Raw genomic sequence first — 72,089 nt, forward strand, 5'->3', positions numbered from 1 at the left:
TAGGTAGAAATCAAAGCCCCTGTATAGTGTCTCTTTAAAGAAGAACTAAAGCCTAACTAAAGAATTTGGCTAGAAATGTTGTACATTATGTTTTGGGCTTCTGTATCAGCCCGAGGCAACCACAGCCCTTTAGCAGTAAAGATCTGTGTCTCCAAAGATGCCCCAGTTGCTCCCCAGTAGCCCCAGTATCTCCCCATCTTCTTTTCTGCTGATTCACTACACATGCTCTGTGCTGCTGTCAGTTACTGAGCCTAGGGACTGACTCAAAGTATACAGTAGACATAGAATATAAATGTCACAATATTAAGCTGATTAGTAATTAATACATATATTTACTGCAGCACAGAAAACAGTGCAAGTAGCACCAGAATTTAATAATCAGCTCTGTAGCATCAGTGTATATACCTCATTTTCTGCTTGATAATTTGCGACAGCCCCTAAGCTTAGCTTTTCAATAGCTGTTCAGAGCTATCATTTTGCTCCTTTGTTTTGATACAAGGTAACATGCTCTTCTTGCAGATGGATACAAGAGGTGCCCGTGTGTCTCAAAGATGCACAGACAGAGAGCCGTGATTGCCGCAACTTGCAGAAACCATCAAAATGCTGCTACTTGCTTAACCACTTTCCATTCGCTTTAGTAGGAAGCGCCTCAGGTCTCCCAGCCTCTCTTTTCATTCAAGTGAACGGAGTTAGGCAATGGTGATTTGCTGGCCACCACAAAGTGTGGTGCTTAAAACACTGCATGTGCTACTGCCTTAGGGTTAAGTAACTGACATATACCAATCACTGTAATTTGCCCACTAGATTGCAAATGATTGCAATGAAGTCAGCGGATAAGAGTGACAGAAATAAAAAGAAATATCCATAAAACAAGTATCCAAACTCTGAATGTATGCCAATGGTTTACTGAACATTAGTGAAATAAAAGCCCTACTTACATAGTTTAAGTTTCAATATAAAACAATGTAAAATGTTTTTTCTGACTTACCTAAGTAGTTGTGATATTCACACTGATTATCAGCTGGAAACATATTTATATCTAGCATTTCATTAACTTATGAAAACGTTATGTACCTTCTGTTATTAAAAAAAGCAGCATTGGCTTAACCTTGACAATGACTTCAGTATTTTGCTTTTGATTGATTAGTACTGTACTCTGCTACCACAAACGGGTCAGGCACCAAGATGAAGCAGTACAATAACTCTCATTAATGCCTTTACAAAAACCTTTACCATATGTTCCACCCCAAGCAGTTAATTCTTCCTTACAGTGGTGTAGGGATGCATTCCATGTTGATCACAGTATTACAGTATAGTATATGGTATCTCAGTTAGGCCTTGTAGTGATGTAGATGCCTTTTAACTAATCAATTCATAGTATTTCACAATGCTTTACAAATTAGAAGCAATAATTGCAATGGCAAAAGTGACAGGACAGCACCAGAATATTAATTCCTGAACACAAGTAAAATACACAACGCATCTATCGTTTATGCACCAGCATCATTCTAAACAGTGCCAAGCTACACAACACCTGAAGGCACTTTCATGTGAATGGACCATTAGGTGTGTATATAGTAACAAAACAAATGTGCTCAAACTTTAAGATATTTAAAATAAGGAAACAGTATTAATGTGACTACCCGATAGATGTGTCCAATTGGTAAAAAGTCTGCACAGTTACCGTGATTAAATCTAAAATTGTAAATTACGGAATGGCACAGATAGAGCACACCTTAATAAAGCATTTGGCACAAACAGCCAAAGCCTTTTCCGATAATAACAAGTGAACGCTGTACTGCATGCGTTCTATAAAGTCTGTTCCATATATTGCTATGTTGTTTTCACAAAGCAATATATCACAGGAGTGTCAAATGAATGTCAGCCTAAACATTAACCTTTGAATTCTCTGCAAGCTCCTTTCAGCTCTTGCATTGTTCATACACTATGAAGTCATGCCATCACAGATGTCCTAGATAAATCAACCTGTAGTCCCACATAACCTGTGAAGTTATAAAAAAGTGGTCTAAAGTGCCCAAAACGAGACATTTAGGGGCAAATACACTAACCTGCGGAGTTGCGCAAGCGCAGGCTTCGCCACACTTCGCCAGGCGAAGTTTCGCCAGGGCACGCTAATTCACTAAAATCCAAAGTTGCGCTCAGGGAGGCGAACGGTAGCGAAGTTGCACGAGCGTTAATTTGTCAAGGAAAGCGAAGTTACGCTAGCGATGCCTAATTTGCATATGGCGCCAGGTTAAAGTACAATGGACGTATAAGTAGCAGCAAATATATTACACAAGCCTGGGAAAGCTTCATAAAATAAAAAAAGAGTTGTTATATTGCCCTACACATGTGCCCACTGAATAGTTTAGGTGCCATATGTTAGGAAATGTAGGGGGTAAGGAGGGTACCCCCAAAAAAATTTGCGATCTTTTTCAGCCTATCACCCTTAAAAAAGGAAAAGACGCCAGCGTTTTTTGGGACTTAGAAAAAATTTCAACTTTTTTTGAAGCAATCCCTATCTACTCTATTGCACTTCGCCTAGTCTGAGGTGGTGAAGGAAAGTCTGGCCCAAGAGGTAATGTTCAGTAAAATAGGCAAGTTAGTGAATTAGCGTAGTTACGTCCCATCGCCATAGCGCAAATTCGCCTGGCGTAAGGGTGCGAAGTAGCGCTAGAGTAGGTCCACTTCGCTAGCGTCAGCACCTGTTAATAAATCGGCGAAGTAACGAAATGACGTCACTCTGGTGAATTTGCGCTAGCATTAGCCGCTTTGCTCTTTAGTGAATTTGCCCCATAGTGAGATACGTTATAACACATGCAATGTATGATTTCTTCTTAATCTGCAGTAAAGACGCAATGACTTTAAATAAAAATATTAAATTAGTAACCTGGATTCAAAACCATCAAAGATATGGACAAATTTATAATACACAAGTAATGAAATGCAGACTGAACGCCCATTAAAAAAGAGTAGCAAATAGTTAAATCAGGGAAATACACTCAATTTAATTCATCAAACCACCTCACATGAATGGGTCATTATAGATTGAAAACGGGAGGTGGGGGGAACTATAGCCCTCTGTTCAGTTCACCTGTAATAGTATCAGCTTTCACCGCTCTTATCTGTTTCTTTGGAGTGAATCGTGTACATAAATGTTTGGTCAATAGTGAAGTCTGCAGGTAAGTTGCCCCGGTGAATTGCAATATGCTCTCCCATGAGGTTTAGAGTGGAGCTGTAATGTCCACAAACAGTACACCTGTACATCAGGGCCCCTGCATGTGTCTTCAGGTGGCACTTGATGGTTGAGCGACCACGGAAGAACTTGTGACAAACTTTGCACTGGTACGGCTTTTCCCCAGTGTGAATACGCCGATGGTAATTGAACTCACTGGTATGGGAGAAGGATTTCCCACACACTTTACAGGTGTACTTGCTGTGGCCTGTCTGTCCTGAAAGTGAATGCTCGTCCACTGAATAATCCTCTGTCAATTTTCTCTTAGAAGTTCCCAGTTGAGCGTGAGAGAATTCAGGAAACCCAGGGCGGTCTGCAGGAATGCTTCCACATCGATGCTGGCCTAAATGTTGCCGATATGCAGATTCCAATTTAAAGCCTTGGGAACAGAGGTGGCAACGAAACAAAGGCTCATCTAGGCTTTGGTGAACAGCCATGTGCTTCTCTAGAAGGTGCCGTTCCAGGAAGCTGCTAGCACAGAGTGAGCATGAGAAAACAGATATAGACATGTGCGATAAAACATGCCACATCAATCCACAGAGTGACAAATGCCTTTGTTCACACAAATTGCAAGATAATCCCTTTGAGTTAAGATGTTCAAGGGCATGAGATCGTACAGAGTGAAAATCCCTTAGCATTGTCCGGTGACAGGCTCCACAAGGTAGCTCAGTACCCATTGTCCCAACAAATGCATTTACTTCACCTGGAAGTGGCTGACCTGGTTGTACGATAATATTGTGCTCCGATACTACTCCTTCTTGTCCACGATGGAGAGTGAGCTGCCACTGGCTAAAGAATTTATCCTCGCACATATCACAGGAAAACAGAAAAATACCTATGTGAGACAAGACATGAGTAACCATAGCACCACGGTCATGAAAGCGAGCTTGGCACACCTTGCAGCTGCCAGTGCGGGGGTCTACATGTTCCCTCGCATGTTGACGAATGTGCTGCAAGTTTGGTTCCAGTACTTTCTTGCACACTTGGCATGGCATTGCTTTGCTACTTCGTGATTCTCCTTGCCCGAATATGAGCAATTCATCTTCACTGCCATCACTAAGTTCAATGACTTCCCCTGAAGGGCCTGAATCTTCATCTCCACCCTCATCAAACTGCAGCTCCTCTTCTTCAAGCTCGTCAAGGTGTAGCTCTCCCATTGCCTCAAAGCCTCCTGGAGATTCCTTTGGGTTCACATGTATGGAAGTATCCCCAGAAAAGTACCCACTTTTGTTGTACTCCCCATTATGTTGGGGTTTGTACTGCTGACAGCTACTCGTTGGGACAAACCCAGAATTAACTGAACATTGAGAGGACTGATATCTCGCTGATGTGCTTTGCTCTTCAGATTTAGCATGTAACCCAAAATTTAAGGATTTGTTCAAATTAGCATCCTGTTCCTCACCTTTAAAGCATGTTAAATTATCTCCTTGGCCAGTTAAACTTTTATCGGTGTTATTTATGTGATTATCCAATCCATTGCCTTTAGACTCACCGTGGCTTTGCTCTGTCGAAGCAACACTTAGGGTGCGTGTACGGCCTTCACTTGAGGACACAGAGCATTGATTTTTTTGTCCAGAGGATCCCTCTAAATCTGGAAAGGTTGCATGGCAGGCTTTCAGCAAATCTTCCATTCCAAGTTTTTCTGCTACTTCATAAATGACACCCACATTTATCAGATCAGTGAATAGCTCAGAAGTATAGATGAAGCTTAACACTTTTTCAAAGTTAGTGGGGGTTATGAAGTCCACGACATATGTACGCGCTACATCAAGTTCAGTGCTTAAGAACAGCTTGTGGAAATAACATGCTGCAGAGCCTAAAACAGCTTTGTGAGCTGAAAAGGATCGGTTCCCCACAACAATAGTAACATCGCACAATGTCTCGGACAGCCTTGCTTTGTTTAATTCCCGCAGCAAGTTGCTGGGATGGTCGCTGCTGTTTAGTTTGATCCTCATACCCATCTTTAGCTTCCAGCAGCAGGAGGGAAACCCTGCAAACCACCTTCACACGTGGGTGCTCACTTTTGTGAATGTTTCTATGAATAGAGAAGAAACTCATCCCCCTTCTGACAGAGTAAGGGAAGTACCTGTAAAACAATTAGATAATGCAATTTACTGTTAGGTACTTAAAACAATACTTTATAAGCAATATTGCATTTGATTATTTCATACTGAGAAAACACTATAAAAACTGTTACAGTGTATATGCTATTTTTTTAAGATGGCTCACTTTATTTCAAAGCCAAAACTAGAAAATAGTATAAATACTACTTTCACTGCAATTCAATTTACAAATAACTTCTAACAGTTTGTAAATATTGCATTTGATTATTTCATACTGAGAAAACACTATAAAAACTGTTACAGTGTATATGCTATTTTTTTAAGATGGCTCACTTTATTTCAAAGCCAAAACTAGAAAATAGTATAAATACTACTTTCACTGCAATTCAATTTACAAATAACTTCTAACAGTTTGTAAACTAATGTATATTGAAAAGTAGTTAAGAATTACATTTTCTTTTTGAGCTTTTGTTATTACCACCAAGAAGAAGAGGTCAGATGACATTTGTTTCATTTAGATTAAAAACTGGCAAGTGTATCCATCTACCTTTCATTTAAGTATCAGAATGATAACTCCAATTATCAAATGTTATTCACAAGTGGTTTAGGCATGTCTACCCAAAAAATAAACATTTGCCTAATAAAAGATAACATAATTCTAAGCAAATTTCCAATAAGCATGTATTATAAATGTTAAGTGCCTTTTAGGGTTAGTCCACACAAGGAGATTCAGGGAGATTTAGACGCCTGGCGACTAATCGCCACTTCTTCTGGTTGACAATCTCCCCCCAAACTGCCTTTGCATGTCTTCCCATCCGCTATAATGAAAACTGTGGGTAGCTGCATGTTTGGCCCGGCAAACAACTGGACAATGGATACATTTCACTATGAATTATGAAAATCTTCCTTCTAACCTGCCTGATCAATTATCTGACAAATGTCGGACGAAAAATTGTTAGATGCACGATTGTTTGGTGCCCACTAACCGCATGATAAGTTGATGGATTTGACTAAAATGGGTTAGATTAGACAATTAATAGTGACAAAGACCTAGTCACTTTAAAGGGATTCTATCATGATTTTTATGGTGTAGTTTTTGTTTTTATTTCTAAATTACAGTTTACACTGCAAATAATTCACTCCTGCTTTCTGGCAGGTTGTTGTTTCTCCTACTCAATGTAACAATGTGTCACAGTGGAACCTGGATTTTACTATTGAGTGCTGTTCTAAGATCTACTGGGCAGCCTGGCGACTAATCTGCGCGAATCTGCCCGTGTGGCCAGACCCTAAAGTGGGCCATAGATGCAAAGATCCGATTGTTCGAATCCTCGAACGATCGGACTTCCCCATCTCCCGACCTGCCACCAACCATTCAGATCAAATAAAGTAGAAAAGAACAGATCAGCCGATGTTCTGCCCCTGACAGCAGTCGTACGAAAGTTATGTCCGACAAAAGCTAGTGACTGTCTCCCACTGAAAATCGTAAGATCAGCAATACATGTAGATATATTATTGGCAGCCGACAGAAATTTTTTAACCTGTCCGATCAACCAAACAACTGATCTCTGCCGGATGAAAAATGTCGAGACTCTCCACACACAGTCCGAAAATCGTACGAATCCTCGATTTGTACGATCGGATGTTTGCGTCTATGGCCATCTTAAGGGAGCTGCTATCTGGTTACCTTCCCATTGTTCTGTTGTTAGGCTGCTGGGGGAAAGGGATTAAAGTTTATCAGAGCACAAGTCACATGACTGGGGGCAGCAGGGAAACTAGCCCCATGTCAGATTTCAAAATTGAACATAAAGAATTCTGTTTGCTCTTTTGAGAAACTGATTTCAATGCAGAATTCTCCTGGAGCAGCACTATTAACTGATGCATTTAAAAAAAAAAAAAGAAAAAAAGATTTTTGTCCCCATGACAGTATCCATTTAACAACCACAGGGGTAAAGAGGAATAAACTTTACAGCAATTGTGAGATTTTACAAGTAATTTAAATCCAGGTACAAGCCTTTATGTAAGTATAAATAAAGGTTTTGGTTTTTTTTTTACTATATTTTGTATACGAAAGCATTCTTAGGGATTATGCATCTAAATTTAAAAGTATAAAGGACAAATAATAATGAGTGTATTTCTTTTAGATGAAAAAAATGTTCTGCTTTTATATTCTTGCATTCTCCTCTATTTATATTTTTAAAAATATATAGGCTGCAGGACCGAAATCTACAGAACTTCAGGATTTTAGCAGCTAATTGTATCTGGAAGAAAGTAGATAGGCCTCTGTTTACAAGAAAATATGGAAACAAAAAAACAGACCAAAACTTTTTCCGAAAAACAAAATGTAAACCCACAAACCAAATTAATTTAAAGTTGCTAATTTAGATCTACTAAGCACTTTCGCAGTTTACATTCTTTTTTTAATTTCAAAACTGTTATGCTAATAATAGATTTATTATCAGCACCACATGCTGGTTAGTCACACTCTTAAGGAAAACAGAGAACTCTGATGTTGCTCTACTCATGGAAGGGATGACTTTCAGTGAGCAGAGGCAAATAAGTGGGAAAAAATAGGAGCCAGAAGACATATTTTGGCAACCCTGGCTAAATTGTTCCACATCCACAAAACCCTTAATGTTTGCAAGTAAATAGGCCCAAAGAAAATATTGTCATTTACTAAGTACCAACTAAGTATCTATTACATATTAAATATGACAAAATAGATAATACCCTACAAATTGACAACAATTGTAGAACTCTGGAGCAAATCCTGTAGTTTTGTAGGATGCCCAACTATAGCCTGATAAGAATATTATTGCTCACAGCCTTTTTCAGCCCCCAAAAAACAACAAATTGCTTTCTATGTAGTAATACATACTAACAGGTGCTACCTGCTCCTTGCTGTGGGTTACTAGACCTGGTACAAACGATGTGACTTTTATTTCAATAACCGATGGTATATATCTTAACCATGTTACATTTCACATATGTAATTAGCCAAGCATCAGTGGAATGCGATGAGGCAAATGAAGATGAACCCACCTTCCAAACTGTAACACAGCAAACCAAAAACTGTATTTGTTTGATAATGATCGGAGTGATGTATAAACTTTGTAAAACATGTGGAATACGTTAGCGGAATAAAATAAATGATAATATATTTAGTACTTACTATATGGTATTGCTGGTTAATGTTAATTTAAATTTAAAAAAAAAAAAAGTATTCAATGACCAAAAAACATATTTAAAACCCCAATTTATACAAATTAAGTGTTGATTTGCATTACCTTAGCGTTATTTGTGGTCACAGAACCAAGGCAAAGTAAAAGTTGATGTTACCTCTCTTCTCCACTCTGTGTGTTGTGCTGCTAGGCTTGCTCCACATGCTGTGCCACTGCCCATGTAACCTGAGAAACAGCAGTGCACATGAACTGGCACATTTAACTTCAGCAGCTCTGTCATATGAAGAAACCTATGGGCAGTCTAGTCTCATACCTCCCAACTGTCCTGTTTTCTGTGGGACAGTCCCGATTTTGACAGCTCAGCCGGCAGTCCCGGATTTCTTATTTAAATGTCCTCTTTGATTCTCTTTGATCTCCTGCACTGACACCACAAAGTTTCCTGAAACTTAATTGAAATAAGAGGCTTTTTTGTCAGAGAGCCCAGAACACTGAGAAGCTTCACTCTGACATATTTGTAACAATGTAAAATAAGCAAAGATACAATTGCTACGCAATATGTTGGCACTATATAAATACATGTTAATAATACAATTGTAACTATTTAAGATAAGCAAGTCTCTTGGGGAATCCTAGACTCAGCTTAAGGGTAAGGTCACACTGGGCAATTCGGGGAGATTTAGTGAAACTTCGAGCGACTTTGGAATACAAAGCGACGCATGTGCCATGCCGCAGGCGACTTTTCAGCGTCTGCATCTAACACGATTGTTAGATGCAGACGCTGCACGCTGCGTCTGCATCCGACAGTCGTGTCCCGTCGGATCAATGCTGCGACACCATGCGACAATTCTATCGCTTACCTTTTGTCGCATGCAACAAGTCGTAATGCATAGGATCACGCTGAAAACATTTGTGGAGTCCTACCCCAAGAGGGGGCCATCTCTTTGCCTGTTGCAGCTATTAGTATATAATAATGCACATGCATATTCTCACATACAACAGTAAACACATTTCCTAAGATAGATACAGACACACAGATATTGTATTGAACTAGCTGAGAACAATAAACCGGACCCAGTATTCTTCTTCCTAATTACACACTATTTTAAAGGACCAGTAACACAATATTTATTTATTTAAAAAAACAAATGCATATACATGACTTACCTACAAAATGCTGATCTTTCCTGCTGTTTGGGTTAGACGTTGGAGAAACCTCAAACCGGCACTGTCCCACGGCGTCCAAGCGGTCTCTGCCATCTTCTTGCTTGTTCTCCTTCTTCTTCTCTACGTGCGCGCTGCTGTGTCTCTCTTCCGGGACCCGACTTCCTGTCTCTCCAGAAGTGACGTCACGTAGCAACCAAGTCTTCAGGAAGGCGTCGGTACTGTGGCTTCATTTTCTAGCTGCATCTCCAACGGAACGGATGCTTCTTTTGGCTGCTCTACACTGCTGACAGTAACGCTGAATCTTCATGTAGGACAGGATCTCTGCTTCACTTTCGGGTCACTCCTGATCCGAGGTCTGTTATTTTGGTTCCACAGAAAGAGGTGGGGGCGCAGGTCTGGGGTCTGTTTTTACTTATAGCTGGTGAGCCGCAGGTCTGGGGTCTGTTTTTTTTTTTTATTGGTACATAATGCGGGGGCCACATAGAATGGGGTCTGTTTTTACTTATAGCTGATGGGCCGCATGGTTTGGGGGTCTGCTTTTATTATTGGTACATAATGTGGGGGCCACATGGTCTAGGGTCTGTTTTTACTTATAGCTGGTAGGCCACCGGGTTTGGGGGTCTGTTTTAATTATTGGTACATAATGCGGGGGCCACATGGTCTGGGGTCTGTTTTTCATTATAGCTGGTGGGCCACAGGGTTTGGGGACTATTTTTTTATTGGTACCTATGTCTGGGGTCTGCTGTTACTGTTATAATGGCATGCATTGTATTGCAGACATCCTATTAGTGTATGTGGTGAGATGCCACAGAGCCCACAGAGGTGATGATACAGTAAGTGCTTAATATATTTATATAGGTAAGTGACTGGAGTAGCCTCTGCCTACACCAGGGCATATAAACAACTTCAGCACATAGTTAATGGCTGCTCCGTGCACAGTTTTAATGAGAATGCGCACAAAGCTAGAGAGACTTTTATACTAGCGACCTTCTCAAACTAACGTGCCTAAGAAGCAAACGAGAAGCTACGTAACCTTACTAGAGTCTCGTTTGTACTACTCAGGCCAGGCACACAAAGACAGTTCGGGGAGTCTGGCCTGCGCCGCTAGTAATGACAGTGGCACAATCCTATCAAAGAGCGACCGCAGGTTGGACACCCCTGCTGTAGAATGATGCGTTGTTTACTGAACTGATAAAATGATTGCATTCTGTTTTCCAACTGTCATGATAATAACAATAATTAGTAATGTATGAAATATATATACCATTTTGTCTGGGGTCTGCTGTTACTGTTATAACGGCATGCATTGTATTGCAGACATCCTATTAGTGTATGTGGTGAGATGTCACAGGTCTGGGGCCCTCTAATCCTGGCATTGTCTGGGTTCAGCTGATCCTATAGTACAGGGGTGCCCAGACTTTGTTACCCTGGGATCTACTATGGACACCTGGGTCCCATCAGGAGATCTACCTTAATAAAAATAGTTGGCTGTCTACCGTACAGCACAAGAACAAGTATCCCAAGCCCCTAAAATGGTTATAATACTTTCTATAATAGATTTATCTTTATAAAAATAGTTGTTAATAATTATACTAATACAGTAGAACCCCCATTTTACGTTTTTCAGGGGACCAGAAAATGATTGTGTAAAATCCAGGAAAATGTAAAATCAGGGAAATGTATTACATAGGTGAAACTGCTAAACAACAATGTAGAATAGGGGAAAACTTAAAATTAGGGGATGTAAAATTGAGGTTCCACTGTATTCGTTTTCCATGTTTTTATCTACCCTTCCCTCTTTGCCTCGTCTAGTGGGTTATATCAATGTGGCATATATATCAATAAGTAGATGCTACCAGGCCAAACAGTAAATTAATTTTAGGTCCCAAACATATCAGAAGTCCTGTTTTACCAATATATGTTGTATTGCTTTTTATTTGGACATCATGGGCCCCTCTATACCTCCTCGGCCCCCTCCAACTGCATAATCTGCTTCCTCTGTAGTTACACCCCTATAAATAGGAATCCTGCAAATAACTCAACAGCATGCAAAGAGGTAAACACTGTAGTAATAATTGGGCCACTATTAAAACTTGGACCTATACATCTTATTGCCAAGTTATTTTTTAGGGGGTGGGGTATTTGCTCTCCTTCCTGTATCTCTTACTATTGAGCGGAGAATAAAGTCATGAGCTCAGGGGAAGCAGCACAGTGTTGCTCACCAGCCCTCACCAAGTGCAACATTAACCCCTGCCTCCCAGTGCCCTCCTGGAACATAGTGCCTCTCCCTGCTGTGTTTTTATCATCTGTATCAGGATGTGTGATGTGTCTCACTTCTGTGTGCTGCCCTTTGTGTTCCGAAGCAACACTTTACTTGTTTAATAGATTCCCTCCCCCTTAAATCCTTTTTCTCCTCTGAAAATGTCAAGCCAGATACAAAAAGAAAGCCTTGGTGATTTGCCACTGATTCAGGGAGCAATGTGAACCACTGACCCGTGTTCAATTCCAGCCGTCTCTGATCCTCGTAGACCAGCCCCTGCTATATCTGCTCACTGCCTGCTGCCCGAACTGCTGTCTTTACAGTTAGAGAGGGCGGATCCAGGTCTAGGCTGCTGACGAAGACGAAGGCAGTCTCTGAGTAAGCTGAGTGTAAAGCACGGAGAGATCACGTGATTACTGTTGTGCTTCAGTCTCATCTCACGAGATTTATGACTTCACGGCCAAGAAACACCATTTCAACTACTGGCAGGTCACCAGGAGCATTAAGGGGATCTACTGGTAGACTGTGATCAATTTCCTGGGCACCACTGCTTTAGTATATGTCACAGGTGTCCACAGGTCCGGGGCCCTCTAATCCTGTCATTGTCTTTAGCTATTGCTAATTAGGGCAGCAGGTCTGGGGTCTGTTTTTATTATTGGAACATAATGTGGGGGTCACATGGTCTGGGGTCTGTTTTTACTTATAGCTGGTGGGCCACAGGGTTTGGGGGTCTGTTTTATTATCGGTACCTATGTCTGGGGTCTGCTGTTACTGTTATAACGGCATGCATTGTATTGCAGACATCCTATTAGTGTATGTGGTGAGATGCCACAGGTCTGGGGCCCTCTACTCCTGTCATTGTCTTTAGCTATTGCTAATTAGGGCCACATGGTCTGGGGTCTGTTTTTACTTATAGCTGGTGGGCCACAGGGTTTGGGGGTCTGTTTTTTAATTGGTACATATGTCTCAACATTAGAAGAATGGAAAGAAAAACACAAAGATCTGCCATTTGTAGTGTGGCAAAATTTTCTGACCACACTCATTTTATTGCCACACCTGCGAATTACCATGTCCAAGTGCAGGCGCTGAGTATTCTGGGCTGTCTGTCAAAAGCCTCTTATTTAATTAATTTTCAGAAACTTTGTATCTTTTTCTGGTGTCAGTGCAGGAAATCAGGACTGTCCCACTAAAAACAATACAGTTGGGAGGTATGTTTAGGAGACATAATTTTATGTTATTTTATATAATATTTATGTAATTTAGTAAATAGGTCATAATACGAACGTTATATGAAGTAGTCCATATAAATAGTTCCTTTAATTATTGCGCTACGTACGACAGTCTGTTTATTGGGGTTCAGTGGAGTTTACCCTAAATTTAAACCTTAAGCTGGCCATAGACGCAAAGATCTGAACATACCAATCGAGTCGGCTGCCGATAATATCTCTGCATGTATTGCCGATCTTACGTTTTCAGAAGGAGACTGTCACTAGCTTTGGTCGGACATAACTTTCGTACGATTGCTGTCAGGGGCAGAACATTGGCTGATCTGTTCTTTTGTGCTTTAGTGTCGGGAGATGGGGAAGTCCGATCGTATGTTGATTCGTACGATCGGATCTTTGCGTCTATGGCCAGCTTAACACAGCTACCTGCCCCTGTAACACTGCACTGCCTTGTTTTTTCTTGATATGTAATTTCTAATATAAGTTTGGGGGCCATGATGTGGGACTTATAATTAGTCATTCCCCTGCTGAAAAGTTTGTGTAGGTGATAGCTCATAATTCAGTAAATTTACATTTATTGATGAGCAGGTCGACAAAAAGATGGAAGCAGGGCATAATAACATTGAGTGTGGGGAGGGTCGAGGGCAAAGTTCAGCTGTACCTGTCTGTGACCAACCAAGGACATTTGCAGGTCCTGCTGTTAACAATATAAACCGTTAGGGGCACATTTACGATTCGAAGGATTTTTCTTCGATCAAAAAAACCTTAGAAAACTGATGGGGAAGGTCCCCATAGGCTAACATTGTACCTCGGTAGGTTTAAACTGCAGTCAAACTGTAGTCAAAGTTTTTTTTAAAGAGACAGTTCTTCGACTATCGAATGGTCGAATAGTCAAACGATTTTTAGTTCGAATCGTTCAAGTCGAAGTCGTAGTGGAAGGTCGTAGTAGCCTATTCGATGGTCGAAGTACCCAAAATAATACTTCAAAATTCGAAGTTTTTTTTTTACTTCGAATTCCTTCACTCGAGCTTAATAAAATTGCCCCTTAATGTCACTCCACAATTGATAGTTCATATAATTAGCTAAAATAATGAATTTGTGTGCTAATAATTCAGTCAGTTCTTTGGGGGTCAGTGGAATTTTGCCCTTCAGTGAAGTTTATACCATACCAACCTCCCTGCCCCTGTTACACTGCTCTGCATTGTCATTGCTTGATATATTTTATATACGTTTGTGTAAAACAAGTGACCATATTTTTTACAAATTTTACACAAGTTACATAAATTTTAATATAAGCTTATATGTTAATTATACAATCTATGTAACTTTGCGATAGGTGACTGGCCTCCCTTTTGGTTATAATTAGACCAGGACAATTGTCCCCCCCTCTCCTCCTCAGATATAAATATATATATCAGATATAAATATATCTTTCACATGGGATGCACACTTTAATTTCCCATGGGTGTGTATTACCCGACTTGCTGTGAGTCCGTCCTCCTATTATCACATAACCAAATGAGTCTTACTCCCTCCAGTGTATAAAACATAGCATTTATGTTTATACAATATATATACATATATATAAATGCAACATTTTATACAGTGGAGTGTAACTCCAATCAATGCATTATATATATATATATATATATATATATATATATATATATATATATATATATATATATATATATTTGTAGTATCATATTCTTTTAAATTATACCTAATAAACTTGGATTTTTAACTTCAACTGTGCAAAATGACCCTACCAAGGAACCAGCAACTTTGAGTGCGCCTCCAAATGTCTTGTATGGAACTCTGAGGTGACTTCTAATAGCCTCCTCATATTTGACACTTTGTTTATTATAATTTCAGTGAGTCATGTGACAGAAATGACATCACTAAGCTCTGATTATAACCGATGTCATCACTAAGCACCATTTATAAGGATATAATTTACAGGATAATAATGGCTCTTGTGTATTATTTATTTTCTTTACGTCCTACAGGCAGCACATCACAATTGGGTAATTGGTTCCATTCCCTCTGATAGGACAAAATAAAAAAAAAACAAGCTTAATTAGCCTAAAAGAGTTACTTCCTCCCTCCAGGTATCAGTGTCTTTTTCTGTCCTTCCACGATAGGACATAGAAGAATGACCGGATGCGGAGCAGTGTAAACCAGAAGCTTTATGGTTTCATTAAGGGTTGCATTTTACATCACATGGGGATTTAATCTTAAATCATTTATTGCCTCTGTCATTGTGGTCAGTTCCTGTAGCTGAAGCTTCCAGGCTGCTAGACTACAATTAGGCTGCTAAGGTACTTTGACAAGCCAGAGCAGAAATACTATGGGGTCACATTTAAAAGTGATTATGTGTACTTATACTCATTTTCATATATTTTAGATGTCCGAGGAAAGGTCTTCAGGGAAGAGAAAGAGGAAATCCAGGCATAATATTCGTTATGTGAATCATGTATTCAAAGTGGGGATCCAGTAAATAACCCTGAACAGTTCATTAGCTGGTTCAAGAAAATATTGTCCAAATCCTTTGATGAAGCCAGATCAAGTATTAAGACAAGTACGCCACCTACTGGTCATCATAGAGATTGTCTTCTAGTTCAGAATCTCTTGATTCAAGAGCTGACAGCAATTCTTCCTCGTCTGTACAACTCAAATCTAAGGAAGAATATTATTTATTTCCGGTGGAAAAGTCAAAATTGATAAAGGAAGTGAATAGAGTTTTGGGAAATAAAGAAACTCCATCACCTTCTAATAAACAGGAACTTTTGTTCTTTTCTGAGAAAAAGTCTTCCAATTTTCCAATACACCAGTCAATAAAGCGCCTCATAGAACAAGAGTGGCAACATCCGGGAAAAAAACCTGATGTCTCAAAGAGATTCAAGTTGATGTTTCCTATAGATGATAAGGAGACACCCTGGGAAGAGACAAAATGTTCTTTGGCGGCTGTTTCTGTATACAGGTCTTTGAAATACTGGATAAATTCCTTAGGAAATAGATGCTAGTACATCCAGAGATGATATATTGTATATGTTACCCACAGTTAACCTGGCAATTGACTTCTTATGCGATTGACACATTAAAATCAGGCACTTGCACCATGGCCTTATCAACTGCTGGAAGAAGAGCTCTTTGGCTAAAGGCTTGGGCAGTAGATATGGCTTCCAAATATAGCCTGATCTCTATGCCAGTCGAACCTTATTGGGGTCCTCCCTTGACAAACTAATTAAGAATCTGGCACCTGGTAAAGATAAATCTTTGCCACAGGAAAGACCAAGATCTAAGAAGAAGTTTTTTGACCTTTTTCTAAAAAATCCCCATCTCGATCGTCTTCCTATAGAAGATCTCAGCGAATCAGTGACAGAAGGAGGGACTTCAATAGAGGAAAGCCTCTCAGCCTTTGGTTCAGAAAGTTCTCCAAAGAAGGAGGACAAAAGAAAGATACTTCTAAGTCCTCATAGTTCTGATGCCAGAGGTCAGGAAGAAGTGGGCGGAAGACTGGCCCTCTTTCTTACAGATTGGCAAGAGTCAACAACGGACTCCTGGGTATTAAGTATAATACCAAAGAAAGATCCATTCTGAACCAAAGAAAGCATAAGATTGGCGAAAAAAACATTATACAAGAAGGAGATGTAATGATTACATTAGATCTAGAAGATGCACATCTCCATGTTCCTATTCATCGAAAGAGCAGGAGGTTTCTTCGGATTGCAGTATTTCTGAATTCCTCTCTGAGGCCATTCAGTTCAGAGCTCTGGTATTTTATCAGCGCCAAGAGTTTTTACAAAGGTGATCGTGGTGCTTGCTGCAGTTCTCAGAAGACAAGGAATTCATATTGTCCCATACCTAGACGATTGACTGGTAAAGGCCTCTTCCATCAATCCATATATTCTCTTCTTCTTGTTGATCCTGGAAGCCATCAGGTCGATACAGAAAGGACCCTGTTTCCTCTGGATTTTGTGGAACATGGCTTGACATAGTTGCCCCTCTCCTGATGATGGAATTGACCTGCTTAATCTGTCCATGATAGAATTCTGGTTCCCAGGTATGTATTCTGCTTTTAAATCCAGCAGGTTTCTCTCTTCCTAGGAGATAATTAGAATGATCAGATTCAACAATGTATTTGATCTCATGCCTCCCTGCTTGTTCAAGTACCTGACCGTAGTCTGATTGTCCAACTCCCACTCTGCCTTGAATCAGGTGCTGAAACACCAGGATCCCCAAATGAAATGCCTCCCACTCTCTCCAATTGGAGGACCTCATCCTGTCCTCATCATTCTGGAATCCGCTAGATGGGACCTCCAGCCCTTCTTGCTGGCATCTGTGGTAATCACTTACCAAGAAGGATTTGCCAGAGATAAAGGACAGCAGATTGAGCAGATTGTTTTGAATCAACCACCATTCCAGACACCACACCATATCTGCGGAAACAATGATTTGGTTTGGACATGCATGGTCCTGGTTCCACTTGGAAAGGAAGTTGAATTTCAGGATCCTGGCATGTATTCTTGCCCATTTCACACAGTTTGAATATCAACTGTTGGCAAATTCTTGTAGAGGTTGTAGAAAATCTGAAGAATGTTGGATTGAATATCCTGAGCTAAAATGTCACAGTATTTATGTGAACCACAGGAACACACCATTTATTTTCCTTGAACTGGTTGCCATTTCTCCCAATTTATAATCCAGATGTATTTCTAAAAATAAAGAAACCATTAGTGGCTACAGTCCCCCATAAAAGTTAAAAAAAATATGTATTAGTGGCCAGAGTCACCCCATAAAAGTAAAAAAAATAATCGGTGGCTAGGGTCCACCCATCAATGAAAAAAGAACATTGGTGGCCAGTGTTTTAACAAAACAAAAAACATTGGTGTTCAGTGGAAACTTACCTTTAAAATATGGCAGGCGGTCTTCTCGATCCTTGGCTTCTTTGTTCTTCTGTGCAGTTTCCTCTTTGTCTCTTTGTGTCGGCTTCAGCTCCCATTCGGCTGCTTTGGCTCCCATTTGGCAGCTTTCGTGTTTAGCTTCCATTTTGAGGCATAGCTTCAGCTCCCATTCGGTTCCCGTCTGCGGCTCCTGCGTTCCCTGGCTTTCTCTGTTTCCCCGGCCCACTTAACCAAAATTAAAGCGGGCCCACTGGGCATTTGCCCAACTGGCAATTTGAGAAACACATCACCTTCCAGGTATGAACGTCTGGGACTCATCCTAACCAACCTGGAATAGTAATGAACAGTTAGGATACATACCATAAGGCTCAATATGTATTAGGCATAGCAGGGAAACCACTTACTCCAGTGCCATCTGAACCGCTCACTAGCATTCAGGGCAACTGCTTATCCCCTGTAACAGCAGACTCCTTTGGAGGAGAAAATGGCAAAATGCAAACCTTGATGCCAACAGCTTCCTTGTGTGATTTTCATGTAATTTCCACATCATTTCCACGTCCATGTCACTAATTTTTTGCACATGCTCAAAAGCTGCGCCAAGTCTTCCAGCGCCATCTTGGAAGTGGCAAATCAAAGCATCGACTTATTGCACATGTGCCTCCAAGAGTCATTGCAACTAATCAACATTGAAGGCTGTGGAAGGCTATAAACCATCGGCTTTCTCCAGGGACCTAAACAAGGACGGTACCTCAGACCCGGAGCTTCAGCGGAATAGAGGCACTCCTATGGTCAGACTGGGGGGGTCATAGGAGGAAAAATATGGAGGCCCAGCGGTCAAAGTCTTCTTCTATTTGGTAATTTCCTTTCCCGATCGCATGACAGTAGGAATTAACCCATTGTTGCCCATTGCCACGTAGAAGAAATGGAAATATCCATTCTATAACATACTAAAAGTTAACCTAAAGGTGAACCACCAACAAGCTGCTGTGTGGCCATTCAAGCATAGGATACCCTGTAGATAACAGAAAAGTCCCGCAACTACAGAGCTTCTCTGTTATCTGCTGTGTATCCTGTGCCTTTTCCCCTTTTTCAGCTTGAATGGCTGTTTCCATGACTACACAGCAGCTTATATATATAAATTATAGTTGAGTTTCTGTAGCAAACACACCAGTTTTACCAGTGCAGCACAACAGTATATTATATTTTTATTACCTTAAAATACTTGGTCTTTGATGTTAGTGATAGATAACTATCACAACCATGCCATGATCATCTTTGTCACTTTGGTATGATCTGAAAATATTGATGTTTAATTGATCCTTTGGTGAACATAGAAACACATCTTCATTTGAATGAAAGTGAGCCCCATCTTAACTGAAGAAAATTGGAATGTACACTACTAACTTGAAGGAAACTCATTGTTCTCCACAATGTTCTCTGTCTGTATTCCCATATAATTGGCATGTGCAGCGCAGACATTTTCTCTGCAGTTGAAAATGACCACAATTATGGATCAATTTAGAGAACGAGTACAGATCTGAATATAAAAGCATGAGAGTATAAAAAAAGCTTTGGCTCTAACTTAAAGAATTTGTTGAATTACTTATATCTGAAGTATTGTAAAGCAGCTCAATTAAGGTAATTTTGGCAGAGAATACACCGCATTATAACAATGTGCAGAAAATGGAAGTTTAATCACTTTTATATTGATCTACAATATAGACCGTTTTCTTAACATAAGATCATTACGACACCTTCTGTGGATTGCTGAGTTGTTTTCTTGTTACTTGCAGCTTTTCTCTGCGTGATTTCATACAGTACATTTCACTTGTGCTCCGTTAATTTCAAATCAAAAATAGTTTTGCTGAATGTAAAATTAGGTTTATTGGCAGGAACAATCTGCAGATAGAAGTCAGGCATCTCCAAAGTGCAGATAGATGAACCATTGATAGCAAAAGACTTTTTCACCATTTAATTTTTATCACTGCTCGGAGGACTAAGTCAGACTATAAGGGCAAATACTATCAGTTTATTTAGACTGCGGCAATAGGGAGTATTTTTTTTGGTTAGGCAAGTCTTATTCACTAAAAGGAGTTGTTTGCCTTTGAGTTAACTTTTAGTATGATGTAACCATTGATATTCTGAGACTATTTGCAGATGGTTTTCACTTTTTATTATGTGTTTTTTGAGTTATTTAGCTTTTTATGTAATAGCTCTCCAGAAATTTGGTTGGTAGGGTCCAAATTACACTAGAAGCCATGTACTGTTTGAAACAAGAGACTGAAATATGAAAAAGGAGAGGGCCTGAAATGATGAGTAATTATAATTATATAGCAATAACAATACATTTGTAGCTTTACAGCACATTTGTTTTTTTAGATGGGGTCAGTGACCCCCATTTGAAAGCTGGAAAAAGTCAGAAGAAAAGAATCAAATGATTAAAAAAAACTATAAAAAGTCCAGTAATGTACTATAATACCTTTATTAACATATGCAATAAATAAATGTTGCACAAATGCTACTGTTAATGATAGGTTCTGTATACCTCTATACCTTTAGCACTGACATGTAACTTTTCCTTTTTTTTGTCTTTTGTGTTTTGAAAATGTTAAAATAAAAACCTTTAAAAAAAAAATATATAAAAACTGAATAAAGAAATCAATTGAAAAGTTGTATCAAATTGGCTCTTCTATAACATATTAAAAGTTAACTTAAAGGTGAACAACCCTTTAATGCTTGCTATGCAACACTCTGTGTCTATCTGCATAATGCAGCAAGGCTTCATGTGTAATTTCAAGGCAATCTTTTATACCCTGATAAGTAACTAATAATTATGGGGTGCTAGAAGCCACAAAAAGACAGTGAGTTACCACTTACCCAAAAACACTTGCATACAAATTTAAATATATAGAGACACAAAAAGGATTTCTTCAATGAGATGCTTGCTGAATGATCATTCTGTTACTTAAAGGGGTTGTTCACCTTTCAGATAACTTTTAGTATAATGTAGAGAGTGATATTCTGAGATAATTTGTCATTTGTTTTCATTTTTTATTATTTGTGGTTTTTCAGTTATCGAGTTATTTATTCAGAAGCGCTTCAATTTGCATTTTAAGCAATCTGATAACTAGGGTCCAAATACCCCTAGCAACCATGCATTGATTTGAATAAGAGACTGGAATATGAAGAGGAGATTCTGAATAGAAGGATCAGTAATAAAAAGTAGCAATAAAAATACATTTGTTGCCTCACAGAGTATTTGTTTTTTTTTAGAAGGGGACAACAACACAAAGAATCAGAAGGAAAAGACAAATAACTATAAAAATAAATAATGAAAAACAATTGAAAAGTTGCTTAGAATTGGTCGTTCTATAACATAATAAAAGATACCTTAAAGGTGAACAACTACTGTACATGTAGGTCCCACCAGAAGGTTTATTGAAGGCCAAACAATAAGCCAGGATGCTGTTAGAAATGCTCCTGTATGGTGAATACACACAGAGCAACTAGTAGCAGCTACAAAATGGCAGAAAATACACTGCCATAGACAATACTGAAAATTGCCTCTGCTAAAATACACAGAGTGACAATTATCAGTAAATTATCTGCATTGTATATTTTTTCAGCTGCAACAACCCAGGGGGTGCTCCGCTAATGAGGCGAGTTGAGAAACTCACATCAGGTTGCAGTGCCCCCCTAGTGACCAGGGGAGGCAAAAATGACTGGGCAAAAGTTTATAAAGAAAATGATTATTTTCCCCATAGGCTTTCTAAGTAATTTCTGATTGAAGGAAAATCGTTCGATCGATAAATTAAAATACTTCGAATTGTTCGATTCAAAGGATTTTAATCCATCGATCAAACGATTTTTCCTTTGATCGTTCGATCGAACGAAATGCGGTAAATCCTTTGACTTCCATATTCGAAGTCGAAGGATTTTACTTCGAGGGTTAATTAACCCTCGATATTCGACCAATAGTAAATGTGCCCCTTAGTGTATGAGTATATATAGGTTATGTGAGTGTATAAGGGGACAGTGTATGTATGTTTTTTTTTTTCTTTGTCTCTTTCTAAAGCAGCTCGGTCACCAACGCTGTAACTGTTTTAAACTGATACATTGGTTGAAGCATTTCCTTTCACCATATTTTAAGACCTGTGAGTGCCTTGCTTTACATGATATTCTATATAACTTTTCTTTATATATATATATATATATATATATATATATATATATATATATATATATATATATATATATATATATATATATATATATATATATATATATATATATATTGATAAATGCTCGCTTTGGGTGCAGGGTCAAGATTAGACATACAAAGCTTAACAAGGACTCGCACTAAACTCTTGATGAAAGTGTTAATTTTTATTCATACTTGTGCATCCAATGTTTCGACCCGCATTCGGGTCTTTATCAAGGATTATATATATATATATATATATATATATAGATAGATAGATAGATAGATAGATATATAGATATACATATACTGAACTAAACAAATTATCCCAGCACTCTCATTATACAACATTAAGGAACAATTGGTTTGAACTTGTCTGTATTTGGCAAAAAGAGACACTTTTAGTTACATGGTTTGTACAAAGTATGCATAAACTGTTTCCCCCGCCAAGGAGTGTCCATGCATCAGTCCTACTTAAGTGAAAATTTTTTATTTTGTTTGGGAGGAGAAAGACCATACCTGCTTCTCTCTTTATTTGGCATGACCTCTTCAAAAGAAACATTCAGCATTATGGGCTTTTAAGTAATCTGTAGAACTGTGTTTAGAGGGGCGGGGGTTGGGAGAGCAATAATTAAAGGGAAAGCCACTTTTCTACATAGAATATATCAGGGGCGGAACTACCGGGGGAGCAGGGGGTGCAAGCGGGCCAGGGCCCGCACCCGCTCAGGGCCCCAGGCAGTCCACGCGCCAGGCATATCCCGGCCAGTTCCAGGTTTACGAAGGGGGGCAGGTGGCCAGGCTGCGCGTCCTGCACCAGGGCCCCCCCCCTCTAGTTCCGTTTCTGGAATATATAAAAACAAAGAATGCAGCTCATCCACTGATGCATAGACGTTTTTTCAAGAGTCACAAAAATATTTATTATAACATCAGTTATGTTATAATAAATATTTTTGTTTCTTTTGAAAAAACGGAGCGCTGGTCTCATACATGTATGCACTTTTTTTCTGAATTCGTATGCTTGACAAAGGGGATTTTTTTCCCCGAAACGTTGCATTTGCAATCCGTTTTATAATAAAAAATTTTGGAAGAATTCCTGTAGTCCTGTGTGCCATCGGATGTTGCTGATTTGTATCCTGTTGTGAGGTGGCCGAGCCTCTACCCTTGTGCACCAGGCGTCTCTTATCTTCTACAGGGTGTGCGTGGTCCTGCACTGCTTTGAACCCTCTTGAACATTTACATACATTTATTTGACCAAGCACCTGGAAAAGTGGGAGTTGGTGACGGCGTGCAGTAACCCATAGCAAGCAATGTGATTTGTGTTTTCAAACAATTCACCAGTAAATGTTACCTTCTGGCTTAGGCATTCATCGTCTCTTGCTCGGTAGAATTTTTCCAGCCAATTTGGAGAATAGTTAAAATGATGCATTCTCTTAATGTTGATAAGTTTATCAAATAAAGATATAGGCATCTCATAGGTTGACTTTACCGCTGTGTCTAAGGCCTTTTCTATGGAAAGAGCAGCCTCTATTATTTTCTGGGCACATTTAAAGGGTAAGTTCTGTTATATGGAATTATTAAGTGAGCAGGGCCCAGTTTATTCTGTAAATTGTGTTTGATTGATAAATTATTAGAAGTTGATTTTCCCTATTTTTCTGAAGGATTTCTTAAATCCTTGCTTGCTGCACCAAAACTTTAATGTTGGAATGTTAAAAAAACTAAATATCAATAAATGTTAAAGACCAGTGCTGTGAATCCAGTTGATGTAATTGACTTAGGCCCCAGACACACATGCGGATATTTGCAGCGTTTTCGGTGCGGTTCATGTGATTGGAGAAACAATACTCACAATTTAAACCATGTACAATGTGTGCCTCTGAAATACTTTAATAATGGTGTAGATATAATATTATAAACAGACTAACCCATTACTAGATAGATAGTAGGCATGTCTTCCAGAACTTGCTAAAGGAGGACTTTAAAGTATTATGTCAATGTCATTTATATGTAAGACATATAATAGAGATACAGAGGATGATAAAACAAAGCAGAGTTAGGCTTTACCTGGGAGATTACAGTTAGGGCCACCATAGCTAGAGCCCCTAGTAGTCAACAAGGAAAGTCTGTTGTGCTGAAATGATTATGTCTTTGAATACTAAAGTTAGAAGAACATCAAGTTCTAATAATTAAGCAGAGAAGTGAGGCCATCTTTGTCAGTGTTTCCCAGTTGAGCTGATAGTGTTGCCACTGGGCTGTGGAATCGTGCTGCTTTCTGTCTGAATCAATTGCATCTGTTGAAAATGTCCTGCCTTTGCTAAACAGAAGCTCCCACAATAATCTAGGGTTGAATATAACAACTTGTTTGTCTGGTAAGATTACGTCTATACGCAAAAAGGTGTTCTGCTGTTAAAAAATAAGGTAATAGAGTAATGATACTGAATCCATCCATACTATGTTTTAAATATAAAGAATGTGTGTCCATTCGCATGTATGTCATTTATATTTTTTATTGCATTAAACTCTTTTCCCTGACTGCCTCTGGTTGGTACCACAAAACATTTTAAAAATAATTTCTTATTTTACATAATCAAATAAAATGTTCTGTAATATGTTTTTTTACAAATTAACCTGCCTTCCACTCCATGTGAATTGCTGCAAAGTGCAGAGACTTGTGATTGCCCAATTGAATATATCCCTGTATGTGTTCAGCAGTGCTCTATTAATAAGGGGTGGGAGGGAATAGGAAAGTAGGCTTCCTTACTCCCACTACATATGTCCCAGATTGCAAGATTCAGCCAGACCATGGGCAAAAGTGCTCTCTGAATGAGCACTAAGGGGTGCACTTATTGGTCTTGTATGTATGCACAGGGTCATAAATGACCCTTTTGTATTTGTGATTGTTGTCCCTCTGAAAGATTAGCTATTCACAGCCTGGAACTGTATTTTGCACCACCCATTACTCCTTCTGAGAGGCCAAGTCCATGCAGATAAATAGTAGTCCCACATCATGATGATACATCATGAAGACTTTTATAAAAGAGAGAGCGAGAGAATACAAATAAACACAGCAGATGATATGTAAAAATATTTGTTGTTATTATTATTGAATGTGGTCCGTAGTACTGTATCGGTAAACTACATCACATGATAAAAGTATGGCTGGTAAAGTGAAAAGTACACAGGCAAACATCATATGTGAAACTTAGAGGAGAATACATATGGGTTCTGTTTAATTTTCATCATCCTAAACTCCTGGCCTGCTGACCTCTCACTGTTTTCATGCAGGCACATCATTTGTCTCCATCCATATTTAATTGTTCTTTTTCTGCCTTCTTCAGTGCAATCCGGCAATTAGTTCAGCATAGTTGATGTAGTCTTCAATATGTCAATATGTGACTCAATACTCCAGCAGAGACCATACACCATATAGACCGTGTTAATAAACTATGTATAAGATGAGACCCCTTCTAAGCTTTCATTGCTTTGTTGAACATTGGGGAATATACGTATAGGCTCATCAGCTAATTACCTTCTCTAAAATCCATAGAACAGAAAAAGTGCTGCGAACACAGATAAATTAAAACTTCACTTTTGTCAATAACCCATTAAAACAATATAGGTAAACCTTTAAAGTTTAACAAAACTATAAAGGAAAATAAATTGCTTGCTGCTACTATATTCCTTTAGTGATGGCTACTTACAAAACAGTGTTCCCTATAATAAAAATTACAATAGTCTAAATAAAATAAGGTGTTGGCAGTGGTTATGGGAGTAAGGGGTGTTATTCACAATTCCTTTATCTCCCTATTATTTTCTGGTGTGCACTATTTAAACTAATGGACTCTCATACCAGTGATTAAAGCCACCGTAATGCCAAAAAAATAAAGTCTTTTAATGTAATGATAATATAAAGTATTATGGTGCCCTGCACTGGTAAAATTGGTGTGCTTTAGAAACACTACTATAGTTTATATAAAAAACTGTTTTGTAACCATGGGGGCAGAGGTTACACAGAAGATAACAGATAAGCTCTGTGTGCAATGAGATTCTGTCTGTATTCCTTAATAACGTTCTAGGATTAAACACTTTGATATTTTGACAATGATATTCTGACACAGTTTACAATTGGTCTTCATTTTTATTTTTTGCAGTTTTGGAATTATTTAGCTATTATTGGAGTTTCAGCAGCTATCCGGTTGCCAGGGTTCACATTACCCTAGCGACTGGGCAGTAGTTTGAATGAGAGAGGGCTTAAATATAAAAATAAGTAATAAACAGTAACAATATCAATAAAATGTAGCATCAGAGCATAATAGCGTTTTGGCTACCATGGTCTATGATCCCCATTTGAAAGCTGTAAAGGGGGCAAAAGAGGAAGCCAAATAACTAAAAAAAACTATAACAAAAATGGAAAACAACTGAAACGTTGCTGAGAATAATCCATTCTATAACTTTCCAAAATATTACTTAAAGATGAACTTCCCCTTTAAGTTGTTTCTGACAGATAGGAGAATACTTCCTGCTTGCAGACCCTGGCCCATTTGTACTAATTAGGCCACACCTCAGAAATCAGTACCTTCCACAGGAGACAGCTTTAAGTTTCTCAGGCTACCAATAATTACTCCTGTATTTATTCCAGATGTTGCCTTATAAGTTTTGGCACTTCATCATTGAAATCTGTTGAATTGTATTTTTCCCTAGACGAACTCCATGTCAGTACTCATCGGGATAGCCCCTGCTCCCATTAGAAAGACCCTCCCCAAGACCAAGGCCAACTACACCCACTGGTGCTTGTCCCCCCCATCCGTGTGCCCTCTATGTCCAGTGGCAGTGGCCCCTACACCCCATTTTTTATGGATGGGCGAGGGAGGTGGCAGTTAGTTTAGGCCTAATTAGTTAGGGGCCTGAACCTGTTACTTTTGTTTTATTTTAAGTTTTAATGGGTGCAGATTTATGGCCAGCTGCCTCCCTCAACAGTCTTTCCTTAGGTAGACGTAGTCAAAATAAATAAATTAAAATAAATAAAACCAAAAGTTGCTCTATAGGCTTCAGCCAAAATAGCAGCAAACTTGGGCCCTTGCAGGAGGCACCAACACTAATTATCCAATTTGCCTCTGTATAATCTCAGCAGTTGCTTTTGGTTACCTGTTTATGCAGACAAATCAGATTATTCCTCTGTCTGTGCTGAGACCAGCTGAGTATAATCAAATGATTCCTGTGCAACTGCCAGCTATAGCAAGTGGAGATGGCCCCGCCCACTCTCTAAACTCAGCAGACTAGAATGCTGCTTCAGAAGCCTCAGGTAAGTACTGCTGTTGTCAGTAAACTTGTGAGGCCTGTCTTTCTGATAACAATGAACCTCCTAATGGATGTAGAGAGTGTCCTGAAATATGTGGCATTAAGGGGTCTGCTTCCAGCCTTGCATAATAAACAAGGTAATGTCCATAGCTGTTCTGCAGTGTACTAAAGTCTAACTAACTGCTTGCATGCAATGTAATCATATGCTTACCTGCACTCTGCTTGTTTGCCCACCTGAAACCAGTAGTCCTAATACAAATAGATAAATGGGCTAGAATGCTCTTATGCTGATATGTATTGTATACTGACATGCAGGGTGCCGAGTTCAGGCCATTTGCATACATGACATCAGTAGCCCTATAGAATATGGATCTCTGGGCTGGATGGCTGCTAGGCCCTGATATATGCTTGCTCTAAGCAGCAGCTTATCTAAAATTTGTATTCCATGTTGCTGTGATTGTATCTATGTGCTCCTATCTTTTTCTGCAGTATATGTTCTGGCTATGGCTCACCTGGAACAAGTAGCCCTAATGGATGTAGAGCACAGGTCTGGCCGGCTGCTAGGTCCTGATACATGCTTGCTCTAAGCGGCAGCTATCTAGACAATGTATTACATGTCGCTGTGATTTTATCTGTATGCTCCTATTTTGTTGTGCAGTATATGCTCTGGCTATTGCTCACCTGGAACAAATAGCCAGAATGAATGTAGCGCACAGACCTGGTGAGCTACTAGGGCCTGATATGATTGCACTAAGCAACAGCTAATATAAACTATGTATTACATGTTGCTGAGATTGTATCTGTGTGCTCCTAGTTTGCTCTGCAGTATATGTTCTAGCTATTGCTCACCTGGAATGAGTAGCCCTAATGGATTTAGATCACTGGGCTGGGTGGCTGCTAGGTTCTGATATAGGCTTGCTCTAAGCAGCAGCTAACCTAAACTATGCATTACATGGTGTTGTGATTGTATCTGGGGTACATTGGGGTTCAATACCGATGAGCACTGACATGGATACTTACATGTGAATGTCTTATTAAGCCATTGCTTTGCTCCTGGGATAAGGTATGGCTTAATCAATTAAGCAGGGAATGTAATTTATTACTGTACATGGCAATGTTTTCTCCCTGTGGTAGGTAAGTTTAAATATGGTCTTGATAAATACAACAGGAGTTTTCTCAAGCCCGTCTGTCATAAGGATCGCTGGGTTAACAATAACCACAGGTATGTAGTACGTTTGGGGCCATTGAATGTAAATTTTCCCAGATTCAGCAGCCTTGTATTACAGATCACTGTCTGCACGAATGGAGGGCCAGGTAATAATTGCTTATTACAGTCAAATGTGCAGTATAATTACTATCCATTGCTGAGGCTCTGGGGTTGGGCATGGTGCTCTGCCAGATCCAGTATCTTAGGGCCCTGACCGAGGCATATATAATAATCACATGGTTTAATACATGCTAGAACCATGGCCCACACCCTGCAGGGGGATTCTAATGCCTTCAGAATGAATGCTCAATTAATTAAGCTCCATAATATAATTGAGTCTACCAACCAACATATGTGTGCTTTTTTTTTTCTCCTTTTTATGAAAATCCTGTGAGTATCAGTACTTTAAACTCTCTATCCATAATCTCTACTAGAGCAACATTCTCGCAGGGCTCTCTGTCCAGGTAACTTTCCAGATGCAACACTTCTATTAGTCTTGCTTGTTCTCTGATTCACATTGCTGTGCCACTTCTGATATATATGACCCAGCATGGCTCTAGTGGATTAGAAGCCCTTCTGACACTTACTGGAACTTCCATAGGGTATCTCCAGTCCTGAGGTCAGATTCACTTAGGGAGTTTATATATGTAGTATAGTGGACTCCACATATAAATATGTCCCTTACAGGTGGGATGGAAACACCGGTTTCGTGGGTGACTCTAACCATCTCTCCATGGCGTACAACCTGCCTCCACGAGTCATGGGATTTCCCTTTAACTGCACTGGGGTTATTTTAGATCTGTAACCTTAGGGGTATCCAGTTATAACTCTCATAAGACTAGGTTGGGTCAGCCAACAAGGACTCTATTCCTTAGGTACCATAGTTGCTGTGGTTTTCAATGTTAATGGAGTCTACCTCAACACAGGACCTTACACGTGTAAGGAATTCTAACCCAATTTATGTCTCAGGTGCCATTGTCCCTGTTCTTTTAGAATCTGTTTTCTGTTAAAATAGTTCTGACTGCTAGGCATTTTGATATGTAGATGTTTATGGTATATGCCTCTTGTGCCTCGTGATACTTTGTATACCATGCACTTGTTGTGATATTCTAAACAGGTCATACCTAAAATGAGTCTGTCCTGGGTTCTTACTCCTACCAAGTGTTTCTTACAGGTACCTTGCAATTTGCACTGAGACTAGGCATACATGTGATGGATGCTTCTTGGTGAGTAGGAGAGTAAGTATTTCAGGTTGCTGAAATCACCATGTGCAGGGGTGTCTTTTTTCTCTCTCTCTCTCTCTCTCACTCACTCACTCTCAAGGATGAAGTGGTTGTTTTGAACTCACGTGTTCCTCACTCTGACAGTGGGATTTTCACCTGGTGTCTCTATATTAACTTATAGAGGTTGCATGATTGTGGACTATCTAGTCAGTGTTATTCCATTCCTGATTACAGATTCTTCTTAACGTGTATTCCCTACCATTGGGAAAATCGTAACTTGCTACATCCCGATGAGTACTGACATGGAGTTCGTCTAAGGAAAAAGCTTACCTTGATCTTCCTTTCCTGGACGAACTCCATGTCAGTACGGCCCGCCCTTTTTTACGGTCATTTGAGAACTTGTTACAAAGACGCCGGTAAGTGGGTGTGGTTGACCTTTTAAAGGATTTAAAGGATTGGAGAGGGTCCTTCTAATGGGAGCAGGGGCTATCCTGATGAGTACGTCCAGGAAAGGAAGATCACGGTAAGTATGAAATAATCTTCCTTTATCAAGGGGCAATTCATCACCAAATTTCTGATTTCCAAACAGAGAAATCGTATGCAAGAATAAGGAAGTCTAGCTTATGGTTTCTCTACTGGATAATTTGTGGCATGTTCACATTCTTTTTTAATAAAAGGTGCAAATGACAAATTAGTAGCATTTACTGGTGAGCTGTTTCAAAACAAAAACCTAATTGGTTACTATGAAATATTATATCCTTGGCAAATTTTGTGCATTATTTAATTTAGTTGCATTATTCCTCAAGATGCCCCCCATTACAACAAGCAGAAATCATATTGCATCATTAAGCTAAATACAAGAGAATGACTGGGAAAGCGAATAAAATATTTTACATCATATTTAAATTTAAAGATTTGAATGTGAGTGGGTCTGTAGAGTAACAGAGAGTTAATTGGTGCCCCTTTGCATTCCTGTCTAATCCATCATGTTGTAATGATAGACGTGGGTATGGCTGGATACATTATATCGTGAAGATTTTGTAAGATATTGCAATACAGGTGGGTTTTGTATCAGTGGTACATAAGAAGAAATTTAAATTGTTTGGTATCCGGAATCTTAAGAATGGTTGAGAAGATGATCACTACATCCTAAACCTGTAAGAAAAAGAGACATTTTATATATGATTTCCTGGAGGCAGGCTATGTTTGAAATGTTTTTATTTATGAGCGCCTTCTTACTTAAAAAATCACCAAAGAACTATTGTGTGATACCGTATATACTCGTGTATAAGCCGAGTTTTTCAGCATCCAAAATGTGCTGAAAAAGTCTACCTCGGCTTATACTCGAGTCAGTGGGCAGTAGCTGAGATTGCAGTCACTTTTAATCATTCCTATACCAACAGTTCGCTTGGGGAGAGACTGCAATATCACACAGAGCCCTCTGTTGGTTATATGAAAGAATAACAGTGCCCCCTCTGTTGGTTATATGAAAGAATAACAGTGTCTGCAATATCACACAGCTCCCTCTGTTGGTTATATGAAAGAATAACAGTGCGCCCTCTGTTGGTTATATGAAAGAATAACAGTGACTGCAATATCACACAGCGCCCTCTGTTTGTCATATGAAAGATTAACAGTGATGGCAATATCACACAGCACCCTCTGTTGGTTATATGAAGGATTAACAGTGATGGCAATATCACACAGCACCCTCTGCACATGGTAGTGGGACAGTGGGACAATGCACACAGTAATCCGTTTGGCAATTCTCTGTCACCATCAACTTTGCAAAGAAGTCCAGTTGATCGCTGGGGGGATCAGTTTGGCGGAATGTGCGCTGCTGGGAGACAGGGCTGTAGTTGTGTCTAGGCTTATACTAGAGTCAATAAGTTTTCGTAGGTAAAATTAGGTACCTCGGCTTATACTCGGGTCGGCTTATACTCTAGTATATACGGTATGTTACTTCTGAAGAAAAGTGATGGCATGGAGGAATCCATTTCCTGGTACTCGTTTGCCTGTGTCTACTTCATCATTGGAACACTTTACCACTAGTTTTTGTGGGAGGACAGCTTGGTTTAATTGTAATGGTGTTTAAGGTATAAAGTTGAATTGTATTTTTCATTTTCAATAAAACTATAAAATCTCAACTTCAGTAAGAAACTCGATTTAAAATAAAAAATATATTTAGCTGCTTGAATGTTTATATACACATTTTTATATCGAAAACGGAAATGTATCATTTGTAAAAATGTGGAAAGATTCCATTTTACCGAATGGCTACAAATTTCACCTACTGGTTTTTATAACAAATCAGTTGCAGCAGGAGAAAAAATTATTTAAAAAAAGTTATAAACCTGCTCATGTATTTACCATACTGCAATATGCAAAGTACAATTTTCTGCTACATTATAACCTTCCTTGTTCAACACTAGCGCAATGAATAGAGCTTGTGCTGAACATACTTTTTGCCTATTGATTTAATCCCAAAAAAAAATCTGTTTTTTGTTATTTCTTCAGCTAAACAGGAAAAACAGGGAAACTAAAGTTAACCCATGTTTGGTGCTTTAGGGGTAGATAATTAGATTCACAGTGCACAGATAATCCCCCTGCATAATGGTCTCCTGTTTCTGTAAAACAAAACAGTCACACCAATGGTTGAAACGAGGAGGTTGTGTCTGGTAATCTAATTATCTACCTTGCAAGGACAAACATGGAGTACCTTTAATTGCCTTTTAAATTCAAAATAACTTCATGGCTATTACAGTAAGTCATATACATAAAAATTTATTATTTGTAGCTAATCGTTTGGTTGATTTGGATTAACATAATGACCAGCTGCTTTCTTCATAAAATCAGGAGTCTATGAGGTTTATTTAGTAAGGTCCGATTTTAGTGGTTTTAAAGGTTTCGGAAAAACACGACTAAGCTTATAAATTCTAAAACCACGATTGTCATTGAATTAATTAAAAGAGCCGAATCTAAAAAGTGAAAACTAAAAAAAAGCCCTGAACAATGCAATAAAACATATGAATACCTCTTAAAAACATACAATTACTAGGGAAGAAAAACATTTGAACACCTCTAAAAGTTCAAATTGATTTAAAGCGGACCTGTCACATAAAAAGCTGTATATTAAGCTTCCTTTCCAAATTAGACATGAAACCCAAATTCTTTTTTTCATTAAAAAATCCATACTTGCATTTAGGGTAAAGCCACACACGAGGTTGCCTCGTCTTCTGATCGACAATCTCCGCGAACTGCCTCAGCGTATTTTCCTATAGACTACAATGAAAAAAGTCGCCTGTGCGCAACTTTGGGCAACTATTGAAAACGCATCACCGCTTGTGCTTTAGTGCAGGCGACTTTTTTCATTGTAGCCTCTGGGAAAACATGCTGAGCCAGTGTGGGGATTTTCGCTCAGAAGATGAGGTGATTAGTCACCAGGCGTCAATCTCCTCGTGTGGACTATACCTTAAAGATTTCTGCTGTCAATCATATATTGCCTGCCCAACCTCAGGCAAGCAATTACTTTCACTTTCCATTCTGCATTTCCTACATGTCGCTGCACTCCCTGTTCACAATCTATAATTGTGTAGCGAATGCAAAGCATGGGCATCAGATCCCCCATTCTGGTGCATAAACAAGATTTTGAGGTGTTACAATGCTTGTCATAATAACAGTGTTTCCATAAAATGGCTGCTGCCTGCTTTCTGTGGGGGTGGATTCAAAGGTTGACGGCAAGAAAGGTTTAAATAATTTATACAGCGTAAATAAAGTTTACTTTGTTTTGCAAACACAATATATAAGAATTTGGAATTATTTTCAGAGTGACAGGTCCTCGTTAAAGTGGTCCAATACTCAATTGACTTTTATAGAACCTCGGCATCTTTTACTTGGCAAAGTTTTGCCTTAAGGTGGCCATAGACGTAACAATTACGATCTTTCTTGGAAAAGATCTTTCCAAGAAAGATCGTTCATTTCAATACACAGGTGTAGAGCTGAATCGTCAGATATACCAGTAGATATACAGATAGAAACAATAGAATTCTACCTGTATCTGACAATTTAGCACTAACAATGGGCGATGTTTGGGTTCCTTCAAAGGCACCCGATCAAAACTTTCCCGTCCAGCTCGATCTACAAGCCGACTGATAACCAAGTCTTCTGCGATATCGGTTGGCTCTTTTTTTCACCATACAGGCACCACATACCGTACGAAAATTCGTTCCATACGATATTATCCGTGCATCTATGGCCACCTTTAGAGGTTTTGGTGGCTATTACACTTAGGGGCATATTTATCGAAATGTGTTTTATTTGAATAAAAAAAATTAATCCACGTTCTTTTCATTCCTATGGCATTTTTTGAAGGATATTTATTAATAGGTGAAAATTTGAACTTACCATTTGATAAATATGCTTCCAACGTCAGAATAGAATGTGAATGAGTTTTTATTTATTAAAATCTGAACTCACACTTCGATAAATCTGTAATTATTAGAGCATTTTATAAACATAGGAAACCCACAAATTATTAGAGATTCGTGGAAAAAATAGACATTTGATTTGCTAGTAAATGACTTGCATACTTAGAGCTGAATCAATTACCGTATTAAATTGTTGTATGAATACATTGCACCATAAGCAGTAAATGGAAAGGTAGATGGGTGAATATATAAACTATGTCCAGAACTGTTTCATGGTATATCTGATTATTCTCAAACTCCGCTTACTTAATTCTACATTTTGCTGAGTATCTGGAGTCGGGTCGGGCTTCATTTTCTTCCTCCGTGGGATTCCCTAAAAAGATTTGAGAATATTAACAGAATATAAGAATACAGAGCTTTCCCCAAAGTAATAGCACTGCCTGTATTTGTCAGTGCTACAAGAGAAACTTAAGTACTCATATTTGTTACATGTTTCTTGTTTAGTTTTTCCTTTCTCCTTGGATCATATTTACAACCATGTTAAAGTATTGTTTGTTTTTTAAATACAGCATTGGCCATATGGCATTTTTGCATGTAAGTAATAAAGCCAGGACTTTAGCAAAAAGAAAATGTATCTGAAGCTGTAACATACCTGTCTGTAAATTCCTTTTCCCCATTAAACCAACAAAGAAATCATTCATTTCTCCTAGAAAGGAAGATAAACAGCAGTCACTGTTGAAACAGCATATTAACAGTATACAACACAGGCTTGGGATACCCTATCTAGAAAACATGTAAGGTAGGAGAGTAGATTAGATAATTTCCTAAGTAGGGAAGGAGGCTGGCAACTGTCCCTTTTTCGGAGGGACAGTCCCTCTTTTGACAGCTTAACCTGCCGTCCCTCATTTGTACTGGGAAGTCCCTATATTCTCTGCACTGAACAGCAAGAAAAAGAAACAAAGTTTCTAACTTAATTGCTTTTAGCAGCAAGCACAGAACAGCTAACAGGTGCAAACAAGATACTTTGTAACAATTTTGAGAAACAAAAAAAACCCAGTTTAGATAAGGAGAAAGTCTAAAGACTCAATCATGTTTTTATGCAGGAAACAAATAACATTATTCCATTATAGTTTTTTTTATAATAAATAAAACCCCCACCTACATTAACTTGAATATAGAAATTACATTGACTTGTATAGAAACTTCAAATGGTTAGGGGAGGACAAGGTGCTCCAGAATTAGTTGTAGAGTAACTCACCAAACAGTGAAAGTGGTCCGGGTGCACCAACCCCAGACCCCCAGCTTTAGGGAGCGGTACAGCAGAAGATAAGGAAGCAGGGCTGACCGGCACTCGAACGGATCCACAAGACCAGAGATATTAAATATAGCTTCATCTCCATCCATATATATATATAGCTTCATGCTTCATTTTTAACTTTTCTACCAATAAATTTATTTTTTAACTGAATATCTCTGGTCTTGTGGATCCGTTCGAGCGCGGTCAGCCCTGATTCCTTATCTTCTCTTGTATAGAAACTTGCCAAGTTTTAGGCGGCAAATTTTAGCAACCAAAGAATCTTCAAAATTTTAAAAAATGAATGAAAAAATATTTGAAAATATTTGATGTTTCAATCCTGAATTTGGTGTAGCCCTAGAAACGTATGTATAGGGGCAGATTTATCAAGGGTCGAATTTCAAAGTAAAAAATACTTCGAAATTCGACCATCGAATTGAAATGCTTCGAAAGTCGAAGTATTTTTCACCGAATTTGCCCATTGAACGATATAAGTAAAATCGTTTTGATTCAAACGATTTTAGCGTACGATCGAACGATTTTACTTTGATGTGTGAAGACGTACATAATGGTTGTAGAAGGTCCCCATAGGCTAATATAGCACTTCGGCAGGTTTAATTTGGCGAAGTATTGAAGTTATTTTTAAAAAGTGAGTACTTGGATTATCGAATGGTCGAATATTCAAATGATTTTTACTTCGAATCAAAGTCGAAGTAAATTCAAAGTCGTAGTATCTTATTTGATGGTTGAAGTATCCAAAAAATTACTTCGAATTTCGATTTTATTTTTTACTTTGAAAATTCCCTCGAATTCACTGTGACCCTTGATAAATCTGACCCTAAATGTTATAGGTATTGTATTGTCCAGTAGAAATAAAAAAGCTTCACAGGAACTGTTCTTGGCTGGAGTCAACTGTGACATTCTCTGGGACCCTGGCAGGCAAGTCCTATTCCACCTGTAAACTGCAATATGTTTTATAAAAAAGTATCTTGGAGAGCTTACGTTTTAAAGGCAGAGAAGGGAATTCCTTGAATTCTAGATAGAAGCAAAATACTTTGTTACAAACAAGCAAAAAGAAAAAATGCTGCAATAATATAAATATAAGAAATGCCAATGATTGCTCATGGAAGACCTACAATATTGCTTGGACGTGATTGGTTGTTTTTGCTATCATCTATTATGCAAAAATGCTGTTAGTAATTATATGCCTTGTTACACAGCAGTACAAGCTCCTTTACTTCTTCATAAATAAACAACATGGAATTATATAAATATCAAATGTGCTGCTCCACCACCAGAACATCAACCATTGTTATATTATTTTATAAATAATTTATTAAAATTCAGAAATGTTGGGTAATTATAACAATTTTGTGGAGTGAAGACAGGCCCTATACCACTGAATCCTATAGATATACAGACTTTGTTTACAGCTTAAACAGCCTTAGGCCTACATATGTGCTGTGGACTAATAGCTTACTATACAGTATAGCAACCAGCTAACCCAATCAGCTATTCAGTTTCATTTTCTAAATTATAGCAACTAATTTAACTGTTTAAGCTGTAAACCATATCCATATGTAAAGCAATGGATTTACCACACTCTGGACCTCATTTGTGTAGAGATAAGTTCCCCTAATGTTGTTTTCCCAGTTATCTATGGGTCAGTATGGATATTCATGCCCCCAGTTCACATAAGGCAAGGTTTTTGGTCTTCACCTAGTACCAGGGGTGGATGTTCTGGTCAGAGTAGTTTTCAGAAAATAGTGAGAACTTTTCAGACTTTAATAAATAACCCCCTTAATATATAAGCAGAAAATGTACCAGAATTTCTTTTGCCCATAAGCCCAACAAATGAATCATCATCGTAAAATCTCTTCAGTAGGGAAGCTGGAAGCTTGTAAATATCTGAACTTCTCTGTAAAAAAAAAAAAATTATTTTATTCTTTGTAATGTATGGATTATTTTGCTTTTTTATGTTTAGCAGCTTTCCAGTTTGACATTTCAGTCATTATTTTGTTGCTAGGGCACAATTTATCTTAGCAACCAGGCAGTAGTTTGCATGAGACTGAACCATGAATAGGAGAGAGCATAAATAGAAAGTTAAAGGGGACCTGTCACTCTAAAACGTAATTCCAAATGCATTTCTGTTGTGCTTGTCAAGCAAAATAAACTTTACTTACGCTATTATGAACACTGTTATATTAAATCTTGCTTATATGCCAGCATGGGGGACCTAATGCCCATGCAATGGCTACGCAGTTATAGACAGGGAGGGGGGATGTAAAGAGGGATGTGATATCTGGAAAGTGAAATCAATTGCCTGCTCTCCCTCTAAACCTGAGGCATCGAGAGGGGGCAGGCAATATATGATTGACAGCTAAGACTTTTAAATACCATTATACCAGGTATGGAAGTGTTAATAAAAATGAATTTGGGGTTCATGTTGAATTTAAAAGGGAGTTTTTAATACAGCTTTTTATGTCTGGGTGACGGGTCCACTCTAGGTAATAAAAAAATTAAATTGTAGCCTGACAGAGTGATATAGGGGCAAATTCACTAAGATTCGTAGTTGCGCCAGGCGTAACTTTGCCGCACTTCACCACACTTCGCCAGGCGTAGTTTCTCCAGCGCTTCGCAAATTCACTAAAATCTGAAGTTGCGCTCAGGGGTAGCGTAAGGTTGCGAAGTTGCGCTAGCGTTGATTCGCTAAGTAAAGCGAAGTTACGCTAGCGAAGGCTAATTTGCATACAGCGCCAAATTCAAATTTCAATGGAGTAATACGTATCAGCACTACAAATGGCTAGAAAAGCTTCAAAACATCAAATAAAAATTTTAATTTGCCCTACACATGTGCCCACTGTCTAGGTAAGTTGCGATGAGTCAGGAAATGGGGGAAGGAGGGGGGCCCCAAAAAATTTTTCGATCTTTTTCAGCCTATCACCCATAATGTAGAAAACACGCCAGCGTTTTTTTGGGACTTAGAAAAAATTTTGACTTTTTTTGAAGCAATCTACTCTATTGCGCTTCGCCTGGTCTGAGGTGGCGAAGGAAGTCTAGTGTAAAAGGTAGCGTTCAGTACACTGCGCGTGTTAGTGAATTTGCGTAGTTACGTCGCTAGCGAAACTTCGCCAGGCGTAAGGGTGCGAAGTAACACTAGCGAAACTACGCCAGCGTTCGTTAGTGAATTTGCGCAGTAACGAAAATGCCAAACGCTAGCGAAGTAACGTTAGCGTTCGGCGCTTAGTGAATTTGCCCCATAGTCTCTTGACAGCTAGGGTCAGTGGCCCTAGTTGCTAATTGGCCATTCTCTCACACACATAGGGGCAGATTATCAAAAAAAAAAAAAATAGGGGTAGAGTTTGAGAAAAAAAAGCGGACACAAAAAGAAAACACAGACAATACTTGTGCAAATGCTATCTTATTTAAGAAAAATCTGTGACAAAATATTCCCACATGCGTTTTTTTGTGGAAAAAAGTCACAGGCCAGTGGGAAATACATTGTCCCATTCATTATCAATGAGGCTGAAAATCTCATGTTTTAATAAACTGGGAAAATAAATAATTGAGTAAAGTTTTTAGAGACTATTCCCATTAACTTCTATACAACTTTGCCAGCTTTTACTTGGCAAGTTTTTTCAGGACTTCAGTTTTTTTTCATAAATTCAAGGTTTCAGAAAGTACTCTAATTTTTTTGTGTCCAAATTTTTTCTCTTTTCAGATTTGTGGGTTTGAACCATAGTAACTATGACAGTTCAATCTTTTGAATACCTCCAAAATGTCCAGATTTTCACGGGACAGTCCACAGTCCCTGATATTATGCATTTACCTTTGATCTCCTGCACTGAACACCAGAAAAAAATACAAAGTTTCTAAACTTAATTAAAAAATAAGCGATTGGTAGAGAATACTCAATGCCATTTAGATACAATTGTAAGTGATAAGATAAGGTCTCTTAGGGAAACTGAATTGAAGTTTAAGGGCAATTTACCTTCATTAATCCGTAATAATGTAAGTCACTCACCAGGCTCCCTGCAGTCCTGTTCCCAGCGCACATATGCAAGATGCACTGCAGCGCTGTGTGGAACACAAGCATCATTTTGCATGTTTGCACCAGGACGTGGCTGTGGCCATGACAGTATAACTGAGCCATGGATCAAGAGGATGACTCATCTTATCTAGCTGACTTGACATAACAGATTACTGCCCTCACCCACACTGGCTCCAGCACCTGCAGCTACTGCTTCTACCTCAGGAGCCAAAGATCTCTCTTCCAGATACATTTTCTGGGAACCACAGTGACCTCAGGATCTTTCTGAACACTTGAAGCTTAATCATGCTCCAACCATAGACCACTGAGCAAGTTAAGGTGGAAGTTATTACATCACTCCTACATGGAGCAGCCACAGTCTTGGACATTTTGTCTAATGGAACAGCAGAACCCAGTCTTTCAAACCACTGAATATTTTTTCCAAGCCATGGCAGTCCTTTATGATGACCCTTGCCGAGTTGCCTCAAGCATCAGAGCAACCCTCAAGCATCAGAATCGTCTCAGCCTCCCTACTTCTTTGAAAAGTGAATTGGCCAGGGTTGGGGTTCCAGTTTCATTATAGGAACTCATTCATTAGCCAGTACAGATTGATCAACATATAAGGGAGAGAAGGTCAGAAAAAGTGTGACAACTTTATCCCTACTGGCTATTACTGAAGGCTCCTCCTCACATCTAGACAGAACCAAGGTCCTCGGCATCCCCTAAACTTGAGCCCATGGAGATTGCTACCCTCCATCCGTCTCTATCATCTGAGTAATGTCTAGGATGCAAAAGGCTGAATTTGTGTCTCTACTGTGGCTTGCTGGGCCACCCGCTCAACAACTGTCCTTCTCGTTCTTCCCCTCCGTGTAAGACTTTGCCTCTTAATAATCCTCATCCACAGTACCGTTTTGCTCCTTTCCTCACTGTTTCTCTTTCTTTACAGTGGGAAGACAAGGTACTCCTGGTCCTGTTTTGTTTAAAGGGTAAGGCATTTTTTAGTAGCAGTATGCACAAAATGTCGCTGTCTTAAATATATTGATAATGGGTTGAGTGCAGAGGACTCTTGTATTTGACTATATGTATTTTGTGGTCACAGCCTCATTGCACCCCCGCCTAATGGTTTTAAAAAATAGTGGTGAGCACAACTTTCCCTTGTTTGTTAAGGTCCTGGTCCTACCACCCATCACTGATTTTGTTTCCTGGATTTTAAGATTGTGGACTCTAACCAAATATCTCTCAGAACCAAGAAGTTTTCATCAGAGTGGCAGATGCATCGTCCATCAGCTCCGGACCCATCCTACAGTAGTCCATTCTACTAAAAGCTGTTAAATAAAATTTAAATGTTGTTGCCTTTCCCTTAGTCCCATTGGTTTACCACAAGCATAACCTTGTCTATAATTGGGAAAATGGCAGTATTACTTTCTCAACTAACTTTTGCTATTGTCTTCTAATGTCTTCGCTCAAAACCCAGAAATTATGCTGTCTCTTGTGAAGGACTCTTTGAGAGATTTTTCTGCATATTTTGATATTTTGATTTTTTTAGGACATTTTCTCTTCCACCACACCAAATTTATGATTGTCCAATAGACCTTCTTCCTGGGATTAAAATACTCAAATACCCTTTGGGTGCATCTATCCACTTGCTGATAATGAACTAAAGGTTCTACAGGAATACCTGGATGACAACCTGGCTATGGGCTTTATCCTCCCTTCTACATATACTCCTGCTGGATCTTCTTTCGTTGACAAGAAATATTATACTTTGAGACCATGCATTGATTATTGTGACCTTACGTCCTTAACTGTCAAGAATAGATATCCTCTTCCTTTGATCCCCAAACTTTTTCAAAATTGATGGAGGCTAAAGACTTTTCTAAATTTGACCTCAGGGGATCCTACAATTCAGTTAGAATTTGAGAAGGAGATATCTTTGTCATAATCTATTTTGCTGATATTTTAATCTACTCAAATTCTCTGGCAGAATATTTGTCTCTGAAAGCCTTCATTTGGAATTTTTTTCATACTGTTTATGACTCCAACTTGGCTGGCCATCATTCTGGCTCAAAGGTTTCTTTGGTGGCCTAAACTCTCTCTCAACTGTTTTGATTACATAAAATCCTATGACACTTTTGGTAGATCCAAAGACTCTTATTGTAAACCTATGTGGTTACTTATGGTAGCATAGTATATTAGGTTGAAAAAATACACACGTCCATCAGCCTTTTAACTCTATTTTAACCTGCCTAACTGCTAGTTGATCCAGAGGCAGCAAACAAAAAAAGACATTTGCAGTCTCTCCAATTTGCCTCAGAGTGGTAGAAAATTCCTTCCTGACTCCAAGATGGCAATCGGGCTAGTCCCTGGATCAACTTGTACTATTGGCTATCTTCCATAACTCCGTATTTCATCACTTGCTAAAAAGCCATCCAACCCCTTCTTAAAGCTATCTAATGTATCAGCCTGTATGACTTATTCAGGGAAAGAATTCCACATCATCTCGCTGTAAAAAAAACCCTTCTGAATAACCTCCTTTCTTCTAATCAGAATGGGTGACCTTGGGTCAGCTGGAAAGACCTTTATGATCCCCTTATACATTTATATATAGTTATCAAATCACACCTTAAGCACCTCTTCTCCAGCATGAACAACCCCAATTTGGCCAGTCTTTCCTCATAGCTAAGATTTTCCATAACTTTTACCAGCTTAGTTGCCTCTGTACCATCTCTTATTCAATAATGTCCTGTTTGAGCACTAGAGTCTAAAACTGTAAGTTACACTACTCTATACAATGGAAGAGTGACCCCCCTTCTCCCATCAATCAATGCCCCTTTTAATACAGCTCAAGACCTTATTTGCCTTTGATGTTGCTGAATGGCATTGCTTGCTACAGCCACGAATCTACAAGGACTTCAAGGTCTTTTTATATTATGAATTTGCCTAGTGATTTCCCATTTAGGGTATAAGTGGCTTGAATATTTGTATAAGCATGGCTTTACATTTACTCCTATCATTACCAGTTCCTTCCAGACCCTGGGGTTCTGTTTATTTGAATTTTATTTCCAAACTACCTCCATCTGATGGACAAACCACTATTTTTGCCATTGTCGACCCACTTTGTTCCTTTTGCTAAACTTCCATTGGCCACTGCTGAACATTTTTATCAAGGAAATTGTTTGACTCCATGGAGTTCCTGATTAAGTAATTTCTGATGGAGTTCAAGTCACCTCTCTATTTTTGGATGTCCCATCCATCTGTGTTCCATCCCCAATTTAATGGGCAAATGGAGAAAACCAACCAACCAAACTCGTGAACAATACTTGAGTTGTTCCACAACTTATCTTCCACTTAACTTCCACTCACGGAATTTTCCTGTAATAACTATCATCCATCCATCCATCCATCCATCAAACAATCTTCTTTTTTTTTGCCTATTATGAAATGCATCCTGCCTTATTACATTCTTCTTTCAATGAAGTCTTGGTCCCAGAAGTCAAGGACTGCTTATTTTTTGTTAAGGAAAATTTTAAAACTCTTCAGGAAACGATAACCAATGCTCAACAATACTTTAAGGTTTATGCTGACAAGAAGAGAAGTGAGGATACTGAATTTAAGGTTGGTGACAGGGTCTGGCTCTCCTTTAAACTTGAGATTATCATGCCCAACCAGGAAACTTGGTCACTGCTTTGTGGGTCCTTTTGAAATACTCAAACAGATTAATCCTGTAACTTTCCAACTAAAACTTCCAAATTCTTGGCACATTCACCCAGTTTTTCACTCCGCTCTCCTTAAACCAGTGACCACTAATCTTTTCCTGGATGAATTCCTCCTTCACTTATCAAGGTCAATGGTCAAGAAGAATTTGAAGTGGAAGATATCCTTGATCATAGACTAAGAGGTAAACAACATCAGTATCTGGTCAAATGGAAAGGATATGATCCTGAGGAAAATTCTTGGCACATAACATTCATACTCCTGAACGATTACAGAATTTCCAATGGAAGAATCGTGTTCACATCCAGGTTGGGGGAGCATTGTAAGATCACTCACTGGGCTCCCTGCAGTCCTGTTCCCAGCCCATCAGCACCCATTTTCGCTCCAGCGAGCATCAATTTTGTGGAGCACATTTGTGGAGCACATTTGTGTCAGAATGTGGCTGCGTCACCACATTTGGCACCTGTTCTGGCGCTTATAAGGCCCAGCAGACCAATAGACCAACAGTGCTCGGTTATCAAGCTTACTAGTTGTGCCTGGCATTCTTGTAATTTCCTATTGTGACCTGTGCCTGATCCTCATCTGTGAACCTCTGCTGCCTGCCCTAGGCACCTGTTTTTGATGATTATTCTGCTTACTCACTGGCAGGACCACCATCAGAAATCGCAGGGCCCCATAAGACAAAATTTCCTAGGCCCCCTGGGCTACGCACACTGCAAGCCCCACCTACAGGTCCGCCCTCCCCACAGTGGTGGCTAGGGTTCCCACATGAGAAAAAAAAAAAAGGTGGCCAAAATTGGTAGCCAGCCCCCCCCCCACATTATAAGAAAATTGGTGGCCAGGGTCCCTTAAACATCCATGCCTTTGCAAGTCAGCAGCTCTCAGAAAGATGGGGGGGTCCGGGCTAATCAAGTAAGTGTGGTGTGGCCGGGCCCCCCTTCAATCGGGCCCCCTACAACTCTCCCCCCTGTCCTCTCCCTGATGGCTGCCCTGCTCACTGGTACCTCAATATTTCTGCCCTCCAGCCTCTCCCTATTGCTGAGTGTCCTGTTCAAAACCCCAGGTGAGTTGCTTGTGGGTGACAAATAACACCTAAAACATGACTCTAAAACTCCAAGAAATGTGTCCAAACTTTCCATAACCTGCCAAATATTGTAAAATGGATGTTTTATTTAGGGGGTGTGACACAAAATTATGTGGTCAAACATTTATTTAAATTTTTGGTATGTCTTTTTGTCCTTGTAAAACCTACCTGACCAAAAATGATGGGTACTTTGCATTTGTGTTCATGGGGGGGAGGGATTCAGGGCCCTAACATTTCTTATGGCAGCCAAGGGTATCAGCTGTGTTGTGTTCAGTCAAATAGGTGGCAACCCAGGGATCATGATTCTGAGGAGGCCCAGTTGCCTATATTATAATTTGTCCTGAAGTGAACCTAAAGTCTACTAAAAAACCATGCAAACATTAAATAAACCCAATAGGCTGGTTTTGCCTCCAATAAGGATCAATTGTATCTCAGTTGGGATCAAGTACAAGGTACTGTTTTATTTATGCAGAAAAAAAGTAAATAATTTTTAAAAATGTGCATTTATTGGATAAAATGAATGGGCGAATGCCTTCCCGTAATTTAGAGCTTTTTTAATAGCGGGCTTCTGAATAATGGATCCTATACCTGTACTGTTTTATTATCACAGAGAAAAAAGGAAATCATTAAAAATCTGGATTATTTTGATAAAATGGAGTCTATGGGAGATGGCCTCCCTGTAATTCGAAGCTTTCTGTACCTTTAAATAAAAAGGCAAACAAAACATAATAAATTCTCTTGCTGAAGATACATGACATTTACCGAACCATTACTACAAACAGAACTTTCAGTATATAAAGGGAACTGACATGGTTATAAATCCATTAAAAGCCCCTGGATGCTTTGTAACCACAGTTTTTTTATTCTTGCCGTTATACATTTTCCATGTAATTGATCTATAAACAAGCCTTGCTTTTTTCATCTTGGAATTATTTGTAAGTACATAAATATTAGGTGCGTATAGAAACTGGTATTTCTACGTTGAATGAATGCAGAGCTCCTTATAGATGTATGCTGAATATTGTTTACTCTCCATTATCTAACTGAGTGATGCAGCGTACCTTCTGATGAAGTAAAAACATACAAACAACTAAATAAACCAAACACAAAAGACAGTCGAGCTAATGGAAGTGGAGGAGACATTTTCTGAGAAATCTTACGTCATTGGCAGCAAAGTGTTTCTGAAAAACCTTTCACTGTCGAAACACTTATGAAATAGTAAGTAGGAAATTGTCATGTTTAGCATTACTTTGTTATATGGAGGTTAGTAGCTGCAGATGGGTAGCTTCTGGGGACCTCTTCAGAGGCTCAGAGTTTCACTGAGAAGAGGCCTTGAGCTGGTACCAAGCTCAATTCATAAGGTGTAGCAGGTGGAGGCTTATTTATTAAAGATTGAATTTTAGTGCTCTTTGAAGTTTTTTAAACCACGACTAAACTCACAACCTCTAAAACCACGAATGGTTTATAAAAAATATACGAACAAAAAAAAAAAACTCTGATTGATGCACTAAAAAATACAAAATGCCTTTGGACAATCCCTAGCAGAAAAAAAATCGGAACAATCCAAATTGTCCAAATTGTTTAAAAGCAGACCTGACTACAAACAGGACTTGGACAACTTTTAGCGGCAGAATTTAATAATCAACCCTGTAGCATCATCTTAGACTTCAGGCCAACCTCATTTTCTGCTTGATAATTTGTGACAACCCCTAAGCTTAGCTTCTCAACAGCTGCTCAGAGCCCATTGAGCATGTGAGTGTCACAGACACTTTCCAAGATGGTGACCACCTGTGACAAATCTGAAGCCCGGGATCTATGCTACTATTGAGAAGCTGAAACTTTAGACTGGTGCAATAAGTGCAGTATATAAAATATAGCATTTCTAGCCATATTCATTCTTAGGGTTTAGTTCTCCTTTAAGCAACTAATAACCTTAAAAATAAAGGCTAGTAACTATACCCCCCATTTTGAAATGTTTCAAGATTTATCCATATTATCCTGTCCCCCTTGGTAGAACATAAAGTTAGAAAGCCTCCCATGATAGAGTACAAGGTGAACTCTAAATTTGATAGCATAGTCCTGTGTCCTGTACAGTATGTGGTGAAATCTGTAATAAAGGATCACTGTAGTACTGTAAGAAAAGAGGTACATATAATACAGTTAAAATGAAGGATGAACACTGACTTATAAATTGGCCAGATAGAAAGGTGAATGAGCTGGATCTAGTGGCCTACATAAGACAGCGAATATTGAAGTTGGGAGCATATAAAAAATAGTAAATGAACAATAGATTTATGGAAAACAAAGGGAGGAGAGCCTCTAATTTGTAATAAAATTTGTGCTGCTAAAAGCATCATTACAGCACATTTTAAAATCTTAAAAGCAAAACCAGAAATTACTTGCTTGCAAATTTTGTTGGATAAATACCATATATTCACCACTATATAATAGCAAGGAAATAATGCCATTCAGAATCAAAGTGGTCATAAGATCATGGCAAAAGATTAAAAGTTGGCTACCCCAAAACAAAGCTGCTGCACTGAAAGCTTTTAAGGCCTTTTTAGAAATGTTTTCATCTGAAATGGGGATGAAATTTGGCTGTGATTGATTTGTGACCTATTCTTTGCTGCAGGGCCTGCCAAACCCACAGGGTTCCCTAGGCACCCAGTCGGCTACCTCCAACCCCCCTCGTGAGCATAATAAAAGAGAAGGTAGGGGAGAGCAACAAAGGAGTAAGGGGATGGGTAGGGAAGTGAAGGAGATGGGGGGAATGAGGGGGGGGAGAGGAGGGAGCTGAGAGCAGCAGGGGAGTGAACCTGGACTAGGCGAAGGCAGAAGACCTTTGAACAGGCACCTGCCCAGCTCCCCCACATAGTTGCGCACTAGGCAGGTGCCACTTCTGCCTACCCTTAGTTCCGGCCCTGCCTTGCTGTTCCAATTGGTTCAGAAATCCTCTTTTTTTGCCCTCCCTAACAGGTACATACTTCAGTCTAATAGCTGTGTCTATTTATGGTTCTGAGGACCTGTCACTACAGCTACTCAATATTTTCTCTCTGTGTTTATGTATGTATGTATAACTATATTTATAAAGTGCAACAAGGATACACAACACTGTACAATCTTAATAATGTACAAATTACACACGGAGGACAGGAATTATAATAAATACAAAATGTAGAAATAAAATAAACTCCACTTCCCCTTCTCTTCAGAAAAGACGTCAGGGCGACGATCCATCCAACGGCGCTTGATTTCTCCTCCCTGGCTGTTCTACTGACAGCAGGTGAAGGAGCGTGGGCTGTGAAGAGGAACAAGGGACACTAAGCAGCAGCTGTAGCGCAGGAGGAGGAGGTGACTCTACATAGGATGATGCGGCTGGGAAGCGTGGTCAGTTCAGCCAAGGGCACGCTAATTATCCAGAGTTCATTTTAGGGACCCCCTGGCACCCATGTGGAAGATCCATGCCAGCCTCCCAGCTCTGTGCCGCAGAGAAGCCCCCCATTCTTCCGGGAGAAGCAGCAGCATCAGCAGTCAGTTCCGTGCGCTCAGCGCCCATAGCAACCCCAGTGCTGCTGTTGGCTAGAGCTGTAGCCCAGAGCCGCATAACTGGAGGGAGATGCGCTCATATAGGTCTGGGTGCTGGGCAGCGGGCTGTACTGCAGGGAGCTCATGTCATAATGGTGCATGGGCTGGGGCAGAGGGAGCGCCGTGGCGTGGTGTGGATGGTGATGCGCTGTAACCAGATACTGAGGAATTAAAGAACCAATAAGATCCCGGGGCTCAGACGCCCCTCCAGACACTGTGCAGAGATGGGAGAACGTGCAGCCTGCGGGGGGGGGCTGATTCTGAACCCGTGCCGCTACCTCCTGCGCTACTGCTGCTGCTTAGTGGCCCTTGTTCCTCTTCCCAGCCCACGCTCATTCACATGCTGTCAGTAGAATAGCCAGAGAGGAGAAATCAAGCGCTGCAGGATGGATCGTCGCCTTTTCTAAAGAGAAGGGGAAGCGGTAAATTATTTCTTAATAAAGGCTTTGCGATTTTAAAGTTCGTTTTGTCTTTGTGGTTTTTTTTTGTTGTATACTATGGAATTTTTTTTTAAAATTTTTTTTTGATGTTACTAGTCCTTTTAATAGAACTGCATATAGGACATGCGGGAAGCCATGGGGTGGACCTGGATCACCATGCCTCAAATCTGCTAAAAATTATTTAAAATAAAAACCCAATTGGATTGTTTTTCACCTATATAGATTCCTGCAGCTAAAACATAAACATAAAGTATAGGTATAGGATCTATTATTTCCTTTTTTCCCCCACTACTTAAAACAGTACCTTGATCCAAACTAAGATATAATTAAACCTTAATGACAGCAAAACTAGCCTATTGGTTTGATTAACGTTTCCATTATTCTAGTAGACTTAAGGTATGAAGATATAAATTACGGAAAGATCCGTAATACGCAGAGGCAGGGCTGGATTTGAGTAAGCGGCGCGCCGAGGCCCGCATGGTCCCAGTGCCAAATCCGGGCCTGGGCGGAGGGTGATTTTTTTTTCTTTGGGTATGCTAAGTATAATGTTACTTCAACAGTTTCTTCACCAGTGATTTTCCACTGGTGGAGAAACAGCTGATTCAGTCCCATATTATTGGCAAAAGTTGTAATTCACCTGTCTGAGCACACAGGGAGGATATTTGTCTAAAAATACCATACAATGCGAAATCTGTCACATACATGGGTTGACTTACGAGCTACTAACTGATGCTCCCACGGGCTTGTAAGGTGGATGAAAATGGTGTTGTATGAAAATGCAGTGAATGCTGATGTAAATCCATTTGACAATTCTTTAAAGGCACACTACACCAAAGTTCTTAAAAAAACCTGAAATTGTTTTATTCAAAGAATTGTCAAATCGATTCACCTCCAGCATACAGTATATCTTCTTTACAGATTTACAGGTATTTTCCACAGTCTCCCCACTACACTGGACTTGCAAACCCAGCCTCTTGGCCTTTCTTGCACCACCTACCGGTCAGGAAGTCCGCACACGTCCTACGAGACTTCCACTTTGCCCTGGTAGGAATTTCCGTGTGCCACCTCCCTCCTTCAGCCAGCGTGCCACCACAGCAGCGCCCCCTAGCTTTTCCGGATAGGATTTTCACCACAGGCCTGGGTTGTCCACACTGCCCTGTCTATCTCTCTTTTACCTATCTGTGGCCGAGCCACGGCTACTAAGCCTCTTACTCCTTGGTGGAGTGCTGGCTACCCTTTCTAACGTTGCCCTCACTGGCTATGGCACCTAGTGCCCCATTACAGTTCTACCTATCTAACCTTCCAATCCGACTAACCATGCCCTGGGTGGAACCATCCCTTTTATACCTTTTCTGTCCTGTCTCACTACTTCCCTCTAGTGGCCGGGGCAGGAACTACATTTTACATTACACCGTTATATAACGCTTATATAACTAGTGGACAAACCTTGTAAATACACCTTTTTAACACCAACTTTTTAACTCTAGCTGACCCAGAGGAATGGGGAAATAGATTTAAGGCATGTATGCTGCAGTCTAAGTTGTGATGAAAATGGAGGCAGCACTCCAATAAGAAGGAATGGCATATTTATTTGATAGGCAGCTAAGGTAATAACCCCTTGCATTAACTCCAAAATAACTTCCAAAACCACTTATCCTGGATGACTTGAGATGCAATGTATGTTGCATATACCAGACAAGCAGGTGGAGGATTAGCAGCCGCTTTCTTTCTTGGCCCTGGTCATCAGAACAAACAACCATCCTGGGTAAAGCTCAGTAAAAATCTATTCCCTAACTGGGCTTGGCACACACAGATCAGCTCATAAACTTTTCCAAATCTCACAGAATTTTCAGTGCAGAATGTCATGGTGACATCACTAGAGTCACTAGGTAGGGATTTATTTTCTAAAGACACTAGTCTGAAGCACAATCTGCTCATCCCCCCCCAGACATGCTCAAATAGAAACATTGATGACAGAGGATTTTACATTTTCTTTTAATTCTTTAGGCAAACAGGTTTGGGGAGGCAAGCCTCTCTAAGGGGCAAATTTACTAAAGGACGAAGTGACTAACGCTGGCGAAAATTCGTCATTTCGGATCTTCGCCGATTTACTAACGGTCGAGATAGAAGGAGATAGACTCGGTACTTCGCTCCCTAACACCTGGCGAATTTGCGCTCTGGCGAATGGACGTAATTATGCAAATTCACTAAGATGTGGATTTTAATGAACGTTACCTCTTGCACCAGACTTGCCTTCGCCACCTCAAACCAGGCGAAGTGCAACAGAGATAGGAGTTACTAAAAAAATTGTTGAATGTTTGTAAGTCCCAAAAAACGCTAGCGTCTTTTCCTTTTTTCAGGGTGATAGGCTGAAAAAGAGAACGTTTCCTAACATATGGCACATAAACTATACAGTGGGCTCATGTGTAAGGCATTATAACAACTTTGTTTTATTTTATTAAGGTTTCCCAGTCTTGTAGTAGTAATGGACCTTATGGGGGTTTCCTGATAAGGGGTCCCATATCTGTACTGGTGGCAAATTGATCACATCTCATACCACTGTCACATTAGATTTAACAGAATTGCCACTTTAAGTAAGCAAGCCTGTAAGCCGGAAAAGTCAGAAAAAAACTCTGTGCAGTAATAACTACCTAGAACTTAAACGATGTATAATTCTAGATTTAAAAAAACATTCTCATAGGGTAGATACACATTTCACATGGTATAAAATCCACAAATTAGGTTTTTCAAAGAAATAATTAGGACAGCTTTGGAAACACTGAGGGGCCCATTTATCTAGCTCGAGTGAAGGAATAGAGGAAAAAAACTTTGAATTTCGAATGTTTTCTTTTGGCTATTTCGACCATCGAATGGGCTACTTCGAACTCGACCTTCGACTTCGAATCGAACGATTCAAACTAAAAATCGTTCAACTATTCGACCATTTGATAGTCGAAGTACTGTCCCTTTAAAAAAAACTTCAACCACCTAGTTCGCCACCTAAAAGCTACCGAAGTCAATGTTAGCCTATGGGGAAGGTTCCCATAGCCTTTGGTAGCTTTTTTTAGTCGAAGAAAAATCGTTCGATCGATTGATTATAATCGTTCGATTCGAAGGATTTAATTGTTCGATCGAAGGATTTAATCGTTCCATCGAAGGATTTTTCGTTCGACTTCGATATTTGAAGTCGAAGGATTTAACTCCGATGGTCGAATATCGAGGGTTAATTAACCCTCAATATTCTACCCTGTGTAAATCTGCCCCTGAGCCTTTCCATCACTGCTTACATCATGATCATCACCCCCACCTAGAAAATTGAGCATGATGCAGTACCGAAGAGCGCCATGGATAGATCCTAAGAACTGAACATACAATTCAACATAGACCATCTCCAATATTAAGCTTGAAAAGTATATGGTACACATTTTTAAACCATGGCATATGTAAGTTGATCAAGTAAAAGTAATGACTGAATGAACGCTCAGCCCCAACAAACAAAAAATCTTTACAAAGTCTGTTGAAATGATTATTAATCCAAATAACATTATGGAAGTTAATGCTGATTTCTCTGGACTAGGGGATTGTAGAAGAAAATGTCATAGTTACATAGTTACTTACATAGTAAGATACATCGTTAAGTTGGTATGAAAAAAGATCAAAATCCATCAAGTTCAAGCAAACCCCAGTGCACATATATACACATACTTATACACTCACATATATAAACTATATATACCAATATATATACTAAACTAACTGTAGATCTTAAGATCACACTAGCCTTTGATATTATGCTTCAAGAACTTATCCAAGCATTTTACAACCTCACTGCCCTCACCGTGAAGAACCTCCTACACTGCTTCATGTGACAGACCAGTTGCAACCATCTCTTTCTACCTGATAATAAATTAGTGGCACTTAAAGAACCAAGAAGGGTTCAAACAGTTATGGTGCCAATTTGTTAGTCATCCCCCTCAGTGACAATAATTACTATTTTGTTGCCCTGGAAAAATAAAACGGTTACAGATTGATTGTGATTAAATCTTAATGCATTTCAATGCAACTGTAATTCATTTTAATTTGAATATATTTCAATCAGTGTAGCTACACTAAATGCAATTTCATATATCCAACAAACCAGTAATCCGGAGCCTTATAAAGCCCCATTCTGTTGCCAATGCTTTAAAAGCATGCTTTTATATCGCTCTCAAAGATAATGGTTTCTTCAACACTTGCACTGTTCTGTTATTGAAAGCATTTAGATATCGACAAATAAATAATTAAAAAACACAACGATAACAATATCCTTTTCACAGAAGCATGAGCAACCCAGAAGTTGCATGTCTGCATTATGGTTTATCCACCCCATATAAAAATGCTAATTTGAGACACAAGTTCATCATTGCATATTATTTTAATTATGGCAAAACATTGCTTTTTTTAGTCAAATCACAGCAGATATATTTCTAATTGCACAAGTGTATTTGCCACATTAGCAGACCTTTGAGATTCCTCAATAGGAATGTATCCCTACCTTAAGTTGTGTAGTTGAACCTTGCACCACTTGTGAGTCCCCACAGCCTCCACGGCATGTTCTCACAGCCACCAAAATAAGAACAACAAGACCAACTGCCAAATTCTTCATCTTCTCACTGGCTCTAAGAGACAGGGTTTGTTTTATCTCCTTCTATACAAAGGTGCAGCCACAGTATCTGGGAATCAGAGAAAATAAAAGGTATATGATTATGTCAAACAAATGACATTATGCTATTTTACATCATTTAATGTATCTTTAGTATGTCTTTATAAGAGGCATTGTACAATATATATGACGATATGACATGAGACCTATTGCCTCATCCATTATTTTTATATTCTCATAAACAACTCTTTTTCCTGCATCTCAGTTATATCATGAACCCATAGAATAACGGCAAGGAGTCATGTCATAATGGCTGAGATATTGTTTACAGCAATTGCTAAATAAAGCTGTTATTTTGTATATAAACAGCAGCACTATAAGCGAGGTAAACATGCAAGTCAACAAGCAACACAAAAAGAGATGATTTGCTCTCAAACGTACACAGGCATACACACAATCACAACACCAGTAAATGCACACATAAAAACACATACACTTGCATTTTTAGAAATATAAATTATAAATTGGAAATCAAAACACACACATGGTACAGTGGGATTCCCAGTGGAATTTGTTGCAGGTACTATACAACTTCCCTGACTGTCAGTGTATAGAAGCTATATGTCATTATATTTTTCTCTAATTGAAATATCAAGGGGAACTGTATGATAATATATTTGCATTGATTCCCTAGCTTTTTAGTTTGCAGAAGCCTCCATTATTCACAAGATGGCTGGCCTTAACCTTCCTGGTCACTTCCCATAGCCCTCTTTAGTGTTTTAACCCCTTTTAGGAATGCGTCAACATATCCCTTTGGAATGTTGAATTGTTAGATGTCCAGTCCTGCTGGTGGTTTAGTTTCCAAATCAATATTATACAAGCTAATTTTTCCACTACATAATAATTTAGGTTGGAAAATGGCACATGTCCATCAAGTTGAACCTAACTAAATTATATACAAAACCACCCACTCCTGTAGGTATAAAATATACTATAAGGCTGATTCTTTGAGCTAGGCGCAAGAAAGTGTCTTCATGCAGTCTCTCATTGGTAAGTACTTGCATCTCACCCTTGGTCTCCAAGACAAAATTACACCCCAGTGCCCTTAATCGTGGTTTTCTGCGGAACCAACTTGGAGTTTGCATGGGGTGCTTGTTTTCACGTAAATGAGTTTATGCAATCAATATGAGCCGCCCGTATGCATCAACAAAGAGGTCGTATATTGGAATTTTCAACAAAACACTCCATATTTCTTCAGATTATAGCATTCTAGACACCCAGACATGTGGGAGAACATTGCTAGGTGTCTTATGCATCATTGAAAAAAAAAAAAAATATATACACTAGTTTTGGTTCAAAGCTGAATGATTTCAAGGGTGTAAGTATCCCTACCAAGGCAGAGTAGCCTGAGAATGTTGTTCATGACATCATGCACATTATTCCCCATAGTGATGACATAATGAACAACCTCCAAATGGTTCATGCAATGCACCATAGTAAACAAGTGTTTAGTTTTGCATAATATTTGCCCATATTGCCCAACTGTGCTTAAAAACACAAAAATGTCTTAACCCCGATTATTTTCTAACTTTTTCTATTTTTGTATCACGGCACACAACTGTAAAAGCAAAGTTTTCTGGCTAGTTACAGATTTGAGGTTAAAAACCCCAAATAGCTGTGGTTGCCTTTCCTTACAGAGCAAACGTGGTTCTTCTCTGTTTGAGAGAGACTATGATCAGCAATGAGTTCTCAGTAATGCAAGATCATTTCCATCAGAATTTGGCATCTGTTGTTTAGTGGAATCAAATGGTGATGTTTTTATTTTACCTCCACTGAAATTGGTATAAATGTATCCATATTGAATAAAAAGACCATGCGCCTGTATTTTTCAAATATAAGGAAACTACTGTATCCGAAAGCAACCCTACCGAATAGAGGATATTTTTCATTTAGTTACAAATGAATGGAAAACAAGTTCTTCAAACACATGCATTCCATAGTGGCAGTAAGCTTATTTAATTAAGAGTCAAAATGATTATTTCTTAGATTAGATTGCATCAGCTCCAGGCTATCATTACAGCAGGGCGTATTAGTCTTACAAAAGCATTAAATTAAAGATCAAGTAGCCCCAATTCACACTGATAGGATAGGTCTAAGCTCTTCTTTCGGCTAAAGGCAAAACTCAGTAAATATAAATATGCCATTATAGTAAAGTTTCTTGTTGCATATTGCAGTGTCTGCCATGGCCAGTATATATTTAGTACAAAAATATGAGTTGTTTTTCTGTTGTTTTCTGATCCACATAGAAAGTCTATCAGGAATTATATTCAGTAAATATATATTTTTCCCCCTAATTAACTTCATCAATTGAAAAGTGGAACCATTACAAGTACAGGAAAACTGAATAAGGTTTGATATTAAATTAGCAATACAAATCAAATTTGCTTTAACAACATTACAAGTTAATCAAGTAACCCTAGAATTTTTTGAACATAAAACATAAACTGGATTGTATTTTCCTTGGCTAAAGGTTTAAAACACCACCCATAATTTGGGAACAGTATCTATTTTCTGTGCTACTTTACTGACAGACTTTGCTGTACATCAGTGTAACTGTACTACAACATTCAGCCAACATGCTAAATAGAACACCAACTCTTTTAGCAAATGAACCAAATATCTAGCATGTAATAAAGCTAAGAAGTTGTCCAGTTGCTTTCCCAGGCAATGGGCAAGAGTTAAGGCTGCTGAATTATAGTGGAGGCTCATGTTTGTGCTGCTGCAGAAGCCACAGATTGATATGGTTGCTGTCACTATACCTGTAAGTGCAAGCGTTGCTCTGCTCCGCTCTGCTGTGCTGCTGCTGGATAGCTGGTTGCTGCCTTCAATAGTCTGCTGCAATTCCTGCCTTTAAATACAGACACGGATCCTTGGTGATGAGATCCTGCTGTCACTCAATCCCTTTTTATGTTTTACTCATTCTCTTTTACCCTCTCCCAATCCTGCTACAGGTCGCTGCCTATCTCTTTCTATTCTTTCCTTTCTTTAGTCTTTAGCCTTTAGTTTTAAATTCCAATAACTAAGCCTTGTGCCTCCTATTCAGTTACCTTTTTTGATCTTGATCTTTCTCTTTGTGTCATTCTGCTGTTTTTTAATTTGGGCAGCTTCTGATATATTTTAATAAATTTCTACATAAGGTGCTGTTACTTGCATAATATGAATACTTTATATATTGTAGACAGAAAAGTAAGTTAATGATTTAAAATCCAGAATGCTTCGGACCTAGGGTTTTCCAGATGAGGAATCTTTCCATGATATTGATCTCTATACCTAAAGTCCTGGTAAAAATCATTTAAGAGTGAAATAGGATTGTTCTGCTATGAATATATATTTGTGTAGCTTAGGTACCACCAAGTTCAAGGTACTGTTTTGTTATGACAGAGAAAAATAAAATCATTTTAGAAAATTATAATTATTTGCTAATAATGGACTCTATGGGAATTAGCCTTGCCATAATTTGCAGCATCCTTGATAACTGGTTTTCTGGATAAGGGATCCCATACATATGTATACTTTAGATAGATGTATATATATATTACTTATTTCCAACATGTTCTTTTCAGATACAAACTGACTCTCCTTTAAGGTAAATATACTTCGTAAATATGAATTACATATAATAACTTTTCCGTCCTCTTATAATGTTGTTTTACCAAATAAGATTTTAATAAAAACAAAGAATTATAGTTCTCTATCAGTAACTCAATGCAACTTGAATAAAATCTGCAATAAAATAACCTACTGAGTTGGCACCAAAAATGATTTATTCAAAAGAACAGTCTTTCTTTACGTTTTGCCTGCCAAGCATGTATCCTATATGTGCTGGCAGGCAAAGGCTCTAACTGCCAAGCACGTATCTAATATGTGATTAGCAGTATGAGCATTTCCCTCTTCATAAGCGGCTTTTGCCACCTCTGCAGAGAGTTAGGAGTGTTGACAGCCCCCTGGGCAATGAGCTGGGGGTGCTGTCATGTCAGCCTTGTGATGCGACTGTTGCATGGCGGACCTCCAAGCAGCAGACATGATGTGATCTGTGGCTGATGTTTCCTACCGCCTAAGCTCCACCCACTTACTTCCTGGATCTGCTGCTCTGCAGCATCAGGACTTGCCATGCTCCCAGGGACCCTCTATAGCTGCCAGGAGTAGTGATGGGCGAATTTATTCGGCAGGCATGAATTTCCACGTTTCGCCGCCGCCGAATACACTTGCGAAATTGCCGCAAGAATTCGTCAATATTTTTGACACTGGCAACAATTCCGACGCCGAAGACAAATCTAGGTGCTCATTGACTGTAATGGGTGTCAGAATTGTCGCCAGCGTCAGAATTGACGCCCAATGACGCCCACGTCGGAATTGTCATTGGCGTCAAAAATACGTGAATTTTTCCTCTGTTTCGCGGGAAATTCTCTAATATTTCTGCAAAATGGGAGAAATTTGCCCATCACTAGCCAGGAGCCTTCCTGCTACAACATATGGTAAGTGGTACTTTTTTTTACACACTTTTAATATATTTTATTTACTAAAGATTGCATTTTACGGCATTTGGGGCATTTTTGTGGAGGGGGGTGCCTATTTTTTTGCACACATTTCACACTTCCATGCATACATGCACACTGTCACGCAACTTTTACATGTGTACACACTTCCATACACAGTTATTTTACTTTTTTTATTTATTAGCTAATTTTTACCATTTTGTCTATTTTTTTTTTTTTTTACATAAAACTGTTTATTTAGTAGTGTGACTATTGTGAGTATTGGATCAGGTATTTTTAATGATACTATCAGATCAGTTATTTTGTTATTTCACTGATTTGCACAATTTGTGGGGTTTATTACTTTGTAATCCCTGCATAATTGTTCATTACGTGTATATAGCAAAGCTTTGCAGTTTGCTGATTTGGTGTATAGAGACATATTTACCCATGTTTGAATTGTCAGAATGTGTACTTTCCAAAAATATATGGTTTCCTGGGAGTCTCTGTTTGCAACAGCTGAATTGGCAGCCGAGAAAATTCATATGCACTATTTTTATTTGAGGTCCTTATATACCACACACTATGGTATATCAATACATATTGGGCAACAAACTGTTCAGAAGACCCGGGCATTCATATTTAGAGTGATTTGCCTTTGTATGTAAGAAATTGTGTTAGATAAATGCAAAAAATTGCAAAATGTTAGATTTTCTGAAATGTCTTAAAAACCAATGCCTTTAGCGTAGCTTTGCAGTTTGGTAGTTTGGCGCACAAAGGCAAATTACCCATTTTTGGGTTCATCTGAATATGTACTTTCCAAAAATATGTTTTTTCAGGGGTCTGTGTACTGTTAGCGGGTCTTATGGCACATAATACACATTCAAGGGGCTTTGTTCACAGAAGGCGAATTGGCAGCCACGAAAATGCTTTTGCATTATTTTAATTTGGGGTTCATACATGCCACCTGCTTTGGTATATCTGTGCATATTGGGAATCAAACTATTCAGTAGACCCTTGGCATTCATATTTAGGGTGGTTTAGCTTTGTATGTAAAAAATTGGGTTAGAAAAATGTGGAAATTGCAGTATTTTTAAGCGATTTTCTGAAATGTCATAAAAACAGCTGCCTTTTGTGTAGCTCTGCAGTTTTGTAGTTCAAAGTAGAAAGACATAATTACCCATTTTGGATGCATCAGAATGTGTACTTTCCAAAAAATATATGGTTTTCAGTGGTCACCATACTTTTTGTAGCTTTTACCACACATAAATCTTGCAGTGTTTATAAATAGGGTAAATGTAAGCTATAAAATAAGTATGCACAAGGTAGATTTTGGGGTCTTTACATGCCATGTTCTTAGTTAAACCTATGTACATAGGGTATCAAACTATTCAGCATACCCCAGGCTTTCATACATGTGTACCCATTTTGGATTCAGGGGAGTGTGTTTTTTCCAAAAATATATGGTTTACTGGGGCGAGGGTACTTTTTTTGCACTTTTCAGTAGCTGAAATGACAGATCATTTGGGGTGTCTTTATCTTGAAGCCCCCACATGCCACATGCTTAGGTAAACCAAAACACATTGGGCATCAATCTGTTCAGTGGACCCCTGATGTTCATATTTAGGGTGTTTACCTTGGTGCTTAATGATATGGAGTGATTTTCGGAAATGTCTTGGTGTTTTATCTTGTTGGAGAAAATATGCTGCAAAATTGAAATTGAGGTGATTTTTGGAAATGTCATAAAAATTGCCTAATTACGGGTTGGTACTTTGGAGTAGAAAGATGTGTGCCCATTTTGGATTCGGGGGCATGTGTACTTTCCAAAAATATATGGTTTTCTGGGGTGAGCGTACTTTTTTTTAGCTTTACCCAGGCCCGGATTTGTTTAAAAGCCACCAAGGCCTGGACCTAGGGTGGCAGGATTTTAGGGGCTGCATAACACCCAACCATATCCACATTGGTTCAAAAGCTCTGTGGCTCCTCATGAGAGAGTTTTTTAAATTTTCTGTGCACCAGTACCCAGTCCTCCCGACCTGATGATGAAAATTTGTGTATGTGCACGAATTAATGGCAGTGGACCTAGGTGGGCCCACCATGTAAATCCGGCCCTGGCTTTACCCCTCCTCATTTTGGGGCCCCTATTCTGTATGCCACATAGTTAGGTAAACCTATGCATATAGGTATAGCTAACATAAGTAATTCAAAAAACAACTGGTCTTGTTGAGTAATTATTTACTCAGCTTCTTCAGTTCAAGTGACTGGTGTGGGAAGTTCTCGGCATATAGACTCTTCCACTATTAAATTCACACCAGCACATTGTAACTCTCCAGAGAGGTGACATCTGAAATTTACAGAGTGTATTTACTGTGATAGGATTACTAATGTGTCATGCAACTCCTAGAAACAGGTGTTACTTGTGAGAGTGGTATGAATTTGTGAAGTGTTCTGAAACCGCCGGGGTACAGATGTTAGAACAGGATTGTATGTAGCAGACAGATGGTGTTGAAGGCCCCTCTGTTCAGGGTGGTTACTCTGCCTTGACATGAATCGTTTAAGTAATGGATAATTACATAACATGGAAAATAAGATTGTAATAGCTGACCCTAACTGCCAACACACAACCTGAGATTGCCCCAAGCCGACAGTACGGCAATGGTTTGTGTACCCTTGCCTGAAACACCCATAGGTGACATCTAGGGTTGTTATCTAGCTGGTACTTTACTGGTATGGTCATTAAAATCGATGCTTGATGCCAATTTTACCAATACGTAAAAAAAAAAAAATAATACTATAGAAAGGGATTTTTTCCAGAATGCTACCCTTCTGGCTTCCCTAGTAACATCGCTGGAAGGCTGGAAAAAGGTACATAAACAAGAGGCAAGCCATTTTCCCCATTACTAATGTGGCGCTACAACAATGCGGGGAATATTGGAGGGGTTGAGCTAGTAGCAAGGGAGACTGTACCAACTGCAGGAGGAATCGGTTTGCCTAAGCCCTTTCAACTTGAGCACATGTTCTACTAAAGACTTGTAGTCCTAGTATCCTACTGTCTTTTAAAATGTTTGTGTTTCATTAAGAAGAGAAAACGGAATTTATAGTAACTTAGAAACTGAACCCCTGAGCATGATACTTTGGCCAACACATCTTAAAGGCAGAGCGACATCAAATGTATTTTGTTTAGCCTTAATGTTAAATATTGTAATGTCATCTTGGAAAAGAATTGTTTTACTTTTATCTAAAGATATCATATTTCATGATATTTATGATGTCACTATATCTATTTTCTTTCTGGCAAACCGCAATAGTCCTACCTTGCTTTATGGCATGGATCCATGATCAGAGCCAGTGTCCCACAAAACAAAGCAGGATCAATTACCCTTTTACTCATGCACTTATTAACATTTATAATACTGCTTCTTTGAGATGCCTGTGGTTGATCTAATAGTGACAGTGAAAGGCAGTTGAGAAACTATAAATAAAAGCAGTCAATGCTGTTTAAAGCTAGTGTACAAAATTAAATGGCATTATAATAAAAAGGGGTTGATTGCGTGATGCCAAGTTGATTGAAATCAGTAAGTTAACATTATGGATTCCGTGTTCTAAACCGATTTAGTTAACATGTTATAATATTTATATGATCACACAAACCAGTCATAATTTAATATTGTCCCTTCATTTATCTAAGACCTCTGTCTTGGACCCAGTCGCATTTGTGTAATTTTAGAGTTTTTTTTCTACTTTTAAAAAAAACTCAGTTAAAAAAATAAACAAGAATGTTACCTATTTGTTAAGAAAACTCAGTATAAAAGATGTGAATTAATAAAATCTTTGCAAAAAAAAACCTCAAATTGAAAAAATGTCTTCAATTTTGCCTAGGACAACTTCCAATTACATCTACATGACCTTGCAAGCTTTTAGATGCCGTAGTTTTACAATAAAGAGCATTTTTAGTTATTTTTTTATTTTTTTTAGAAATAAATATTTGATTTGAAGTATAATTCCAGCTCTTGAGTTTTGGCGGAAAAGAATCAGCCCCCTTATTCACCACTCATGGAGCAACATGGTATTTAGTACTAGTGATGTATAACCAAAAAAGAAAATTCAAATTTGAATTTGCCATTCGTACCTTAGTAAATCTGCCCCTAAATGTGTAAATTATTTTTTTGTAGACTTAAAGGTGTGGTGATTGGAAAGAACCCCTATCTGGAAAACCCCTGGTCCCAAGCAGACTGGTTAACACGTCTCATACCTCTACTATAAAAACCCTGTTTCATCACATAAACACTGACAACTAGATAAAATGGCTTACATCATCATCATCATCATTTATTTATATAGCGCTGTCAAGATACGCAGTGCTTTACTGCAGTTATAGCAAACAGGGAATAAATGGTGGATAACAAACAAAGATTACAGAGTACAATAGGGTTAGAAGGACCTAGAGATTAGAGTTAACAAACTAAAAGGTTAGGGTACAATTGAGACATTAGGATTATATAAACATTTTGTAATTTTTGATACAGCAATGATTAATTAAGGTACATTGAATAAGCCTCTTTAAACAGATGGGTCTTTAAGGAGCGCTTAAAAGTTTGGAAAGAAGGAAAAAGTCTGACAGCTTGTGGCAGAGAGTTCCAGAGAAAAGCAGAAGCCAGAGAGAAGTCTTGTAGACGAGAATGGGCAGAAGTGATGAGAGGAGAAGTGAGGCGAAGATCAGAAGCACAGCGAAGGTTTCGTGAAGGAGTGTATTTGGAGATTAGAGATGAAATATAGGGAGGGGTTTCATCTTTGCAAATAATAAATGTAATCACTAATAATGGGACCAATACACTGATGTAAATATCAACAATAATGTTGAATAATGAATAATGTTTTAGGATAGCGCCGCATATACAGCATCACTGTTTTAAGCTGCTATATTGGCCGTGTAGCATTAGTCCACCATACAGGTGTTTTTTATTTTCACGTTTATAGTTTGGATGCACAGTACTTGATCAAGCAGTCAAAATTACAAATATATACCTCTGTATTACCAGCAGAGGCTTACAATTATATAATGTAGATACTGTAAAGGGTAAACATTGGTTCTGCAGAACATTTTGACAATGTTGTACAATGCCTTCTTACTAATAAAGCATTAACAAATCACAGTGTTTCCCTGAATGTTCTCTCTTCATTGTTTTCTTTGTTTTTCGCTGTTATAGGAACGATTGTGGGATGATTCTTGACCCTCTAAAGCCTATATATATATATATATATATATATATATATATATATATATATATATATATATTCCTGGATGCAGATTTTATTACCAATGGCCTGTCTGAAATACAAGAAGGGAAAAAAAGGAGACGAGGGTGAGCTAACATAAGATAGGAGATATGTAGACCAGCATATGCCTCCTTCTCATAAAAAGTGCCTAGCCTCATCTGTTGCTGTAGATTTTAGTTACACATTTTTCCCTTGCTTTGTCTCTTGCATGAACATCATGCCATAGCTTGAGACTGGGAAAGGAGCAGGATGAGATTCTTCCAGTCTGCCCGCATTCATTAAGCAACATTAGACTTTGATGGCTTACATTGCATATATTTATCTATGGAACCATGTATTATTCATGAAAGACTGCCATTCAGATGAATTCCTTATGTATTAATTCTCTTGTTGCATAGTCATTCTCAGCCCTTGCTCCAATTAGTGTATGCTGGCATGAGATAGAGCAGGAAGTTCAGTCTTTGGCTATCCATGTTGTATCAGTCAACTGTAATCAACTTCCATTCTCCTGTTTTTTCTAGAGAGTGCTTAAATTGTTCACTAAGAACATACAGTACCTTAGAAGTAGAATATTTTAGGATATTGTTGCTTACAAACTCCTCCGTAAAGATTTAAGCAAGCACTTGTGCTGTGTGCATTTTAGAACCTTTTATTCTAGCATGTTATTTTAGATAAGTTTGCATCTTTATTAATATTATTTTTATTATTATTATTATTGTTACAAGTATGGGATCTGTTATCCAAAATGCTTGGGATCCAGAATTTTCTGGATAATGGATCTTTTCATAATTTGGATCCTCATACCTAAAAACATATAAACATTAAAAAAAACCAATAGGATGGTTTTGCTTCCAATAAGGACTAATTATATCTTAGTTTGGATCAAGTACAATGTACTGCTTTATTATTAAAGAGAAATACAAATTTGGATTATTTGGATAAAATGGAGACATGTGGGAGACAGCCTTTCTGTAATTCTGTAACTTTCTGTAATGGGTTTCCGGATAACGGATCCCATACCTGTATTATTGTTTTTCAGTTTCACAAGTATTTTAGAAATTCATGAGACCTTCACCTTACAAAGATTATATTCTGAAGTAGTAGGGTCAGTTCACTTCATTCCATAAGTGTGACTTTTCATTCAATAGGTTTTGTAAAATTTGGGTCTGCTAAGCAGTCTGAGAGCCAATAAATATTCAGATGCAGAATGGCTTATGTGGTGTGAAATGCTTTTTATTAAATCCAGTACCATTTTGAAATATTTGTAAAGCAGATATATTACATCCATTGCAATATGTTTTTGTACCTTATACTATCTGAGTTGCCCATTTAACTTACCTAGGGGAATGGGGCTTACTGAAAAAAAATTCCAAAGCCCTCCCCCCACTCCCTTATTAAAGGAAAACTATATCCCCAACGATGTAGGTCCCTATGAAAATATATCACATCAAACAGCTCATATAAAGCCCTGCTTCATCTAAATAAGTACTAAGGTACTAAGGGCTGCCAAAACACTGTATCCAGAAAAGGATGTGAGGATCTCCAATAATAAAGAAACAAATATATAAAAAGTAGAAAAATGTATTAGGACATGAGAACTAAGGGCTGCCACCTGGGACTGTATGATTCACAGTACACAGAAACAAACCATACATGTTAGGCCATATGAGCCATTTAATGGACAAGGTTCTGCCTTTTAATGACACTTTTCACCTTAAAGTCAGACTGGTGTGTTTGGGGCCCAGGGGTCACCAGGTTTTCTCCCAGTGTCCTGCCAGCCCAGTATGATCCTGAGTGTATATTTCTCTGTGCACACATCGTCCTCTGCTTATAATTTATGTTAGAACACCATATAATTAGTGATGGGCGAATTTGCGCCGTTTAGCTTCGCCGAAAAATTCGCGAATTTTGCGCGAAATTCACGAAACGGCGAAAAATTCGCGAAACGGCGCCGGCGTCTCGTTTTTGACGCCGGCGCCCGTTTTTTACGCCGGCGTCCGTTTTTTCGAAAACATTTTGGACGCCGGCGAATTTTTTCCGCGAATTTTCACGGGCGTTTCGCGAATTTATTCGCCTGAAGCGAATCACGCAAATTCGCCGCGAATTCGCGCCTGGCGAATAAATTCGCCCATCACTACATATAATTTCTTTATGAAAGGTTATCTGACTGGGTAGTTGTAGTTGTAACTTTGTATGAAAATTTTTATAGCATCTCATTTGTTTTGCAGGAAATTTGTCTCAAGCAAATGCTGCCCAGTTACTTTCCAACTTGTATTATTTAAACACTTCCAGTGGTTTTAAAGTTATTTGTAAATGAAATTGTTATTAAAACAATATATGTCTGACAACTGGTTCTGACGCTTTGCAATACTGTAAGTCAGTCAAAGCCTGGATGAATCCTGACTCCTGTTACATTGCTGTTAAGAATCAGACCCAAAGAACATAAAGTTGAATGACGGATATATATATATACACTATTGTTGCATAATGGAAAATATAGGTATACTTTACTATGCTTGCTTGTATATGTGGAAGGAAGCTGAAGTACCTGAAAGATATATATATATATATATATATATATATATATATATATATATATATATATATATATATATATAACCAGGGTGAAATTGACAAACTAGCCAATATACCACCTGTAACTTCACTAGATGTAGGCACCAGATCAATTTAGTTTGGGTGCCCCATTCTTTCCTCTTCAACTACACATATAGATCCCCAGTGCTCTATAATGTATGGATTTTATATGCATTTCAAACAAGCTTTTTGCATTAATTATCTTATCTACACAAGTAGTACAGTATTTGAATTCATTAACTGACGTCTAACAAATGAACATAGAACTGTAGCTAGAAATAAGACCAACCAGCAATAGTGAAAAGGTGAGAAAATGGCATGATATTATAGTCAGTTTATCTTTTCCATTGGGTATTAATAAGGGGAGTCCAGGGCAATTCATTAGTCTAAGCCCCAGAGCTTGCCAGCTGAAGTGTTATTTACATACGAATTTATAAATACTGTATCATGGGCAATGGTTTTGATGGCATATCATTCAGTTGTTCCAAAGACGTTGTGTGGTTTAGGGGTCACCTCAGGGGGCCCAGATTTAAGAATGCATGAGTCTACGGGTCTCAAAACCATGCAAGAGTTCATAAACTCTTGCATGCAGGGCCGGATTTACATAGCTGGTGCCCCTAGGCCCACTGCAGCTCATCGCCCCTGTCCCTTCTCCTTTATTCACACAAATTTTCATGATCGGGACCGGAGCAATGGGAATCGGCACACTGGAAATTTAACTAACTATCGTATCTCCTGCTCATCCCCAGTGTTTCTGAACTAATGTGGGTGTTGTTGGGCAGCATGCCGCCCCCTAAAATTCTGCTGCCCTAGGCCCAGGCATTGGTGGCCTTTCCACAAATCCGGGCCTGCTCGCATGGTTAAAAATACTTCAAATACCTCGGCTTCCTGATGAGTTGGTTTATTTTTCCCAGAGTGGGTTTTCCAATAAAAAAAAAAGACTCTCCCATAAAGACGAAGAACCACTCAAGAGTTTAGGAGATCCAAATGCTTGAGCCAGGCTCGATCATTTTTGAAATGAAGCCCTAACACTTGGGGCCCAATGCAAAATGCTTGATATGCTCTTCCTTAATCATCTCTGTTGGCTACACAACAGTCTAGTAGACTAACTAGTGTTCTCAATCAACCTTCCTTCATACACTTATTTGAATTAGATAAGTAAAACCGGAAAACAAGTTATAGTGATCCTTTAAAAGACAGTGTTTTTCTAGTTGATAACATCCCTTTTTTCTTTTTATATTTCCCAACAATATCACATTATCTACAAGTTTAAAGTTTATTTTCATGTTTTTATTTGCAATTCACCAAAATAGCTTATTTTTCTTTTCTGTAAACCTCTTGAAATGGGGTCTCTGCAGTTTTGTTTAAAATGATTGTACTCTTCTGCAGCTGAGCAGAGTAAAGCCTTTCTTCTTCTCCAGTTGTAATTATACTTTGATTGAACAATTAATGCCTCAGTTACTGACGCTAGATGGAAGGCAGGGAGACCACTGAAAGGTTGTGAGTCTGTGTTACAATTTATTATTCTCACTGTGTATCACCATCTATCCTTTTCTCATCTCATCTCTTATGGAAATTTTCATACCCATAAACCAATTATTCTGGGCATCTGCCCCTAATTATCTCTCTTTTATATTTCTAAATAATTTCGGTTTAATCAATTTTCTGCTTTTGCAGTATAATATGATGACCTTTGCTCCTATATTTGTAAAAGTAGGAGCTGTTTCTACAAACATTCTTCTGTGTATAAGCTTAGTTTTTTTTACATACCTTCATTTTTCTGTCCCTTTTGCATTTAACTAAATGAAATATTAAGGGGCAAATTTATCAAGGGTCGAAGTGGATTTGAGGGAATTTTTTCGAGGTAAAAAAATTCGAAATTCAAAGTAATTTTTTGGATACTTCGACCATCAAATAGGATACTATGACTTCGAATTCGAGAAGAAAGTAAAATAGTTCGAATATTCAACCATTCGATAATCGAAGTACTGTCTCTTTAAAAAAACTTTGATTCCAATATATAAGCACTCCCAATACAAATGTATCAGCTTGCTTGCATCGAGCGATTAAATCGTTCTAATCGAACGATTCAAACTATTTTAGCGATCGATCTAAGGATTTTTATTCAATGTGTAAATACTTAGAAAAATGTTGTAGAAGGTGCCAATAGGCTAACATAGCACTTCGGCATGTTTAATTTGGCGAAGTATTTAAGTTGAAGTTTTTTTAAAGAGACAGTACTTCGATTATCGAATGGTCAAATATTCGAACGATTTTTACTTTGAACCGAAGTAAATTCGAATTCGAAGTATCCAAAAAATTACTTTGAATTTCCAATTTTTTCACTTCGACCCTTAGTAAATCTGCCCCTTAATATTTACATGTTTTTTTTAGTGGACTTAAGGTATGAAAATCCAAATTACGGAAAGATCCATTATCTTGAAAACCCCCTACTGTAATATAAGTCACTAAAGAGCGCAGTGTCAAATTCGAACGCGATGTGTCAAATTCGAACACGATGCGTCGAATTCGTCGGCCTGGGGCCCCTGTTATAAAAGGCGTGTTCTGACGTCAGAACTCCGAGGTAACTTCTAATATCCTCATATTTTGCAACTGGGGGTACTTTATTTATTATAATACACAAATTTCAGTGAGTCATGTGACAGAAATGACATCAGAACTCACAGTTTATAACTGATGACATCAGAACTCACCGTTTATAAGGATATAATTTACAACATATTCATAGCTTTTGTGTATTATATAGATATATAATACACATGAGCCATGAATATCCTGTAAATTATATCCTTATAAATGGTGCTTTGTTGTGATCAATTACAGTTGATGTTTAGTGAGGATATTAGAAGTCACCTTGCCTTCAACTTTGTGCCTTTATATGGTCATTGAACCACTGTGTAATTTATAATATCCTTATATTTTACAATTTGGGGGAGATTCACTTCTGCTTGTCCTAAGGAGCTTCAAAAAATGTAATTCTGGTTCAAACAAAATAGTAATACCAAATACTGCTGCACTCTCCTTTAGATTCATTAAAATAACCAAATACCACTATAACTGTTTAATGAGCTACTAAAACAATACATTCAGTATTACATACACAGTATGATCAAACTTTATTGCACAAAAAAAATTGAGCAATGTGAGCACCGATGGTCTTAATATATGAGAAACATAAGAAAGGCTTCACTTCTTATACTCTGTACTCAGCAATGCCCTCAGTACTCTGCTAATGCCCACAGAAAATAAAAACCGTTTAAACCCCACTAGCAGCTAAAGTACGTTTTTTTTACATTTAAATTGAGAGCAGTTAATCCTTATTTTCCCAAAAAAATATCAAAGTAGTAACTCATGGGGACGATTAATGGAAACATTTTATAGAAATGCTAAATCTCAAACCATTTTGTGACATGGAAGCGAACATTTTGCAAACCACTTTATGAATTTAGTGAATTACTTGTTTAAAAGCACAAAAACATTAATAGCATTGGCAGTGCTTGATGACTTATTAAATTAGTTATTTTTCTTTAAACAAAAGCTTTTGACATGTATTTCAATTCTTGCTTTATTTGTAAGGCATATTGAGAATCATAGATGACCTCTGCTTTGCGATTTTTAATTAGACGTTTTAAGTAATTTTTATATTTACCAACACCTCTCTCACCTGGCCAGGTATAACTTAAAGGAGAACACACATGCTCAGTGTGCTTTGAGTGGCTGTTGAGAAGCTCAGCTTAGGGGTCTTTGCAAATAATTAAGCAGAAAATATGGTTTTCCTGTTATATAAGCTAATGCTGCACTGCTGATTATTACATTCTGATGCTAATTGTGCTGTTTTCTGAGCTGCCATGTACCAATAATCTAATTTATTTTCTAATCAGCCTTATGACATTTATTTTATATATAAATATATTGTGCGTTGGTCCCTAAGCTCAGTAAGAGACTGCAACACAGAGCATATGCAGTGAATCTGAAGAAAATATGTTGGGGAGCTACTGGGGCATCTTTGGATGCACAGCTCTTTCATGTTACAGGTCTGTTGTTGCCTTTGGCTGGTACAGGACTCCAAAACATACTGTACAACAATTATGCCCTAGCACTTTAATTGTATCAAGCCAAAACATTGTTAAATTTTGAACTGGCAAGTTCCTCAGCTTATAACCCAGGTACCCCAGGGTGTTGGACCATCAACTGATATATGCTATTCAATCATTTATACAACGGGATAACATTTCTAATAAAGTAGATTATTATATACGTGTGTTTGCTTTATTGTTCCATAAAAATTAAGTTAAGGTTCAATAGCTTAAGGCTCTTACACCTAGCCATTATTCATGCATTCCTGTGCATTTTATATGTTCCACAACACGGGAACACAATTTTCTTCCCATTCTGAGAACATTCTTCCCCGTGTTGACTGCACCACACTGGCCCACAGAAGGCAGGTGGGATGCAAAATGCAACCAAATTAAACCTAAAATCCATGCAGGGGACACTATGGGGGGAATGTAATAGTTTGCAAAGAGCAAATTTAAAAAAATTGCCTGTTGAAATGTAATATGCTTCTCTAGGCTTTAATTTCATTGGGAATCTTAATTGCACATTATAAACCTTTAACACCTGCTCTGGAGTTTCTTAAAATATTTTGTCGAAAAAAATAGTTTGCGATTGCTAAATTCTATAACATACACTGCGAACGTTCACAAAAGCAATTTGGTTGCAAACTTTGCGAGGAAGTCGTTGCAGACTTTAATCAGTCAAAAATGATGCAAACATGGTCACTAAATCTTGTAGAGTTTTTGTGCTAGCAACATATTACATTCCCCCTTAGGACCTCTAAATTTCAATTTGTGCCTTCCACACTTACAAGACAACATGAATATATTTATATATATATATATATATATATATATATATATATATATATATATATATATATATATATATATATATATATATACATACGTACTATTTAACAATTTATACACAGAATACACTATAAATGCAAACAGAATATATACAATGCAAAGATACAATCTGGACAATCAAAAAGAGCTAGATAATAGGATACATTTCCTTTAGCAACAGTTTACAAGAGAATGCTGAAGCTCAGGGGAGACCTGGGTTTGATCCCAGGGTGGTTTCCTTTGGTAACTACAGGACACTTCATTTCCCTATGTTTCAGACATAGATATGGGGCAGGGACTGTACTGTATATGAATAATATTGGAAATCCTATTTTCATCACTACTATGCAATTTCTATGGTAAATTTGAAAATTATTAAATTTGAGGCTTATACTAGTTGTTTATTTTACATGTAAATATGCCCACTATAAAACAGACTTAACATTTACATGTAACCACAAAACTGGATTATAAGAGCACGAAGCTCTGAAATCAGAACTTATGAACTAATTAGCTAAATTTATCTTGTGTCCTAAATAAATGGAATATCTCTCTTTACAATACACTATACGATTTTGGCCTGTTTTTTGTGTCTCTCACAAAAGCCTCTTGGCAGCAGTTAGTGTAATTGGTGCCTGTAAATAATGGTTACTCCATTTACAGGCAGCAGCTTCAGTCTTAATTACATTTAATTACTCTAATTTGCAAATGTTATTTTAGTGTTGGGGCATGGGAATTCATAGCAGGGTAGAAGCATTATAAATCCTCTTTATTCCTATCCTTATTTATTTTGCTTTAATATTATACCCTTTTCAATAACTAGAGCTCCTCTTGCAAGATGTGGCAAAAATGTTTAAAAACAGTCACCTGTAAACAGTTGGGGTAATTAAAATGCATTGTTAATCCTGAGGATTCCGAATGCCGTGGGTGGGTTTTGGGCAGGACAATGAGGGTGTGTTGTTCCAGACCCAGGTGGGTGCTTAGTTTTAAGGCATAAGGAATAACAGACTTTGCTGAGCCCATAATTTATTTATAGGAGGTCTGTCCAACCTCCAAAAAGAGCCATAGTTAGAGCAAGTGTTACTGTTACTGCCCCCATCATACAAGCCCTAATTGCTACATGCAGATGCTGCTCAGTAGTGATGACCGAAAAATGTTGTCAAGTTTTGCCGCAAAAATTACACCCATAGACTCCAATGGGTGAAAAAAATGTTGCACCTCCTCGCTTTTCAATTTTCTGAAATTGTTGCCAAAAAAAATTGTCGCCCATAGACAAATGTATTTTGCCGTTTTTTTGCCATTTCGCAAATTTTTGGTGAAGCGAAACAGGTCAGATTTGTCCATCAATACTCTCAGCAGAGCTAAATTTTTTGTAGAAATCAGAGCAGTCACCCCTATTTGGACCCCACTAAAAATACAAATGACATATTATTTTACTTTGTATTTACTAATATTTGTATTTATGTCAGGGATGCACAAGGTATTTGGTGCATTTTGGGAGTATTAGTTCAACCTAAAGTAGTTCAGAATTCTTAACCTATGGTGTGGGACTCCATGATTTCCTTTATATAGAGGACCAGC

At 38.5% G+C, this 72,089-nt stretch overlaps 2 protein-coding genes across 5 annotated transcripts; both read right to left on the bottom strand.

Moving 5' to 3' along the window:
* Positions 1-2,863: 2,863 nt before the first annotated feature.
* Positions 2,864-12,340, bottom strand: zbtb39.S (zinc finger and BTB domain containing 39 S homeolog). 4 transcript variants are annotated; one of them, XM_041584407.1, is made up of 3 exons: positions 12,135-12,340; positions 8,583-8,922; positions 2,864-5,321 (listed from the first exon to the last, which is right to left on the bottom strand). In XM_041584407.1, the coding sequence occupies exon 3, from the start codon at positions 5,194-5,196 to the stop codon at positions 3,106-3,108; it is 2,091 nt and encodes a 696-aa protein (XP_041440341.1). In that variant the 5' UTR covers positions 5,197-5,321; positions 8,583-8,922; positions 12,135-12,340; the 3' UTR covers positions 2,864-3,105. The 4 variants fall into 4 exon arrangements, with proteins under 4 accessions (XP_041440341.1, XP_041440340.1, XP_041440339.1 ...); XM_041584406.1 differs by having other exon boundaries at positions 8,635-8,922; positions 9,642-12,340; XM_041584405.1 differs by having other exon boundaries at positions 9,642-12,340.
* Positions 12,341-30,843: 18,503 nt separating this feature from the next.
* LOC108709129 (tachykinin-3) lies at positions 30,844-56,122 on the bottom strand. Its single transcript, XM_018248742.2, has 7 exons — positions 55,993-56,122; positions 53,066-53,243; positions 37,503-37,596; positions 36,681-36,713; positions 35,037-35,090; positions 34,691-34,757; positions 30,844-31,112 (listed from the first exon to the last, which is right to left on the bottom strand). The coding sequence occupies exons 2-7, from the start codon at positions 53,174-53,176 to the stop codon at positions 31,100-31,102; spliced, it is 372 nt and encodes a 123-aa protein (XP_018104231.2). The 5' UTR covers positions 53,177-53,243; positions 55,993-56,122; the 3' UTR covers positions 30,844-31,099.
* Between the last annotated feature and the right edge of the window lie 15,967 nt (positions 56,123-72,089).

This window comes from Xenopus laevis, chromosome 2S (assembly GCF_017654675.1).
Source record: "Xenopus laevis strain J_2021 chromosome 2S, Xenopus_laevis_v10.1, whole genome shotgun sequence".
Taxonomy (NCBI): domain Eukaryota; kingdom Metazoa; phylum Chordata; class Amphibia; order Anura; family Pipidae; genus Xenopus; species Xenopus laevis.

Bases quoted from the DNA above. Each gene is read 5' to 3' on its own strand.
- zbtb39.S (XM_018250053.2), bottom strand. From the start codon at position 5,196: ATGGGTATGAGGATCAAACTAAACAGCAGCGACCATCCCAGCAACTTG.
- LOC108709129 (XM_018248742.2), bottom strand. From the start codon at position 53,176: ATGAAGAATTTGGCAGTTGGTCTTGTTGTTCTTATTTTGGTGGCTGTG. The intron at 36,714-37,502 runs GTACATTTTCTG...GCTTCTATCTAG, and splicing joins TATGGGCAAAAGAAATTCTG to AATTCAAGGAATTCCCTTCT. The intron at 34,758-35,036 runs GTATGTTACAGC...AAATCTTTTTAG, and splicing joins GAAAAGGAATTTACAGACAG to GGAATCCCACGGAGGAAGAA.